The 62,695-nt window shown below is 44.8% G+C and overlaps 2 protein-coding genes and 1 pseudogene across 4 annotated transcripts; all 3 read right to left on the bottom strand.

Moving 5' to 3' along the window:
- Window positions 1-2,696: 2,696 nt before the first annotated feature.
- LOC105486941 (zinc finger protein 562) lies at window positions 2,697-50,485 on the bottom strand. 3 transcript variants are annotated; one of them, XM_071086311.1, is made up of 8 exons: window positions 50,427-50,485; window positions 26,695-26,849; window positions 10,999-11,152; window positions 9,659-9,747; window positions 7,976-8,102; window positions 7,263-7,385; window positions 6,524-6,630; window positions 2,697-3,826 (listed from the first exon to the last, which is right to left on the bottom strand). In XM_071086311.1, the coding sequence occupies exons 3-8, from the start codon at window positions 11,021-11,023 to the stop codon at window positions 2,894-2,896; spliced, it is 1,404 nt and encodes a 467-aa protein (XP_070942412.1). In that variant the 5' UTR covers window positions 11,024-11,152; window positions 26,695-26,849; window positions 50,427-50,485; the 3' UTR covers window positions 2,697-2,893. The 3 variants fall into 3 exon arrangements, with proteins under 3 accessions (XP_070942412.1, XP_070942414.1, XP_070942413.1); XM_071086313.1 differs by lacking the exon at window positions 7,263-7,385 and having other exon boundaries at window positions 2,698-3,823; window positions 50,427-50,447; XM_071086312.1 differs by lacking the exon at window positions 7,263-7,385 and having other exon boundaries at window positions 2,698-3,826; window positions 50,427-50,444.
- Window positions 26,865-35,833, bottom strand: LOC139360216 (small ribosomal subunit protein eS4, X isoform-like; annotated as a pseudogene).
- Window positions 39,858-50,532, bottom strand: LOC105479121 (zinc finger protein 562-like). The gene is given in 7 exon segments (XM_071086310.1): window positions 39,858-41,112; window positions 41,115-41,428; window positions 41,431-42,181; window positions 43,073-43,155; window positions 44,093-44,216; window positions 45,438-45,525; window positions 50,427-50,532. Coding segments are annotated over 7 exon segments (1,515 nt in total). The 5' UTR covers window positions 50,519-50,532; the 3' UTR covers window positions 39,858-41,049.
- Window positions 50,533-62,695: the final 12,163 nt, after the last annotated feature.

The following is a 62,695-nucleotide window of genomic DNA, read 5'->3' on the forward strand; positions in this document are numbered from 1 at the left end:
CCAGCACTTTGGGAGGCCAAGGCGGGTGGATCACCTGAGCTCAGGCCTGACTAACATGGAGATCAGCCTGACCAACATGGAGAAATCCTGTCTCTACTAAAAATACAAAATTAGCCAAGATTTGGGATGCATGCCAATAATCCCAGCTACTTGGGAGGCTGAGGCAGGAGAATTGCCTGAACCCGGGAGGTGGAGGTTACAGTGAGCCGAGGTCACGCCAGTGCACTCCAGCCTGGGCAACAAGAGCAAAACTCCATTTCAAAATTAAAAAAAAACAGAAAAAAGAAAAACACATTGTTGTTTTAACCTCATTTGTTTTAAATTAAATGAATTTGTAAGCCATTTGGTCTGTGGTATTCTGTTATGGATGCCCGAGCTGACTACCGCAGATTTTGGCACTGAAAAGTGAGGTACTGCAATTAAAAACAAACAAACAAAAAAACTAAAAATGTGAAGCACCCTTGAAACTGACAAATGAGTAGAGGCTGGAAAAATTCTGATGTGCAAGCTGGAAATAAGGTTGGTAAGGATGATTCTGGTGAGGTGTCATTGGGGAATGAGGAACATGCTATTTGCAAATGAAGAAAAGACAACCCTTGATATGAAGTCGTGAAGAACTTGGCAGAACTGTATTCTAACATTTAGTGCAAGGTAGAGCTTGAGAGACATAAAATTGGGTATGTATCACTAATATCTGTAATTACAGTGTTAAAGGACACAGGAAGCTTCATTCTTCCTGACTACTTACAAGAAAATGTGCTGGGAACAGGCCTCCCAAATATGGCCATAAACAGGTCATGAGAAACTGGCCATAAACACAATCTCTGCAGCACTGTGACATGCTCCTGATGGCTATGACACCCACGCTGGAGGTTGCTGGTTTACTGGAATGAGGGCTGGGAACACCTGATCCACCCAGGGCAGAAAACTGGAGAACTGCTCAAGGCATTCCTAAACCATAAACAATAGCATGAGTGATTTGTGCCTTAAGGACATGTTCCTGCTGCAGATAACAAGGCACAGCCTGTCCCTTTCATTCCCTCAAGGGATACATTTAGCTAATCTATAATCTATAGAAATAATGTTTATCACGGGCTTACTGTCAGTAAATACTCTGTTGGAGGCTCTCAGCTCTGAAGGCTGTCAGCCTCGATTCCCACTCTGCACTCTAGTTCTGTGTCTGTGCCTTAATTCCTCTAGCGCCGCTGGGTTAGGGTCTCCACCACGGAGCTGGTCTCGGCAAAAATGCAAAAGAGGAGACCTGAATTGCAGAAGAAATAGTTAAGGAAAAAGGAACCAGAACCTGGAGATTTGGAAAATTCTCAGCCTATCCATACTGCAAAAATTAGAAAACTTGTACTGAAGAGAATCCTCAAAGTGTGGCTGAACAATCATTTATTTGATAAAGAGATCATGAGTGGGATTCATGGACTATATCAATCATCTTAACAGAAGAGAGAAGAGAGACTGGATTATACTAGAAGATACACTGCCACTTACATTGTGCCACCTAAAATGGACAGAGAGGACAGAACAGAACAGGCAAGGTTGTCACACTTCTTGTAAAAAGAAGGGGACACAGAAATAATCAGCTATGAAAGTGCACTGGCAGTTAAGGATGGTTTCATACCTGCCATGCTCTGCAGGATCCATGGGAACAGAAGAGTCCCTTGGAGGAGCATCTTTTTAACAATCCACCTCTGGGGCCTACATCTTAGCTTCTGGTAAATTTTGACATAAATGTGCCACACTGGCAGCCACTAACCAACAGGGGCTGGGATCAATCTACATGATGTATCTCATACAGAACTTGTTAACGCTATGATCTTAGGAGTCTAATCACTAATGTGAGGCAGCCTGCAGTACTGACCTCACCATCCATGACCCTTCTTCACAGATGCCCAGACTCAGGCAACCATGAAGTTGTATTCAGAACCTGTAGGTTTAATTTCAGACCCTCAGGATGGCATCTAAGGCCAATCCATGAGCCATTACAACCTCCGCAAGGCATTTAGGACAAATCTGATGATCTCTGCACTGCCAATAATTAAATGTGGCAACCAATGGACTAGATGGTAATACTCATACCCTTACATTCATAGGATTTCTCCCCAGTGTGAATTCTTTCATGCATACTTAGGCATGAGAAAACAGCAAATGCTTTCCCACATTCTTTTTTTTTTTTTTTTTTTTGAGACGGAGTCTTGCTCTGTAGCCCGGGCTGGAGTGCAGTGGCCGGATCTCAGCTCACTGCAAGCTCCGCCTCCCGGGTTCACGCCATTCTCCTGCCTCAGCCTCCTGAGTAGCTGGGACTACAGGCGCCCGCCACCTCGCCCGGCTAGTTTTTTTTGTATTTTTAGTAGAGACGGGGTTTCACCGTGTTAGCCAGGATGGTCTCGATCTCCTGACCTCGTGATCCGCCCGTCTCGGCCTCCCAAAGTGCTGGGATTACAGGCTTGAGCCACCGCGCCCGGCCCACATTCTTTTTTTTTCTTTGGGGTAGGGAGGGGACGGAGTCTCGCTCTGTCGCCCAGGCTGGAGTGCAGTGGCATGATCTCAGCTCACTGCAAGCTCCGCCTCCTGGGTTCACGCCATTCTCCTGCCTCAGCCTCCCGAGTAGCTGGGACTACAGGTGCCCGCCACCAAGCCGGGCTAATTTTTTGTATTTTTAGTAAAAACGGGGTTTCACCGTGTTAGCCAGGGTGGTCTCGATCTCCTGACCTCGTGATCCACCCGCCTCGGCCTCCCAAAGTGCTGGGATTACAGGCGTGAGCCACTGCGCCCGGCCTGCTTTCCCACATTCTTTACATACGAAGGGTTTCTCTCTGGTATGAATTTGCAGGTGAACATTAGGGGTGAGGAATACAGAAGTGCCATCCCACATATCTTGCATTTACCTTTCTCCACTGTGAGTTTTCAAATGTTTACTACGATGGGAAGAAGTAATGAAGGTCTTCCCACATTCAACACATTCATAAGGCTTCTCTCCTGTGTGAATTCTTCTATGTTGAGTAAGTGTTGAAGATCTATTGAAGGCTTTCCCACATTCCTTACACTGATAGGGTTTCTCTCCAGTGTGATTTCGTATGTGTATAGCAAGGCCTGTGTATTGAGTGAAGGCTTGGCCACATTCCTTACATTCATAGGGTTTTATTCCAGTGTGAGTTCTTACATGTTGAGTAAGGTGAGTTGATCTAGTGAAGGCTTTCCCACATTCTGTACATTTGTGTGGTTTTATTCCAGTGTGAATCTGAATATGAACATTAAAGGATGAGGAATTTCTAAAGGATCTTCCACATTCTTTACATTCAAAGGACTTCTCTCCTTTATGAGTTTTCGCATGTGCAGAAAGTTGAGAAAAATTAGTGAAGGATTTCCCACAATTCTTAGTCTTTTCAGATTTCCTTCCAGTATGAACTGTTACACACTGCTTTAGGTGTGAGGAAGGTGTGATGGCTCTCTCACATTCCTGAAATTCACAGAGTTTCTCTCCAATGTGGATTCCCATGTGATTATCAAGGCTCGCAAAATACTTAAAGCCTTTTCCACATTCCTTACATTTGTATGGTTGTCTTCCATTGAGAATTTCAAGATGTACAGCAAGGCCTGGAGTTAAGGTGAAAACTTTTCCACATGGATTAAATTTGGAAAGTTCCTGTCCAACAGAGGCTTCCTTGTGCACACTGAGGACGTCTTTCCCGTAACAATTACCCTCAGAAGTGTTCCCTCCATTCTGAGCTCTCATGTGTGTCTTAAGGCAAAACTGTTCACTGAAGACCTCTCCACAATTCTCACAGAGTTTCCATCCACTGTAGTTTCTTGTCTGCTGAGGAGGGGATAAAGGATTTAAAACATTTTCAGACATATAAAGAGATTTTCACCCATCTGAACACATAAACATTATTTTGATGACAATTATTATTTTACTTTTTCATGTTTAATTTTCTTTTTTTTTTTTTTTTGAGACAGAGTCTTCTTCTATCTCCCGGCCTGCAGTACAGTGGTACAATCTCTGCTAACTGCAACCTCCACCTCCCAGGCTCAAGTGATCCTGATGCCTCAGACTCTCGAGCAGCTGGAAATACAGTTGTGCACTACCGCACTGGGTAATTTTTCTATTTTTTTGTAGACACAGGTTTTGCCAAGTTGCCCAGGCTGGTCTCAAACTCCTGAGTTCAGGTGAACTGCCTGCCTTGGCCTCCCAAAGAGGTAAGATTACAGGCATGACCCACCATGCATGGCATGTTTTACTTTGTTCAGAGTTGGGGTTTTGCTCCATTGCCTGGGCTTTAGTACACCGCTGTGATCATGGCTCACTGTAACCTCAAATGCCTGGCTGGGTTCAAGTGATCATCCTGCCTTAGCTTCCTGTGTAGCTAGGACTATAGGCATGCATCATCACGCCTGGCCAATCTTTTGATTTATTTATTTATTTATTTTTGAGATGAAGTCTCACTTTGGCTGGAGTGAACTGTCGCAATTTCAGCTCACTGCAACCTCCGCCTGCTGGGTTCAAGCGGTTCTTCTGCCTGGGCCTCCCGAGTAGTATGTGCAACCACACCCAGCTAATTTTCGTATTTTTACTACAGATGGGATTTCACCATGTTGGCCAGAGTGTTCTCAAACTCCTGACCTTGTGATCCGCCCACCTCAGCCTCCTAAAGTGCTGGGATTAGAGGCATGAGCCACCGTGCCCGGACTCAATTTACTTTTATAGAGACAAGGTCTTGCTATGTAGCCTAGGCTGGTCTCAAACTCTTCAAGAAACACCATGTCTCAGCCTCCCAAACTGTTGAGATTACAGCCATGAGCTGCCAAGTCAGCCTACTTAGATAAATCTAATTTTTACAATTTTTCTTCCATGGTCTCATTTCCTACCCTCTTGATTTCTTGCCAGAATTCTATGCCACTGGCTCTAATTGTTCAACACAAACAAACAAACAAAAACACTGTCTTTTTTTGATTGTTGGGGGTGGCTTGAGACAGGGTCTCACTCTGTCACCCAGGCTGTGTACCATGGCACAATCACAGCTCACTGCAGCCTTAACCACCCAGGCTCAAGCCATCATCCTGCCTCAGTCCCCCAGGGAGCTCGGATTACAGATGCATGCCAACATGCCTGGCTAACTTTTTGTTTTTTGTAGAGACAGGGTCTCCCTGTTGCCCAGGCTGGTCTTGATCTCCTAGACTCAAGCAATTCTCCTGCCTCAGCTTCCCAAAGTGCTGGGATTACAGGCATCAGCCATTGCAACCAGCCAAATTGTATAGATTTTCATGAAACTGTTTAAATCCTCAATGTCTAGTTACGTATGTGGGAATGTGTACTTGTGGGTATTTTGAAGTGACAAGTTATACAGGTGTGGAACATCACAAAATTCATCACATTCAGACTCTCTCCAGAGACCCTGCTCCCTCAACGGTGCAGGCTACTTCTCTACTTCTCTCAAGTATCTCTCATTTGTGCTGTTTCTTTTTCACTGCAAACTCCACCTCCCGGGTTTAAGCAATTCTGCCGCAGCCCCCCAGGTAACTGGGATTACAAGTGCCGCCACCAAACCTGGCTAATTTTATATTTTTAGTAGAGACAGAATTTCACCATGTTGGTCAGGCTGGTCTCGAAGTGATCCACCCACCTCGGCATCCCAAAGTGCTGGGATTACAGGACTCACTTTCTTTTCTGACTTCCCTCCTTTTTTTTTTTTTTTTTTTTTGAGACAGAGTCTCACTCGGTCGCCTAGGCTGGAATGCGGTCGCCCGGGCTGGAATGCAGTGGTGCAGTCTTGGCTCACCGCAACCTGTGCCTCTGAGTAAGTGATTGTCCTGCCTCAGCTTCCAGAGTAACTGGGATGACAGATGCCCACCAACACATGCAGCTAATTTTGTATTTTTAGTAGAGATGGAGTTTCACCATGCCGGCCAGGCCTGTCTCAAACTCCTGACTTCAAGTGATCCACCTACCTTTGCCTCCTAAAATATTGAGATTACAGGCATGAGCCACCACATCCAGGCTCTTTTTAAAATCAGAGATGGGATCTTGCTATACTGCCTAGGCTGGTCTTGAACTCCTGGGCTCAAATGATGCTCCCACCTCAGCCTCCCAAGTAGCTGGGATTACAGATGTAAACCACACCACTAACTGGGCTGATTTTCTAGAATGGAATTCTCAATCTTTTCTGAGAGAGGAAATTAAGAAATATCCCTCATGGCCTGGCATGGTGGCTCACGCCTGTAATCCCAGTACTTTGGGAGGTTGAGGCAGGTGGATCACGAGGTCAGATCAAGACCATCTTGGCTAACACAGTGAAACGCTGTCTCTACTAAAAATACAATAAATTAGCTGGGCGTGGTGGCACATGCCTTTAGTCCCAGCTACTCGGGAGGCTGAGGCGAGAGAATCGCTTGAACCTGGGAGCTGGAGGTTGCAGTGAGCTGAGATGATGCAACTGCACTTCAGCCTGGCAGAGCAAGACTCTGTCTCAATTAAAAAAAGAAGAAAAAAAGAAATATCCCTCATGAATCTTACCATTTGTATGCCAGTAAATATTTGATTCTTCAAAAAACCCTGCTGAAGTGATGACCGTTTGGTTCTAGGTTGTATTTCCCATTCCGAAGTTAAGCAGAAAAAGAAATCTAAGGGTTTAGAGAAGAAATGTGTTAGTTTAAAATGAGTCATTTGTCCTTGTTTTCAAATTAAACACAATAAGAAAATAAAAGCCACAGGCCAGGCATGGTGGCTCACGGCTGTAATCTCAGCACTTTGGGAAGCCGAGGCGGGTGGATCACAAGGTCAGGAGATCGAGACCATCCTGATCAACATGGTGAAACCCCATCTCTACTGAAATACAAAAAAAAAAAAAAAAAAAAAAAAAAATCGGCCAGGCATGTTGGTGCGTGCCTGTAGTCCCAGCTACTCGGGAGGCTGTGGCAGGGGAATCACTTGAACCTGAGAGGTGGAAGCTGCAGTGAGCCAAAATCGAACCACTGAACTCCAGCCTGGGTAACAGAACGAGACTCCATTTCAAAAAAAAAAAAAGAAAAAAGGAAAAAGAAAATAAAAGCAAGAGAACCTTGAGGATTTTGGTATGTCAAAAATTTGGCTATAAGGATGTGGGGTTTATTACACAACTGATGTGTTTAGATAGTTTATTACAAACTGTTTCTGCGAAAACTACAACTGATGGGGAACAGGAAGAGAAGATTATCAGGAAAGGAAAGTAGGAAAGATCAGGATAAAGAGCATATATCAAAATAATAAACTTAACAAAAAAACAGAACAGCTACAGAAGGCTGAGGAAGGAGAATGGCAAGAACCCGGGAGGCGGAGCTTGTAGTGAGTAGAGATCGCGCCACTGTACTCCAGCCTGGGTCACAGAGCGAGACTCCGTCTAAAAAAAAAAAAACAAACAAAAAACAGAACAGGTAGCTTTGTTTGACTAGACGGAAAATAAAAGTCAGAGATATCTGAAAGTCTGAGAAAAATAGCTTAAATCTTCTGAGGAAAAGTGGATTTTTAAAAATCTTTTTTTGTTGTTGTTGAGTTGAAGTCTCACTGTCGCCCAGGCTGGAGTGCAGTGGCACAATCTCAGCTCACTGCAACCTCCCCGTCCTGGGTTCAAGTGATTCTACTGCCTTGGCCTCCCGAGTAACTGGGACTACAGGCATGTGCCACCGTGCCCGACTAATTTTTTGCATTTTTAGTACAGACAAGGTTTCACCGTGTTAACCAGGCTGGTCTTGATTTCCTGACCTCGTGATCTGCCCACCTCAGTCTTCCAAAGTGCTGGGATTACAGGCGTGAACCACCGTGACCGGCCTAGTCTTTATTTTTAGGATTTTTTTTTTAGAGACGAGGTTTCACAATGTTGCCAATGCTAGTATCAAACTCCCAAGCTCCAGCAATTCTCCCACCTCAGCCTCCCAAGTATCTGGGACTATAGGTGCAGGCTACCACGCCAAGCAAAGTGATGTTACTTACCCACGGAGGCCAGGTTCATGTAGTTCTCCAGCATCACATCTCTGTAGAGGTATTTCTGAGTTGTGTCCAGTAAAACCCACTCCTCTGGGGTGAACTCCACAGCCACATCATCAAACGTCACTGAATCCTAAATCATCAAACACATGCTGGTTTGAGCCAATGAACACTTCCACCAGTGCTCACTGGAGATTGAGGAAGGGGAACCTTATACTCACTTATATGTGGTTCTCAGGTCTCCCATGATCTACTCCAGGGTTTAATGTCTCAGGAGCTCTTGTGTCTAAACACTCAAGGTTGACCTCCTACAGGAATATGCCTTGAACAGCCTTTTTTTTTTTTTTTTTTTTGGTGACAGAGTTTTGTTCTTTTTGCCCAGGCTGGAGTGCAATGGCGCAACCTCGGCTCAGTAGAACCTCCACCTCCTAAGTTCAAGTGATTCTCATGCCTCAGCCTCCCGAGTAGCTGGGATTACAGGCACACAACACCATGCCTGGCTAATTTTTGTACTTTTAGTAGAGATGGGGTTTCACCACATTGGCCAGACTGGTCTCAAACTTCTGACCTCAGGTGATCCGCCCACCTTGGCCTCCCAAAATGCTGGGATTATAGGCGTGAGCCACCTTGCCCATTTGAACAGCACTTCATAAAAATTTTTAAAAATCTTTTTTGTCTGATCTATTTATTTTTAATTTTTAATATTTTTTAAAAATTTTAGAATTTTTATTTTTGATTAGAACACTACTTCCTAAACATGAATTTTTATCTATCTAGCATCTATCTCTCTATCTATCCAATCTGTTTGTTTATTTACATATAAAGATACGGTCCCACTGTGTTGCCGAGGCACAATTGCTGCTTACTGTAGCTTCGATCTCCTGGGCTGAAGTGTTCCTCCCACCCCAACCTTCTGAGTAGCTGGAATTAAAGGCATGAGTCACTGCACACTGCTTACACTTTATCTCAGCACAACCAGGTTAGGAGCTCTTCCTGTCCCATTGGTCTCTATGTAGCACACTCCTGAGCACACTGCAGACACCTGATAAATGCTGATGAGTAAATGAATTATTTGATAAAAGGACACTTTCATCTGCCTTATCACCTGTCACCCCACCCAGCCATATAAGAAAGATGCAGTTGGCACCATGAAAGTCATGCTGAAGTAGTAATTACTGAGTTACCAGGATGATTTTCAAGTTAACACTTTATGTACAGGAGATTTCATTTCCTGGGGAAATTCATCTGGGGACTCAGTCATTCAGTAAGGCTTCATTTGCTCTAAGAAAACTCCGGGCCGGGCGCGGTGGCTCAAGCCTGTAATCTCAGCACTTTGGGAGGCCGAGACGGGTGGATCACGAGGTCAGGAGATCGAGACCATCCTGGCTAACACGGTGAAACCCCATCTCTACTAAAAAATACAAAAAACTAGCCGGGCGAGGTGGCGGGCGCCTGTAGTCCCAGCTACTCAGGAGGCTGAGGCAGGAGAATGGCGTAAACCCGGGAGGTGGAGCTTGCAGTGAGCTGAGATCCGGCCACTGCACCCCAGCCTGGGCGACAGAGCAAGACTCCGTCTCAAAAAAAAAAAAAAAACAAAAAAAAAAACTCCGGAGATGAGTCTGTCTAGAAGGAAATGTGTCTACTGGATGTAAGTATATCATTTTGTATAATGGTACATTGTCTGTTTACCTGATAAGAATTTGCCAGGTAGTCCTCCACCATCCTTTCTACCTTCGTCTTTTCTTCAAAAGGGCAGACTGGTTCTCTGGAAAAAAACCCTAGTGGAAAATTAAGAAGGCATTGAGAAGCCAGAGCTGCCCATCCTAACCACATTCTCATGCCTAGAAGTCATTCCATCCTAGCCTGAAATTCCCATATGCTCCTGCACACTTGAGAAAACTGCATACACGCAACACTGCCACGAAACACCATAGTAGTCCTGTGTTAGCTAGACCCAGAAAAGCAGATGTGGGCCGAGCTGCCTGTTGGGTAAAGGGTAATAGTTTCATTTTACAAGGAAACTTACACCCTGAAAAATGTGACTCTCTATCTGCCCATAGTAGTAATACTCATGAAGCTTATGTAGCACTTCCTAAGGCACACAAACCAGGGCTGAATTCTAAAACAGCATCCTGGCTGGGCACAGTGGCTCATGCCTGTAATCCCAACATTCTGGGAGGCCAAGGCGGGCAAATCACTTGAGGTCAGGCATTCAAGACCAGCCTGGCCAACATGGCAAAATCCCGTCTCCACTAAAAAAAAAAAAAAAAATTACAGGAGGGTGAGGCAGAGAATTGCTTGAACCTGGGAAGTGGAGGTTGCAATGAGTTGAGATCATGCAACTGCACTTCAGCCTGGGTGGCAGAGTGAGACTCCGTCTCAGAACAAACAAACAAACAAACAAACAAAAATTAGCTGGGCAAGGTGATGCGTGCTTGTGGTCCCAGCTACTTGGGAAGCTGAGGCAAGAGAATTGCTTGAACCCAGGAGGCGGAGGTTGCAGTGAGCCAAGATTACACCACTGCACTCCAGCCTGGGTGACAGAGCAAGATTCTGTCTCAAAAAAACAAATAAATATAAATATAAATATAATAAAACAGCATTCTGTGTCTCACGTCAATTCCTTGTAAAAGAACTAGCAGCAGCCGGGCACGGTGGCTGATGCCTGTAATCCCAATACTTGGGAGGCCAAAGCGGGTAAATCACCTGAGGTCGGGAGTTCAACACCAGCCTGACCAACATGGAGAAACCCGTCTCTACTAAAAATACAAAATTAGGCTGTAGTCCCAGTGACTTGGGCGGGTGAGGCAGGAGAATTGCTTGAACCCAGGAGGTGGAGGTTGCGGTGAGCTGAGATCGCGCCTTTGCACTATAGTCTGGGCAACAAGAGCAAAACTCCATCTAGAAGAAGAAGAAGAAGAAAAAAAAAAAAAGCAGCATACCTGTTCAGGCCCAGCTCACTGGACTCTTATGTTGTAGAGGGCGACCTAAAGCAGAATCTCTGAAAAAGAGCATCAACAAGGACTTACCAAGGGACAAATCAATGGCTGACATCCTCTGAACCTGATGGTGAGGTGTGCCTCAATGCTGTTTTCCTTGATGCCAAGATCGCCTCAGGGCAGCTTACGAATCTAGGTGAATAGAGGCAATCCCATTCTTCTCTGTACAGGGTTATCTGAGGTCCTGTTCACACCAATCACCAAACAACAAGCATCAAACATAAGTCACTGAATATTACGCATCAGATTTCTCTCTGCAGGTGACAGATGTGAAAGCCACCAAAAACTGTACACTTGGTATCACCACTCAGTAATGATAGCATTAATAACAGCAACTGACATTTACTGAGGACAGAAGTAGCTCTGGTAGCTTTACATATACGTGCTCACTTATCATAACCATCATTCCCAATAGCTATCATTACCTCTATCTATCTATGAACCTATCTATTGAGATAGGGTCTCACTCTGTTGCCCGGGTTTAAGTGCAATGGCATAATCATAGCACTCTGTAGCCTAGACCTTCCGGGCTCAAGTGATCGCTCCCACCTCAGCCTCCTGAATAGCTGGGACCACAGGTGTGCATCATCAAGCCTTATTATTTTATTATTGTTATTTTGAGACAGAGTCCTACTGTTGTCCAGGCTGAAGTGCAGTGGCATGATCTGGACTCACTGCACCCTCTGCCTCCCAGGTTCAAGCGATTATCAGGCCTCAGCCTCCTGAGTAGCTGGGATTACAGGCATGCACAACGATGCCTGGCTAATTTTTATTTATTTATTTATTTATTTATTTGGCAGAGTCTTGCTCTGCCGCCCAGGCTGGAGCGCAGTGGCGTGATATCCGCTCACTGCAAGCTCTGCCCCCTGCGTTCATGCCATTCTCCTGCCTCAGCCTCCCAGGTAGCTGGGACTACAGGTACCCGCCACCACGCCTGGCTAATTTTTTTGTATTTTTAGTACAGACAGGGTTTCACTGTGTTAGCCAGGATGGTCTCAATCTCCTGACCTAGTGATCCGCCCACCTCGGCCTCCCAAAGTGCTGGGATTACAGGCATGAGCCACCGCGCCTGGCCGATGCCTGGCTAATTTTAGAGACAGGGTTTCACTATGTTGGCCAGGCTGGTCTCGAACTCCCGTCCTCAAGTGATTCTCCCACTTCAGCCCCCGAAGTAGCTGGGACTACAGGTGCACACCACTGGGTCCGGCTACTTTTTTGTATTTTTTTTTTTTTTTTTTTTGAGACAGAGTCTCACTCTGTGGCCCAGGCTGGAGTGCAGTGGCTGGATCTCAGCTCACTGCAAGCTCCGCCTCCTGGGTTTACGCCATTCTCCTGCCTCAGCCTCCCGAGTAGCTGGGACTACAGGCGCCTGCCACCACGCCCAGCTAGTTTTTTGTTTCTTAGTAGAGACGGGGTTTCACCATGTTAGCCAGCATGGTCTTGATCTCCTGACCTCGTGATCCGCCCGTCTCGGCCTCCCAAAGTGCTGGGATTACAGGCTTGAGCCACCGCGCCCGGCCTACTTTTTTGTATTTTTAGTAGAGACAGGGTTTCACCAGGTTGCCTAGGCTGGTCTCAAACTCCTGGGCTCAAACAATCCTCCCACCTTGGCCTCCCAAAGTGCTGGGATAATAAGCATGAGCCACCATGCCTGGCCCATTACCTCTACTTAATACTGGAAAAAACCTACATTCAAATAATCCTAGTAATTGGTCTGATATTTAATCCTACAGCCTGATCTCCTGTGGATGCTGTCACCCCCGAGGATGACCAGAAGACAGTTCAGACCTGCACAGAACAATTCAGCAGTCACCAGCCACGTGTTATTGATAACTTCATTATGTACCTAAGATGACTGAAGAACAGAATTTAAAATATTCAAAAGATGGCCAGGCGCAGTAGCTCACAAGTGTAATTTCAGTACTTTGGGAGGCTGAGGCAGGCACATCACCTGACGTCAGGAGTTCAAGACCAGCCTGGCCAACACAGCAAAATCCTGTCTCTGCCAAAAATACAAAAATCAGCCAGGCATGGTAGCACGTGACTGTAATCCCAGCTACTCAGGAGGCTGAGGCAGGAGAATTGCTTGATCCCGGGAGGCAGAGATTGCAGTGAGCCGAGATCACGCCACTGCACTCCAGCCTGGGACATAGAGTGAGGCTCCGTCTCAGAATAAAATAAAATAGAGCCGGGTGCAGTGGCTCGCGCCTGCAATCCCAGCACTTTGGGAGGCTGAGGCGATGAATCACAGGTCAGGAGATCGAGACCATGCTGCCTAACACAATGAAACCCTGTCTCGACTAAAAATACAAAAAAATTAGCTGAGCGTGACAGCATGCACCTGCAGTCCCAGCTACTAGGGAGGCTGAGGCAGGAGAATTGTTTAAACCTGGGAGGCAGAGGTTGCAGTGGGCCAAGATCACACCACTGCTCTCTAGCCTGGGAGACAGCGAGACTCCATCTCAAAAAAGAAAAGAAAAGAAAAGAAAGAAAAGAAAAGAAAAGAAAAGAAAAGAAAATATAGACAATAAAGAGAGTGGCCTTGAGCTGATGCCATATTCTGGGGACCCAAAAGACTACTGTGGTCCACTACCAAAGTGGAAGCTTATGGTAGTCAGGTGGCAGATGGTGACTTAACACTTGTACTTATTGAGGGCCCACTTGAACTATGGACCCCTTCCATGATTATTTCCCCAGTTCCTGAATATATAATTGAAATACATGAATTTTTGGGTACTAGCAGCATCCCTAAAATTGGCTATCTGATTAGTAAGGCGAGGAACATTATGGTAGAAAATGAAAACTAAAGGCATTCGGAATTCCCCATCCCCTAAGATAATAAACTAGAAGTGAAACCTTCCTGTGGAACTGCAAAGAATAATGTCACCATAAAGGACTTGAAAGACCCCAGGGTCATGAAACTCACTACATCTTCATTATCATTAAACACACTACTCCGCCTTGTGCAGAAGTCACATGGATCTTGGAGAATGACTGGACTACCATAAACTTAATCACATGGTCACCCCAATTGTAGCTGCTGTCCTTTTTACTTGTGGGGGGGAGCAGAGTCTCACTCTGTTACCTAGGCTGGAGTGCAGTGGTACAATCTTGGCTCACTGCAACCTCCGCCTCCCGGGTTCAAGCAATTCTCCTGCCTTAGCCTTCCGAGTAGGTAGGACTACAGCGTGTGCCACCACGAGTGGCTAAGTTTTGTATTTTTAGTAAAGATGGGGTTTCACTATATGGGCTAGGCTGGTCTTGAACTCCTGACCTCAAGTGATTTGCCCGCCTTGGCCTCCCGAGGTGCTGGGATTACAGGTGTGAGCCACTGGGCCTGGCCAGCTGTTGTTCTAAATGTAGTATCTTTACTGAAAAGAATGAACACAACAGTTGGCACTTGGTATACAACTAATGTAGATAATCGCCTTATCTCTATGCCAATTTGAAAAAACAGCCAGAATTGGCCGGGTGCGGTGGCTCACGCCTGTAATCCCAGCACTTTGGGAGGCCAAGGCGGGTGGATCACGAGGTCAGGAGATCAAGATCATCCTGGCTAACACGGTGAAATCTCGTCTCTACTAAAAATACAAAAAAAAAGAAAAAAAAAATTAGCCGGGCATGGTGGCGGGCGCCTGTAGTCCCAGCTACTCGGGAGGCTGAGGCAGGAGAATGGCGTGAACCTGGGAGGAGGAGCTTGCGGTGGGCCGAGATTTCGCCACTGCACTCCAGCCTGGGTGACAGAGCAAGACTCTGTCTCAAAAAAGAAAAAAGAAAAAACAGCTACAATCACTCATGGCCTCCAGACTACATAAATTCTCCTTCCTGTTCACTTCCAAAATATAGTCCTCAAAGTCCTGACATTCCAAAACTCATCACACTGGTTGTGTAGATTTTTTTTTTTTTTTTGGAGACAGAGTCTCACTCTTGTCGCCCAGGCTGGGGTGACAAGTAGCATGATCTCTGTTCACTGCAGCCTCCACCACTGTAGCTGTTGTTCTTTTTTTTTTTTCCTGAGATGGAACATTCCAACATTATCTTGTACATTTCTTGCACTGTTTAGGTCATGAATGTAATCATATATGTGATCTTTTGAAAAGTTTCTCAGGGCCAGGTATGGTGGCTCACACCTGTAATCCCAGCACTTTGGGAGGCTGATGCAGGTGGATCACCTGAGGTCAGAAGTTCAAAACCCCAGCACTCTGGGAGGCCAAGGCGGGTGGATCACAAGGTCAGGAGATCGAGACCATCCTGGCTAACACGCTGAAACCCCATCTCTACTAAAAATATAAAAAATTAGCTCGGTGTGGTAGCACATGCCTGTATTCCCAGCTACTCAGGAGACTGAGGCAGGAGAATCACTTGAACCCGGGAGGCGGAGGGGTGGAGGTTGCAGTGAGTGGAGATTATACCATTCCACTCCAGCCTGGGTGACAACGTGAGACTCCATCTCAAAAAAAAAAAAAAAATCTCATTACTTCTTTCAGTAATTTCCCATTTGCTTTTTCTATTCTCTCATTCTAGAATGCCTTGTAGCTGGATATTGAAACTTTTTGCTTAACTCATATGTTATTTAATTTACATCCTTTCCAGCACTCTTCTTTTTAAACTGAATCCTGTGAAAAATTCCTTAACTTAATCTTTGAGATCTTTCTTCTTTTTGAATTTGAGTAGTTATTGCTATGAATTTCCCTCCTAGCACTGCTTTCACTGTATCTGTCCATTCAGGCTGCTATAACAAAATATCACAGGCTGGTGGTTAATAAACAACACAAATTTATTTCTCCCAGTTCTGGAGATTAGGTCAAAGATCAAGGTACAGTCAGATTCAGTGTCAGGTGAAGGCCCTTTTCCTGGTTCACAGACAGCCATCTTCTTGAAGTAACCACATACAGAAGTGGCATAGGATCTCTTTGGGGTGTCTTCCGTGAGGGGGTAATCCCATTCTGCAGAGCCCTCATGACCTCATCACGTCCCAAAGTTCCCAGCTCCTAATACAATCACTTTGGGAGTTAAGATGTCAACATATGCAAGTTTGAGGAGACAAAAATTTAGACCACAGCAACATCTCATAAATTTTGGTATGCCATGTCTTCGTTTTCATTTTTCTCAAGATGTTTTCTAATTTCCCTTGTAGTTTCTTGCTTCACCCATTGGTTGGTAAGGAGTGTGCTGCTTATAATAAAACGTATTTGTGGGCTGGGCTTGGTGGCTCATGCCTGTAATCCCAGCACTTTGGGAGGCCAAGGCGGGAGGATTACCTGAGGTCGGGAGTTAGAGACCAGCCTGACCAACATGGAGAAACCCTGTCTGTACTAAAAATACAAAAAATTAGCTGGGTGTGGTGGTGGTGCATGCCTGTAACCCCAGCTACTCAGGAGGCTAAGGTGGGAAAATCACTTGAACTTGGGAGGCAGAGGTTGCAGTGAGCCGAGGTCGTGGAACTGCACACCAGCCTGGGGAACAAGAGCAAAACTCCATCTCAAAAACCAACCAACCAACAAAAAAAACCAAACAAACATATTTGTGAAAAACAAATTTTCCAGTTTTCCTTCTGCTTTTCACTTCTTGTTTCATTCTATGTGTTTGGAAATGGTACTTTGTACTGCAGTCTTTCACATGTCATTAAGACTTGTTTTGTGGCCTAACATATGATTTCTCCTGGAAACTATGCCACATATGCTTGAGGAAAACGTGTTCTCTTCTGTTGTTGGGGGGGGTTGTGCCTGTTAGAGCCAACGAGTATACAGTACTTGTCCTCTTTCCTTCTTGATATTATTGGGTGGCTGTCCTACCTATTAAATTGAAAGTGGTATATTGAGGTCTCCAATTGTTATGCAGAACTGTCTATTTTTCCCTTTAATTTTGCCAATATTTACTTCATGTATTTTAGGCTCTGTTGTTTGATACATATGTTTATACTTTTTTTATCTTCTTGATGAATTTTACCTTCTATCAATATATACTGTCATTCACTGTCTCTTCTATCAGCTTTTGACTTCAAGTTTACTTTGTCTGATATTAGTGCATCCAGCCAAGTTCTCTTTAGGTTACTATCTGCATGGAATTATCTTTTTCCGTTATTTAACTTTCAACCTCTTTTGTCTTTAGATCTAAAGTGAAGGACAGCTGGGCGTGGTAGCTCACACCTGTAATCCCAGCACTTTGGAAGGCCTGGGCAGGTGGATCACCTGAGGTCAGGAGTTCCAGACCAGCCTGGTCAACATGGTGAAACCCTTTCTCTACTAAAAATACAAAAATTAGCTGGGCGTCGTGGTGGGCACCTGTAATCCCAGTTACTTGGGATACTGATGCAGGGAGAATTGCTTGAACCCAGAAAGTGGAGGTTGCAGTGAACCGAGATCTCATCATTGCACTCCAGCCTGGGCGACAGAGCGAGACTGCATCTCAAAAACAAACAAACAAAAAATCAAAACAAAAACAGTGAAAGAAAATATGCAGTTGGATTGTGTATTTTAATCCATTTTGCCAAATGATGCCCTTAGATTGGAGAGGTTAACCCATAAACCCTTCATATAATTACCAATAAAAAAGACTTACTTTGGCCGGGCGCGGTGGCTCAAGCCTGTAATCCCTGCACTTTGGGAGGCCGAGACGGGCGGATCACGAGGTCAGGAGATCGAGACCATCCTGGCTAACCCGGTGAAACCCCGTCTCTACTAAAAAATACAAAAAACTAGCCGGGTATGGTGGCGGGTGCCTGTAGTCCCAGCTACTTGGGAGGCTGAGGCAGGAGAATGGCGTGAACCCGGGAGGCGGAGCTTGCAGTGAGCTGAGATCCGGCCATTGCACTCCAGCCTGGGCGGCAGAGCGAGACTCCGTCTCAAAAAAAAAAAAAAAAAAAAAAAAGAAACTATTATGAAAAACTATATGCCAACAAATTGAAAAGCCTGGAAGAAATGGACAAATTCTTGGGTGCATACAACTACCAAGATCGAACCATGAAGAAACAGAAAACCTCAACACACCAATAACAAGATTGAAGCCATAACAAAATGAATCCCATGAAAGAAAAGCCCAGGACCTGATGGCTTCACTGCTAAATCCTACCGAAAACTTAAAGAACTAATACCAATACTACTTGAACTCCTCAAAAAAAATTGAAGAGAAAAGAATATTTCCAAACTTAGTCTACGAGGTGAGCATTATTCTCATATCAAAACCCAGACAAGACCACAACAACAACAACAACAACAAAATACAGGCCAGTATCACTGATGAACATACCTGCAAAAATTCTCACCAAAATACTAGCAAACCAAATTCAACGCATTAAGAAAATAATTCACCACAATCAAGTGAAATTCATCCTAGAAATACAAGGATGGTTCAACATATGCAAATCAATAAATGTGACATACCAAATTAACAGAACCAAGAACAAAAACCATATGAGATTTCCACAGATGCTGAAACACCATTCAATAAAATTCAATATCTCTTTTTGACAAAAGTCCCCAACAAACTGTGTATAGAAGGAATATACCTCAAAATAATAAAGGTCATATATGACAAACCCACATCCAACATCATACTGAACAGGGAAAAACTGAGTCTTTCCTCTGAGATCTCGAATAAACAAGGATGTCCAGTTTTACCACTTTTATTCAACATAACACTAGAAGTTCTAGCCAGAGCAATTAGACAAGAGAAACAAATAAAGGGCATCCCAACTAAAAAAGAAGTCAAATTAGCCTTGTTTGCCAATGACATGACCTTTTTCTCCTTAGAAACAGGGTGTCCCTCTGTTGCCCAGGCTGGAGTGCAGCTGTGATCACAGCTCACTGCAGCTTTGATTTCCTGGGCTCAAGCGATACTCCTGCCTCAGCCTCCCGAATAGCTAGAACCACAGTCATGTGTGACAATGCTAACTTTTCTTTTTTTTCTTTTTTAGAGATTAGGGGCAGAGGGGTCCTCAATATATTACCCAGGTTGGCCTTGAACTCCTGATTTCAAGTGATCATCTTGCTTTGACCTCCTAAAGTGCTGGGATTACAGGCATGAGCCACCATGCTCAGCTGACACAATCTTGTATTTAGAAAAACCTAAAGACTCCACCAAAAACCTGTTAGAACTGATAAACGAATTCAGTAAAGGTTCAGGACACAAAATCAACATACAAAAAATCAGTTGCATTTATATACACCAATGGTGAACAATCTAAAAAAGGAATCAAGGAAGTAATCGCATTTACAATAGCTGCAAAGACTATAAAATGCCAGCACCAGGCAGATGACTCACAATTGAAAATTGTAATCCCAGAATTCTGGGAGGCTGAGGTGGGAGGATTGCTTGAGCCCAACAGTTCAAGACCAGCCTGGGCAACATGGCACGGCTCGGTCTCTATTAAAAAAAAAAAAAAAAAAATTAGCCAGGCATGATGGCACACACCTGTAGATCTGGCTACTCAAAAGAGGCTGAGGCAGGAGGACCCCTTGAGCCCAGGAGTTCAAGGCTGCTGCATGAGCTACGATTGTACCACTGTACTCCAGCCTGGGCAACAAAGTGAGACTCCACCTATGAAAAAAAGAGAAAATAAAAAGTAACTAAAAGTGTGAAGGAGCTATACAAGGAAAACTGTAAAACACTGACGAAACAAACTGTAGAAGATACAGAAAAAAAATGGAAAGATATCCCATGCTTCTGGATTAGAAGAATATTGTTAAATGACATACTACTCAAAGCAATTTACAATTAAGAGAAACCCTTATCAAAATACCAATGACATTCATCACAAAAATAGAAAAAAAATCCTAAAATGTATATGCAACCACAAAAGACTTCAAACAGCCAATGAAATACTGACCAAAAAGAACAAAGCTGGAATCTTCACACTGCCTGACTTCAAAATACACTGCAAAGCTATCATAACCAAATCAGCATGGTACTGACATTAAAAACCACACACACACACAGATCAATGGAGGAGAACAGAGAACCTAAATACAAACCTACACATTTACAGACAACTCATTTTCAACAAAGGCACCAAAAGCATACAATGGGAAAATAACAGTCTTTTCACTAAATGCTGCTGGGAAAACTGAATAACCATATGCAGAATAAAACTAGATGCCATCTCTCAGCATAAAAAAAAAATAAAGTCAAAACAGATTAAAGACTTAATTTAACACCTGAAACTATAAAACTAGTAGAGGAAGACACTGGGGAAACAATCCAGGACATTGGTCTGGATAAAGATTTCTTCGGGAGACCTCAAAGGCACAGGCAACAGGAGCAAAAATAAACATATCAGATTACATCAAGCTAAAAAGCTTCTCCATAGCAAAAGAAACAATCAGCAAAGTGAAGAGACAATCTACAGTATGGGAGAAAATATTTATAAACTATCCACCTGGGATTAATAATCAGAATATATAAGGAACTCAAACTTGATAACGAAAAAAAATCCAATAAAAAAATGGGCAAAAGGTCACAATAGATGTTTCTCAAAAAAAAAAAAAAAAAAAAAAATACAAATGGCCAACAGGTATATGAAAAAATGCTCAACATCACTAATCATCAGAGAAATACAAATCACACATAACCACAGTGAGATATCTCACCTCATTTAGAGTGGCTTTTAGAAAAAAGAGAATAACAAATGCTGATGAGGATGTGGTGAAAAGTTAATCCTTGTATGCAGGTAGTGGGAATGTAAATTAGTACAGCCACTACAGAGAACAATATTAAGGTGTGGTGGTTCATGCCTGTAATCCCAAAACTTGAGGCTGTGGTGGGAGATCACTTGAGCCCAGGAGTTCCAAACCAGCCTGGGCAACACAGCAAGACCTGTCTGTACACACATGCACACACAAAACCTGTCTGAACCTGGCAAGACCTGTATGCGCGTGCACATACACACACACCCACACACACAAACGGTCAGGGACAGTGGCTCATGCCTGTAATCCCAGCTCTTTAGGAGGCCAAGGCAGGCAGATCACTTGAGGTCACGAGTTTGAGACCAGCCTGGCCAACATGGTGAAACTGTCTCTACTGAAAATACAAAAATTAGCTGGGCATGGTGGCATGCACCTGTAGTCCCAGCTACTCCAGAGGCTGAGGTAGGAGAATTGCTTGAACCCGGGAGGTGGATGTTGCAGTGAACCAAGATTGTGCCACTGCACTCCAGCCTGAGTGACAGAGTGAGACTCTGTCTCAAAAAATCAAACAAACAAACAAACTTAGCCAGGTGTATTAGTGGAGGCCTATAATCCTGGCTACTCAGGAAGCTGAGGTGGGAGGATCACCTGAGCCCAGGAAGTCAAGGCTGCAGTGAGCCATGATTATGCCATGGCACTCTAGTCTGGGTGACACAGCAAGACTACCTCAAAAACAAAAACAAAAAAAGTATGAGGGTTTCTCAAAAAATTAAAAATAGAACTACCATCTGATCTGGAATTCCATTGGGTATATATCCAAAAGAAAGGAAATCAATATATTTGAAGAGATATATCTACACTCCCTTGTTTACCGCAGCACTACTCACAATAGCCAAAATATGGAATCAACCTAACTGGTCAATAATGAAGGAATTAATAAAAAAAAAAATACGGTATATATAGACAGTGGATTACTATTCAGCCATAAAGAAGAATGAAATCCTGTCATTTGCAGCAACTGGATAGAACTGGAGGTCATCATGAAAGTGAAATAAGCCAAGTACAGCAGACAAATACCCCATATTCTCACACATGGGAGCTAAAAAAGTGGATCTCATGAGCATAGAGTACAGATTGGTGGTTACTAGAGGCCAGAAGTGTAGGAAGGAGACAGGAATAGAGGTTGATTAGGCTGCATGAGGTGGCTCATGCCTGTAATCCCAGCACTTTGGGAGGCCAAGGCAGGCGGATCACCTGAGATCAGGAGTTCGAGACCAACCTGGCCAATATGGTAAAACCCCGTCTCTACTAAAACTACAAAAATTAGCCAGGCATGGTGGTGCACCCCTTAATCCTAGCTACTCGGGAGGCTGAGGCAGGACAATCACTGGAACCTGGGAGGAGACAGAGGTTGCAGTGAGCCAAGATCATCCCACTGCATTCCATTCCAGACTGGGTGACAGCAAGACTCCATCTCCAAAAAAAAAAAAAAAAAAAAAAAAAAAAAAAAAAGAGGTTGATTCCTGGGTAAAATATACAGTTAGAAGAAATAAGAACTGGTGTTCAATAGATCAGTAGGGTGACTACACTTAACACTCATCTATCATACATTTCAACCCAGCTAAGAGAATAACTTGATGTCTCTACAATAAAGATAAATATTGGCCGGGCACAGTGGCTCATGCCTGTAATCCCAGCACTTTGGGAGGCCGAGGCGGGCGGATCCCCTGAGGTTGGGAGTTCAAGACCAGCCTGACCAACATGGAGAAACCCCGTCTCTACTAAAAATACAAAAAAATTAGCCAGGCGTGGTGGCGCATGCCTGTAATCCCAGCTACTTGGGAGGCCGAGGCAGGAGAATCACTTGAACCCAGGAGGCGGAGGTTGCGGTGAGCTGAGATCACGCCACTGTATTCCAGCCTGGGGAAAAAAGAGCGAAACTCTATCTTAAAAAAAAAAAAAAAAAAAGATAAATATTTAAGGTGACAGATATCCTACTTAACCTGATTTGATTATGTGAATGTATCAAATTATCACATGTACTCTGAAAATATGTTCATCTATTATGAGTCAAAAAAATTTTTTCTGGATTGTAAAATATGGTGTGGGAGATTCTGGGGCCACCAAGTCTGTGGGTAAAGGTATTCCCTTGTCTGGATCATGTAAAGACATCCCTGCAATATGTCACTCCAAGTTACTGCACCTAATACCACCTACCACTAAAAAGGAGCAATGAGCCATGACTATGCCATTGCTCTTCAGCCTGGGTGATCCAGCAAGACTCTGTCTCAAAAAAGAAAAAAAAACCCAGTATGGAGGTTTCTCAAAAACTACCACGTATAGACCTCTTGAATTTTGGAGGCAACATATACATTTGCAGGTGCTTTAACGAGCCCACACAGTTACCTGTAAGGATTCTAGTTTCAACTGTAGGCAAGAGCAATTTCAGGCAGCACCGCAAGCTTCCCAAGCACTTGGTCCACCTAATCCAGCAGACCCAATGATACTTAACATGTCCATGTTAAATAGCATGTTATTTATTGGAAGACTGTGGCATGTACCAACAGAAGATGTCGAGTACAGCCCTCTGGTATTCCAGAGTCAACCCACGTCTTCTTGTGCAGATTAACTGTTTTTTTTTTTTTTTTTGAGAAAGAGGTTGTGATTTGCCACTAGCACATGATAAGAGAACGAACAACTAATCATGGGACATGAAGTAACTAAGGCAGAACTGAGTAATTTGAGACTTTCTGGTCCCCAAAGCACGAAGTACATACTGTCACCTATTATCAAACAATGGTTGTCAGCTTCTCCTCTGGACCCAATTCTAAGTTTGTAGGAAATCGCATGAAATAACGGAATATTTACACACACCCTGATAATCCAATCAGAAATATCTGATTGTATGACTTTCTAAGTGAGTGTGACTCTCTGAAAGTCAATATAATAGACAATAATAACTGTTCTAGGTAAAAAAGACACTGAAGACACTAACAATTGCAATGTAAAACTCTTGAATGCATCTTAGATCCAAAAACACCCAAGAGCATACGTTGAATCAATGCGGAGAACTTCACTAATTACGCAAAGCAGACATTAGATGACATTTTTTATTCAAGTGAAATACTAGCATTGTGATTTTAGTATGACAGTGTCTTTTAGGAGGTGCATTACCAAGTATTTAAAGGTTAAGCATCACGTGTATAATTTATGCTCAATTTACACTCAAATTGTTCACCATAAGATTTGCCTAAGGAGAAAGAAAAAAAACCACAATGCTAAAAAATTAAGTAAATCTGCTATGTCTGCGTATGTCAGATGTTCAAGCTTTCCTTAGGATCAAATTTTTCAGGAAAAAAATATAAAAACTACACTTAGTCCAAACATGCTCTTTTTTGTTTTTTTGTTTTTTTTGAGACGGAGTCTCGCTCTGTCGCCGGGCTGGAGTGCAGTGGCCGGACCTCAGCTCACTGCAAGCTCCGCCTCCCGGGTTCCCGCCATTCTCCTGCCTCAGCCTCCCGAGTAGCTGGGACCACAGGCGCCCGCCACCTCGCCCGGCTAGTTTTTTGTATTTTTAGTAGAGACGGGGTTTCACCGTATTAGCCAGGATGGTCTCGATCTCCTGACCTCGTGATCCACCCGTCTCGGCCTCCCAAAGTGCTGGGATTACAGGCTTGAGCCACCGCGCCCGGCCCAAACATGCTCTTAATAATAAATCATAGATACTAGATATTTTATTACAGTGATACTAGAAAAATATTCTGATTATAATAATAAATAATTCTAGTGTCAGTGTAATAAAGCCTCCATCCTTTCTTCCTGGTTCCTAGAGGCCTCTGTTTTGAAGCTCTGTGGGGAAGTACAGACCTAAGAACTTCAGATGAAGAGAATAGTTGAGTATTATGGCCTTCCTTTTTTCTTTTTTCTGAGACAGTTTCCCTCTTGTGGCCCAGGCTGGAGTGCAGTGGCAGGATCTCAGCTAAATGCAACCTCCGCCTCCCAGGTTCAAGCGATTCTCCTGCCTCAGCCTCTGGAATAGCTATGTAAGATACAATATATTTCTCTGAATTTCTCTTCAAAAGTTCAGCCTGTTAACTTCCTTGTTCTTTGTTCTCAAACTCAGTCCACTCTAATCAATAACTCACCTCTGTTCCCTTGGCTACCCATTCTGCACCTATTCCACTCTTCGAAACCGCACGTCCCACCATCGCGACTCACACATCACCCTACCCTTCCTTATTTGGGGAAAATATTCACAAATAGTCAATAGGGTCAGTTTAGATTGTGCGGTCCGACCCTAACCGATGGGGGAGTGACACAGAGGTAGGGACCCTGTCTTAGAAATAAAAACCCCTTCCCCTCCCTTACGCAGTGTACTCTCGCCATCGCTTCATCCATGAGACTCACCCTTCTACAGCAGTAAATTGCGTTGCTGAGAAAATTTTTGCCTGAGTGCTGGTTTCACTTTGCAGCACCAAGCATTTTATTTTTTTTATCTCCAACAGCTGGGATTACAGGGGCCCGCCACCACGCCCGGCTAATTTTTGTATTTTTAGTAGAGACAGGGTTTTACCATGTTGGCCAGGCTGGTCTTGAACTCCTGACCTCAGGTGATCTGCCTGCCTCTGCCTCCCAAAGTGCTACAATTACAGGTGTGAGCCAGCGCATCTGGCCGGGCTTTCTTAAGTAGAAAGGCTTGCAGCTGGTAACAACTAGAAAAAAAAAAACCTGCAAGAAAATAAAAATAAAAAACTAAAGGCTTACAGTCTACATGTGTTCATATTTACATACAAAAATAGGCATACTCTAAACAACTATACGTTTTTTCCAGCTGAATGTAATGTGTCAAAAATAAGTGGCGAGTGGATCACTTGAGGTCAGCAGCTCGAGACCAGCCTGGCCAACATGGTGAAACCCTGTCTCTACCAAAAATATAAAAGATTAGCTGGGTGTGGTGGTGCACGCCCAGAATCCCAGCTACTAGGAGGCTGTGGCAGGTGAATCATGTTATAAATAAAGTTTCAGTGCCACACAAAAAAAATAGCACTCGAATATAAAATTTTATTTTCTCAGCAAGGCAATTTCCTTCTATACAAGAGTGTGCCCTCACAGATGGAGCAATGGTGAGCGCACACCAGGACAAGGGAGGGGAACGGGTTCTTATTCTTGAGGAATGTGGCCCCTGCCGCTGTGTCGTTCCCCTATGGCGAGGGTTAGACCCCACAGGTTAAACTAATTCCGATTAGCTAATTTAAAGAGAGTGACGGGGTGAATGGCTTGGTGGGAAAAATGGTTGTAACAGAGCAGTAAATTGGAATGAGTCAGGGTGGAAAATGAGTCAGGGCGGAGCAGATAATAGATATGAGTCTGGCTGGAGCAGGTAACCAGAATGAGTCAGGGTGGAGCAGGTGATGGAAAAAGGTTGCTTTACGGGGAAGTTTAAAAGTAGATGGCAAAGAATTAAACATACTGACATATAGATTCTTTAGAAAGAAATTTAAAACTCATATCTAACAATCACTTGAACCCGGGAGGTGAAAGTTGCAGTGAGCCAACATCGTGCCACTGCACTCCAGTGTGGGTGACAGAATAAGACTCCAAAAGAAAAAAAAAAAAGTAAAGGACATCAAGACAACGCCAGATTCTCAGATGAGATATTTTTTAGCAAATGAATGGAAGTCATAGCCCTCTTGAAACCATTTTTCTGCCGGTGCTCACCAGGTACACGCCCGAAAAGCCAGGTTCCGGACGCGGGACGTTGCGGGGCCAGAGCCAACCTCACTAGAACGGTAGAAATCCTTTTCCTTTCGGAAAGAAAAAACTCACAAAGGTTGCTTTCCAAGCTTTTCAAGAGGGGAGCACAGCGGATGAAAGCACTCAAGAAAACACCCCGCGGAGGCGGGACAGACTCACTTCCCGACCGGGCTCCTGACAGGGATAGATGGAGTGTGCGGCCTCTCGGAACTGGCCAGAAGCCGCACCCGGAGGACCGACGGCCAGTGAAACAAGGCGGATCTGAGAGGCTCCTGGGCGACCGCGCCCAGTCCTTCCTTTGCTGCCCCCCTGCTAGCTCCAGGACCCCCAAGCAGGTGGAACTCACCACAGGCCGGGTGGATTCCACCAGGATAAAGGCGAAATGGCACTGACCATGCGGAACCACAGCCGGTAAAGATGGCGGTGGCTCGCTGACGTCACTTCCGCTCCGAGCCTCCGGCCGGGTGGGGCTCCAGGACTTAAGTTTCAGCCACGTAGGACCTGATCGAACACAGAAATTCTAGTTTCCTTAATCGTGGGTGCGGACGGGCCTGGGGTTGGCTCAGGGAGCGGGATGCAGAAACAGATTCAGAGAAAAAGATGAGGTTAGAACCGGGCCTCTGGAGGGAACTGTGGGCGAGGGGTGGGGCCCGTACTTGGGGGCGATTTAGAGGTGGGAGCCGGCCTAGCCCTCCTTTTAGGTGGCCAGAAGGGCTGGAAGGGCGGGGATGGGGGATAGGACGCACCCCAGAGGATGCTCCTCCAAAGCTAATCCCAGGCGGGCTCGGTGGCCTTCCAGCACTTTGGGAGGCAGGTGGATAGCTTGAGTCCAAGAGTTCCAGACCAGCCTGAGCAAAATAGCAAGACTGTGTCTTTTTTTTTCTTTTTTTGAGACAGAGTTTCGCTCTTGTTGCCCAGGCCCGCACTCGGCTGGACCCTGTCTCTATTAAAATATATATATATATGGCCAGGCGCGGTGGCTCATGCCTGTAATCCCCGCACTTTGGGAGGCCGAGGCGGGCGGATCACCTGAGGTCGGGAGTTTGACACCTGCCTGGCCAACGTGGTGAAACCCCGTCTCTACTAAAAATGCAAAAATTAGCTGGGTGTGGTGGCGGGCGCCTGTAATCTCAGCTACTCAGGAGGCTGAAGCAGGAGAATCGCTTGAACTCGGGAGGCGGAGGTTGCGGTAAGCCGAGATTGTGCCACTGCACTCCAGTCTGGGGGACAAGAGCGAGGCTTGGTCTCAAAAAAAATATGTGTGTGTGTGTGTGTGTGTGTCTATGTAAAGCTTTTTTGTATGCCACTCCTCATGTTCCTGGAGCCTTTCCATGAATCTTCCATATTGATAAACCTGCCAGTGATAGACCAGTGAATGGCATGGTCTATCTCTTCTATTCAGTCATTCTTTCTGTGTGCCTTTGTTTTTTCTTTTCTTTTTTTTTTTTCTTTTCAGACAGAGTCTCCCTCTGTCCCCCAGGCTGGAGTGCAATGGTGCAGTCTCGTCTCACTGCAAGCTCCGCCTCCCGGGTTCACGCCATTCTCCTGCCTCAGCCTCCCGAATACCTGGGACTACAGGCGCCCGCCACCACACCAGGCTAATTTTTTTGTGTTTTTAGTAGAGACAGGGTTTCACTGTGTTAGCCAGGATGGTCTCAATCTCCTGACCTCGTGATCTACCCGCCTCAGCCTTCCAAAGTGCTGGGATTACAGGCGTGAGCCACCGCACCCAGCATATTTTTTCATTCTTTATTTTATAGAACCTCTGTTTCCATTGTGTTTTCTTTTTACTTTTTTTTTTTTTTTTTTTTTTTTTGAGACGAAGTCTCACTCTGTCGCCCGGGCTGGAGCAGTGGCGTGATCTCAGCTCACTACAACCTCCGTCTCCGGGGTGCAAGCAATTCTCCTGCCTCAGCCTCCCAAGTAGCTGGGATTACAGGTGGCTGCCACTACACCCAGCTAATGTTTTCTATTTTAGTAGAGAGGGTGTTTCACCATGTTGGCCAGGCTGGTCTCAAACTCCTGACCTTGTGATTCGCGTAACTCAGCCAGGCAGGACGCTGGGAGTATAGGTGAAGGGGGCCAGCCCCTACACACCTGTGGGTGTTTCTCATCAGGTGGGACAAGAGACTGAGAAAATAAATAAGACACAAAGTATAGAAAAAGAACAATGGGCCCAGGGGACCGGCACTCAGCATCTGGAGGACCCGCACCAGCACTGGTCTCTCAGTTCCCTCAGTATTGATTGATTACCATTTTCACTATCTCAGTAAGGGGAATGCGGGAGGAGAATAGGGTGATAGTGGGGAGAAGGTCAGCAAGAAAACATGTGAGCAAAGGAATCTGTGTCACAAATAAGTTCAAGGGAAGGTACTATCCCTGGATGGGCACGTAGGCCAGATTTATGCTTCTCTCCATCCAAATATCTCAGTGTAGTAAAGAATAACAGAGCAGCGTTGCCACCAGCATGTCTCGCCTCTATCCACAACGCAGTTTTCTCCTATCTCAGAATAGAACAAATGTACAATCGAGTTTTATACCAAGACATTCCATTCCCAGGGGCATGCAGGAGACAGAGGCCTTCCTCTTTTACTAATCCTACTCAGCACAGACCCTTCATGGATGTCAAGCTGGGGGACAGTCAGGTCTTTCCCGTCCCACGAGGCCATATCTCAGGCTGTCTCAGTGGGGAGAAATGTTGGACAATACCCGGCTTTCCTGGGCAGAGGTCCCTGTGGCTTTTCGCAGTGCATGGTGCCCCTGGTTAATCGAGAATGGAGAATGGCGATGACTTTTACCCAGCATACTGCCTGTAAACATACTGTTAACAAGGTACATCCAGCACAGCCCTAGATCCCTTAAACCTTGATTCCATACAAAATATGTTTCTGTGAGCACAAGGTTGGAGCTAAAGTTACAGATTAACAGCATCTCAAGGCAAAACAATTGTTCAGGGTACAGATCAAACTGGAGTTTCTTATGTCTTCCTTTTCTACATAGACACAGTAACAGTCTGATCTCTCTTTTCCCTACAATAGGCATGAGCAACTGCGCATGACCACATTTTCAATCAAATAATACTTTTCTATATAAATCTTGATTTTTTTTTTTTTTTGTTTTCATCAAGTACGTATTTCTGGCTGGGCACGTTGGCTCATGCCTGTAATCCCAGCACTTTGGGAGGCCAATATGGGAGGATCGTTTGAGGCCAGGAGTTGGAGACCAGCCTGAGCAACACAGCAAAAACTTTTTAAAAAAAAAATTCCTTTTTTCTTTTTTCTTTTTTTTTTTGAGATGGAGTCTCGCTCTGTTGCCCAGGCTGGAGTCCACTGGCACAATCTTGGCTCACTGCAACCTCTGCTCCCTGGTTCAAGAGATTCTTCTGTCTCAGCCTCCCGAGTACCTGGGACTACAAGCCCATGCCACGATGCCCAGCTAATTTTTGTATTTTTAGTAGAGACATGGTTTCACCATATTGGCCTGGCTGGTCTCGAACTCCTGACCTCATGATCCGCCCGCTTGGGCCTCCCAACATGCTGGGATTACAAGCGTGAGCCACTACGCCTGGCCAAAAATATGTATTTCTATTGTTATTTTTCTGATCTTACCACATGGGCCAGGACCACACTTCCTACGTTGTAAAATAGCACTAATACCAGACATTCTCCCCAAGCTTATTCAGAAATGTAACATAATCCCAATTAAAATACCAAGTTTTTCTGGAGTTAGGTACATCGATACTAAAAGTTTATATGGAAGAAGAAAATCTGATAATAAGCAAGAAAACAAAAACAAGGCCGGGTACTGTGGCTCATGCCTGTAATCACAGCACTTTGGGAGGCTGAGGCAGGCAGATCACAAGGTCAGGAGATCAAGACCATCCTGGCCAACATGGTGAAACCATGTCTCTACTAAAAATACAAAAATTAGCTGGTCATGGTGGCACATGCCTGTAGTCCCAACTACTCGGGAGGCTGAGGCAGGATAATCACTTGAACCCGGGAGGCGGAGGTTGCAGTGAGCTGAGATCACGCCATTGCACCCCAGCCTGGGACAGAGGGAGACTGTGTCAAAAAAAAAAAAAAAAAAGAGAAAGAAAACAAAAACAAAAGCAATAATGAGCAACAGATATTAAAACATACTATTGACAGTTTTCACCCAAGACAAATAATTAAATTATTTTAAAATAAATTAAAAAATACTATAAAGTCTCTATAATTAAAACTATGTGGTACTAGTGTATGAAGCAGAAACAGACTAATAAAATATCTATAAATAGACCCAAGAACATGTAGAAATTTGGTTCATAAATGTGGTATTTTGCTGGGTGTGGTAGCTCACCCCTGTAATACTAGCACTTTGGTAAGTCAAGGCAGGAGGATCGCTTGAGATCAGGAGTTCAAAACCAGCCTGGCCAACATGGTGAAACCTCGTCTCTACTAAAAATACAAAAAATAGGCTTGGCACAGTGGCTCACACTTGTAATCCCAGTACTTTGAGAGGCCGAGGTGGGCGAAGCACCTGAGGTCGGGAGTTCGAGACCAGCCTGACCAACATGGAGAAACCCCGTCTCTACTAAAAATACAAAAGTAACCGGGTGTGGTGTCACGTGCCTGTAATCCCACCTACGCGGGAGGCTGAGGCAGGAGAATCGCTTCAACCCAGGAAGCAGAGGTTGTAGTGAGCTGAGATTGCGCCATTGCACTCTAGCCTGGGCAACAAGAGTGAAACTCCGTCTAAAAAAAAAAAAAGTGTTGTTTCAGATCGATAGACTAAAAAATGCCATTTGTAATGTAAAGTCTAAGACAGTTGGTTAGCCATCAGAGAAAAGATGAAATTAAATCTATACTTCACAGCATATACAACAATATACTCCAAGTGGACTAGTGATCTAAATGTGAAAAATAAAACCATACCTGTATGTAAGGTGTTCAAGTTATTTCTTGGATGAGTAAGGAAAAAGATGTAACTACAAGGCAGCAATAGCATACAAGCTTTACTTGGGATGTGCTTTGACAGGTTAGCAGTGGGGGAGGGAGCAAACAGCAAGAGAGTATTCACAGGCTTCTACCTGCGGGTCGCTTCTCAGAAAGGGTGGAAAGGAAGAGAGACTCCCGGAGGAGAAAGGGAATCAAAGAGGGTGCTTATAAATAACTAAATGATGATACTCACCAGACTGGCAGCATATCTTCCAGTTAAAAAGCTCTGGCCGGGCGCGGTGGCTCAAGCCTGTAATCCCAGCACTTTGGGAAGCCGAGACGGGCGGATCACGAGGTCAGGAGATCGAGACCATCCTGGCTAACACGGTGAAACCCCGTCTCTACTAAAAAATACAAAAAACTAGCTGGGCAAGGTGGCGGGCGCCTGTAGTCCCAGCTACTCGGGAGGCTGAGGCAGGAGAATGGCGTGAACCCGGGAGGCTGAGGCAGGAGAATGGCGTGAACCCGGGAGGTGGAGCTTGCAGTGAGCCCAGATGGTGCCATTGAACTCCAGCCTGGGCAACAGAGCGAGACTCCGTCTCAAAAAAAAAAAAAAAAAAGAAAAGCTCTGAAGGGCCACCGAGGTGGCTCACGCCTATAATCCCAGCACTTTGGGAGAGCAGCGGGGCGGATCATGAGGACAGGTGTTCGAGACCAGCCTGACCAAAATGATGAAACCCCATCTCTACTAAAAAATACAAAAATTAAGGCCAGGCTAGGTGGCTCAAGCCTGTAATCCCAGCACTTTGGGAGGCCGAGACGGGCGGATCACGAGGTCAGGAGATCGAGACCATCCTGGCTAACCCGGTGAAACCCCGTCTCTACTAAAAAATACAAAAAACTAGCCGGGCGAGGTGGCGGGCGCCTGTAGTCCCAGCTACTCGGGAGGCTGAGGCAGGAGAATGGCGTGAACCCGGGAGGCGGAGCTTGCAGTGAGCTGAGATCCGGCCACTGCACTCCAGCCTGGGCGACAGAGTGAGACTCCGTCTCAAAAAAAAAAAAAAAAAAAAATTAGCTGGGCATGGTGGCGTGTGCCTGTAATCCCAGCGACTCAGAAAGCTGAGGCAGGATAATCACTCGAAGCTGGGAGCTGGAAGTTGCAGTGAGTTGAGATCTTGCCACTGCACTCCAGCCTGGGCAACAGAGTGAGACTCTGTCTCAAAAAAACAAACAAACAAAAAAACAAAAACAAAAACAAAACAAATAAAAAATAAAAAGCTCTGTAGGACAGCAGGGGGATGGGGTTTTCAAAGAAGGTACACTCAAAATGGCTAAAAATAAGCTCGTTCAGTCTATGTTTCAAACAATCAAGTGTGTTAAAATTGCAGTTGGGCAGGGATTGGCTATTGTGAATACTAGTGAGATAAACATTGGTGTACAAATATTTCTTTGAGCACCTGCTCTCAACACTTTTGGATATATATGCCAAAGTGGAATGTCTGGATCATATGGTAATTCTGTTTAATTTGTTTGTTTGTTTGTTTGAGATAGGGTCTCACTCTGTTGTCTAGGCTGGAATGCAGTGACATGATCATGGATCACTGCAGTCCTTAACCTACTGAACTCAGGTAATCCTCCCACCTTAGCCTCTCAAGTAGCAGGGATTACAAGTGCATGCCACCACCATGCTTGGCTGAATTAAAAAAATTTGTAAAGATGAAATCTCACCATATGCCCAGGCTGGTCTTGAACTCCTAGTCTCAAGGAATCCCCTGCCCTGAGCCTCCCAAAGTGCTGGGATTACAGGTGTGAGACATCACATCCAGCATGGTTTTGGTTTTCATTTTCATGATGTTTAGTGATGTTGAGCATCTTTTCGTGAGCATCATTTCCTGTGCTTATTGGCCATCTGTGTATCTTCTTTGGTGAGTCCTTTTTCTGTATTTGAATTGGGTTTTGTTGTTGTTACTCTTGGGTTCTAGAAATTTTAAAAAGAAACTCTGAATATTTGTTTCCAGTCAGATACAGGACTTGCAAATATTTTCTCCCATTTGTAGATTGTCTTTCCACTCTCTTGTTATTATGCTTTGAAGCACAAAATTTGTATTGATTAGGTTTAACTCATAATTTTTCTTGTGTTGCCTGTATGGTTGATGACATAACTAAGAAGTCATTTCCAATTCCAGTATCATGAAGCTTTCTCACCTATGTTTCCTTCTAATAGTTTTCCAGCTCTAGCTCTTACACTACACTTAGGTTTTTGATCCATTTTTTAAAAATCATGCCACATTATTATTAAGACAGAGGCTTGCTCTGTCGCCCAGGCTGGAGTGCAGTGGCACAATCTCAGCTCGCTGCAACCTCTGCCTTCCAGGTTCAAGTGATTCTCCTGCCTCAGCCTCCTGAGTAGCTGGGATTACAAGTGCACGCCACCATGCCCGGCTACTTTTTGTATTTCTTTTTAGTAAAGACAGGGCTTCACCATGTTGGTCAGGCTGGTCTCGAACACCTGACCTCATGATCCACCCACCTCGGCCTCCCAAAGTGCTGGGATTACAGGCGCATGCCACCACGCCTGGCTACTTTTTGTATTTCTTTTTAGTAGGGACAGGACTTCACCATGTTGGTCAGGCTGGTCTTGAACACCTGACCTCGTGATCCACCCACCTCGGCCTCCCAAAGTGCTGGGATTACAGGAGTGAGCCACTGTGCCCAGCCATGCCACATTATTTTAAATTACATATGAAGATCTAAAATGTCACTCGGGGACCATTTCATCCACTCAAGACTCTGTTTGGCCACCAGTCTTTTGTCTATCTCTTCTGCAATGGTGAGGCGGATACCCTTTCCTTGGGGAAGAGAAATCCGTGGTCTGTGGCCCTTGCCAGTGACAAAAATGTTGGAAAGTAGAGTGGCAAAGCTGTTGCCATTGGCATCTTTCACGTGAACCACGTTGAAAGATCGAGGGTGCTACTCTGTTGTTGATCATGTCCATTCTTCCCAGGTTACCACTTCCAGTCAGCATACACAGGTTACCAGTGTCAATCTTGATGAAATCAGTAATCTTGCCAGTCTCCAAATCAATCTGAATGGTATCATTCACCTTGATACAGGGATCAGGGTAGCAGATGGCGTGAGCATCATGAGTCAGCAGATGAGGGATTCCTTTTGTGCCCACAAAGATTCTTCTCAGTTTGCACAACTTGTACTTGACTTCCTCAGGTGTAGTACGTTGTACAGCAAAGTGACCCTTGGTGTCACAGGTCAGATGGAAATTCTCTCCCATCTTGTCAATGTTGATAACATCCATGAATCCAGTGGGGTATGTTATATCAGTTCGGACCTTGCCATCGATCTTAATGAACGGCTGCATGAAAATCTTCTTTACTTCATCTCCTGTCAGGGCATACTTAAGTCTGTTCCTTAGGAAAATGATGAGGGGGAGACACTTTCTCAACTTGTGGGAACCGGTGGATGGATGAGGAACAAACACACTGGTCAATTTATGCAACATTCAATGCTTTGGAGCTGCTATCCCCTTCAGATGCTTCTTGGGACCACAGGCCATGGCTGCGTTAGGCAAGGAAAGCGCTCTTGATCCTTTTTTTTTTTTTTGAGACGAAGTTTTGCTCTTGTTGCCCAGGTTGGAGTGCAAGGCGCTACCTCAGCTCACTGCAACCTCCGCCTCCCCGGTTCAAGCAATTCTCCTGCCTCAGCCTCAAGAGTAGCTGAGATTACAGGTACCCTCCACCACACCCGGTTAATTTTTGTATTTTTAGTAGAGGCAGGGTTTCACCATATTGGCCAGGCTGGTCTTGAACTCCTCACCTTGTGATTCACCTGCCTCGGCGTCTCAAAGTGCTGGGATTGCAGGCGTGGACCACCGTGCCCGGCCTTGATCCATTTTAAGTTCATTTTATATATGGTATAAGGTTAGGGTCTAACTCCCTTCTTATGCATGTCTATATCCAGTTTTTCTGCTAACACTTCTCCCCCACCTCCCACCACAAGATTTATTGATCAATCATTGACAAATAAAAACTGTATAAAGTGTGCAATGTGATGTTTTGTATAAACATTGTGAAATGATTACCACTATCATACTAATTTATGCATCCATCACTTCACAGTTACCTTTTTTACTGTGTTGAGAACACTTAAAAACTTTCTTAGCAAATTCCAAGTATATGACACAGGTGTTTTTTTTGGTTTTTTTGTTTGTTTGTTTTTTAAGTCGGAGTCTTACTCTGTCACCAGGGTGGAGTTCAATGGCGTGATCTCGGTTTACTGCAACCTCTGCCTCCCGGATTCAAGAGATTCTCCTGCCTCAGCCTCCTGAGTAGCTGAGATTACAGGTGCACACCACCACACTGGGCTAATTTTTTGTATTTTCAGTAGAGGCGGGCTTTCACCATGTTGGCCACGATGGTCTTGATCTCTTGATTCCCCCCACCTCAGCCTCCCAAAGTGCTGGGATTATAGGCATGAGCCACCGCCTGGCCGGACAATACAGTATTGTTAACTAAAATCTCCATGCTGTACATTTATTTATTTATTTATTTATTTATTTATTTTATTTTATTTTTTTTTTTGAGACAGTCTTGCTCTGTCGCCCAGGCTGGGGTGCAGTGGCCGGATCTCAACTCACTGCAAGCTCCGCCTCCCGGGTTTAGACCATTCTCCTGCCTCAGCCTCCCTAGTAGCTGGGACTACAGGCGCCCGCCACCTCGCCCGGCTAGTTTTTTGTATTTTTTAGTAGAGACGGGGTTTCACCGTGTTAGCCAGGATGGTCTCGATCTCCTGACCTTGTGATCCGCCCGTCTCGGCCTCCCAAAGTGCTGGGATTACAGGCTTGAGCCACGGCGCCCGGCCCATGCTGTACATTTAAATCCCTGAATTTTTTCATCTTGTAATTGAGAGTTTATACCCTTTGACTAACGTCTCCCCAGTCTCTCCTCATTCTCCCATTCCCTGGCAACCAAATATATTTTTTTCTTTTTTTTTTCAGATGGAGTCTCGTTCTGCACCCAGGCTGGAGTGCAGTGGCAGGATCTTGGCTCCCTGCAGCCTCCGCCTCTTGGGTACAAGGGATTTTTGTGCTTCAGCCTCCTGAGTAGCTGGGATTATAGGCGCCCACCACCATGCCTGGCTAATTTTTGTATTGTTAGAAGAGACGTAGTTTTACCATGTTGGCCAGGCTGTTCTCGAACTCCTGACCTCGTGATCCACCCACCTCACCCTCCCAAAGTGCTGGGATTGCAGGCATGAGCCACCGCCCCTGGCCAACATTCTCTTCTTTGCTTCTATGAGTCAAGGGCTATGTGGTTATGTCAGAGCCCAGATATATGTGAGATTATACAAGATTTCCTTCTCTTTTTTAGGCTAAATAATATTCACGTGTATATATCACATTTTCTTCATTCCTAAATGTCCAGGAATATTTAGGTTATTTCCATATCTTGTCTATTATGTTCTAAGAAGTTTGCAATGAACGTGGGATTGCAGATCTCTTCAAGATACTGACGTCATTTCCTTTGGAAATATACTCAGTAGTGGGATTACTGGATCATGATGGTATTGTTAACGGAAAGGAGTCTGGTCTCCTTTCCTATGCGCTGCTCCATTGAGTATACCTATGGTTATTTATTGATTATATGCTAAATAAGGGGTGGGGTGTCCAGAAGTTTTTCAGGAAAGGGGCAGAGATTTTCTGGAACCTAGCATCCTTCCCTTTTAGACTATCTAGGTAAACTTCCAAACATTGCTGTGACATTTGCACAAAGTCATGGAGCTGATGGGACTGTCTTTTAGCATGTTAGTGCATTATAATTAACCTGTAATTAGCAGTGAGGATGACCAGAGGTCACATTTGTCAACATCTTGGATTTGATGGAAATTGACCGGGTTCTTTACCGCATCCTGTTTTACCAGCAAGGTCTTTATGACCTGTATCTTGTGCCAACCTCCTATCTCTTCCTGTGACTAAGAATGCCTAACCTCCTGGGAATGTAGCCCAGCAAGAAAATTAAAACTGCCCTTTCTCCACTGAAGGTTGTTGGCATCACTGTGAAAAGCCATTTGATTATATCTGTGAGGGTTTATTTCTGGGCTCTCTATAACAATGGTCTCCATGTCTAGTTATGCCTATACCACATTGTTTTGATTACTATAGCTTTGTAATACTATTTTTTCTGCTTTTTTCTTGAGACAGGGTCTCACTCTGTTGCCCAGGCTGGAGTGCAATGGTGCGATCACAGCTCACTGCAGGGTCAACTTTCTGGGCTCAAGGGATCCCTCCTACCTCAGCTCCTGAGTAGCTGGGACTACAGGTATGCACCACCATGCCGAGCTATTTTTTATTTTTATTTTTTGTAGAGATGAGATGAAGTCTCCTTTAGTTGCCCAAGCTGGTCTCAAACTCCTGGACTCAAGCAGTTTTCCTGAGTCAGCCTCCCGAATTGTTGGGATTACAGGCTAGTAACTTTTGACATCACAAAGTGTGAATTCTCCAACAATCTTTTTTTTTTTTTTTTTTTTGAGACTAAGTCTCGCTGTTGCCCAGACCAGAGGGCAATGGCATGATCTCGGCTCACCACCACAACCTCCACCTCCCAGGTTCAAACGATTCTCCTGCCTCAGCCTCCTGAGTAGCTGGGATTACAGAAGTCTGCCACTGTGCCTGGCTAATTTTTGTATTTTTAGTAGAGATGGGGTTTTGCCATATTGGCCAAGCTGGTCTCAAACTCCTGACCTCAAATGATCCACCTGCCTTGGCTTCACAGAGTGCTGCCATTACAGGCGTGAGCCACCTTGCCTACCCAACAAACTTCTTTTTCAAGATTGCTTTCACTGTATGGACTCCAGTGAGATTCCATATGTGTGTGGTCTTTTGTAACCTAAACTTCCGCAGTGACTTAATATGACTTTTGCCACATTCTGCTAGGCACAGAGATGAAACCTGGTACAACGTGAGAGGACTACACAAAGGTATGACTATTGAGAAACAGGAATTATTGGGGGACAATTTGGAGGCTGTATACTACAGAGAAGAAATTGGCAATACCTGAAAACACTACCTGTGCAATCTGGAAACCTCTTTTTTTTTAAATTTTGAGACAGTCTCCCTCTGTTGCCCAGGCTGGTGTGCAATGGCGTGATCTCAACTCACTGCAACCTCCACTTCCTGGGTTTAAGCGACTCTTGTGCCTGTCTCCCTAGTAACTGGGACTACAGGAGCACACCACCACACTCGGTTTTTTTTTTTTTTTTTTTGAGACAGAGTCTCGCTTTGTCCCCCAGGCTGGAGTGCAGTGGCACGATCTTGGCTCACTGCAAGCTCCGACTCCCGGGTTCACGCCATTCTCCTGCCTCACCCTCCGGAGTAGCTGGGACTACAGGCGCCCACCACCTCGCCCGGCTAATTTTTCATGTTTTTAGTAGAGATGGGGCTTCACCGTGTTAGCCAGGATGGTCTCGATCTCCTGACCTCGTGATCCACCTGCCTCGGCCTCCCAAAGTGCTGGGATTACAGGCGTTTCGCCCGGCCTAATTTTTTTTAATTTTTAGTAAAGACAGGGTTTGGCCATGTTGCCCAGCCTGGTCTCAAACTCCTGAGCTCAGGCAATCCTCCCACCCCAAAGTGTTGAGATTACAAGCGTGAGCCACCATGCCCGACCTTTTTCTTTTTTGAGAAAGTTTTGCTGTGTCCCCTAGGCTGGAATATGCAGTGGCACAATCTGGGCTACCTGCAGCATCCACCTGTCAGGTTCAAGCAATGCTCCCACCTCAACCTCCAGAGTAGCTGGGGACTACAGGCATGAGCCACAACACCCGGCTAATTTTTTCATATTTTTTAGAGATGAGTTCACCTTGTTACTCAGGCTGCTCTCAAACTAAGGAGCTCAAAGTGCTGGGGGGGTTACAGGCAAGGGCCACTATGCCTGGCCTTGCAATTCTGCCTTTTTTTTTTTTCTTTTTTCTTTTTTGAGATGGAGTTTCGCTCTTGTTGCCCAGGCTGGAGTGCAATGGCACGATCTTGGCTCACCCCAACCTCCGCTTCCCAGGTTCAAGGGATTCTCTTGCCTCAGCCTTCCAAGTAGCTGGGAATACAGGCATGTGTCACCACGCCCTGCTAATTTTTTGTATTTTTAGTAGAGACGGGGTTTCACCATGTTGGCCATGCTGGTCTCAAACTCCTGACCTCAAGTAATCCACCTGCCTCGGCCTCCCAAGTACTGGGATTACAGGCATGAGTCACTGTGCCCAGCCACAATCCTACTTTTAAGAATTTTTTTTTTAAACCAGGTCCAGGATTCAGTCTAAACTTCTAAGAATCTGCCTTGAAGGTAAACCTTTAACAATTCAAAGAAGTTCAAGAGTATTAATTGCAGCACTGTTTGTGATCGCAATATGAATGCCTAAATGCTCTCAAGTATGAGTATCTGAATATATGGTACATCCACCAATGGAATATCATGCAGCCCTAGAAATGAATGCAGATCTCTATGAACTCACATGAAGTGATTTCCAAGATACATGGTTAAGTAAAAATACAAACTCCGTCTCAAAAAAAAAAAAAAAAAAATCTGTGTTTTTAACTTCAGTTATTTAAAATTAAAATAATTTGTAAGCCATTTGGTCTGTGTTATTCTGTTATGGTTGCCTGAGCTAACTAAGGCAGATTGTGGCACTGAAAAGTGAGGTACTGCCATTACAAACAAACAAAAAACTAAAAATGTGAAGCAGCTTTGAAATTGACAAATGAGTAGAGGCTATAAAAATTCTGATGTGCAAGCTGGAAATAATATTAGTAAGGGTGATTCTGGTGAGGTGTCACTGGGGAATGAGGAACATGCTATTGGAAAATGAAGAAAAGACAACCCTTGATATGAAGTGGTGAAGAACTTGGCAGAACTGTATTCTAGCATTTTGTGGAAAGTAGAGCTTGAGAGAGATAAAATTGGGTATTTATCACTAACATCTGTAATTAAAGTGTTAAAGGACACAGGAAGCTTCATTCTTCCTGACTGCTTACAGGAAAATGCAAAAGAGAAGACCTGAACTGCAGAAGAAATATAAAAGAAAACAGAACCAGAACTTGGAGATTTGGAAAATTCTCAGCCTATCCATACTGCAAAAATTACAAAACTTGTACTGAAGAGAATCCTGAATGTGTGGCTGAACAATCATTTGATAAAGAGATCATCAGTGGGATTTATGGACTATATCAATCATCTTAACAGAAGTGAGGAGAGAGACTGGATTATACTAGAAGAGACACTGCCACTTACACTGTGCCACCTAAAATGGACAGAGAAGACAGAACAGGTAAGGCTGTCACACTTCATAGATTTTATAAGAAGGAGACACAGAAATAATCACTGTGAAAGTGCACTGGCAGTTAAGGATGGTTTCACACCTGCCATGCTCTGCAGGATCCATGGGAACAGAAGATACTCTTGGAGGAGCATCTTACTAACAGGGGCTGGGACCAATCTAGATGACTTATCTCATACAGAACTTGTTAATGCTATGATCTTAGGAATCTAATCACTAATGTGAGGCAGCCTGCAGTACTGACCTCACCATCCATGACCCTTCTTCACAGATGCCCAGACTCAGGCAACCATGAAGTTGTAATCAGAACCTGTAGGTTTAATTTCAGACCCTCAGGATGGCATCCAAAGCCAATCCATGAGACATTACAACCTCTGCAAGGCATTTAGGACAAATCTGATGATCTTTAGTGTCACTGCCAATAATTAAAGATGGCAACCTATGAGCTAAATGGTAACACTCATACCCTTACTTTCATAGGGTGTCTCCCCAGTGTAAATTCTTTCATTTCAAGTCTACTTAGGTGTGATGAAACAGCAAATGCTTTCCCACATTCTTTACATATGAAGGGTTTCTCTCCGGTATGAGTTCGTAGGTGAACATTAAGGGGTGAGGAATACATAAATGCTTTACCACGTATCTTGCATACAAAGGGCCTTTCTCCACTGTGAGTTTTCAAATGTTTACTATGATCAGAAGTAATGAAGGTTTTCCCACATTCAACACATTCATAAGGCTTCTCTCCTGTGTGAATTCTTCTATGTTGAGTAAGCGTTGAAGATCTATTGAAGGCTTTCCCACATTCCTTACACTGATAGGGTTCTCTCCAGTGTGATTTCGTATGTGTATAGCAAGGCCTGTGTATTGAGTGAAGGCTTGGCCACATTCCTTACATTCATAGGGTTTTATTCCAGTGTGAGTTCTTACATGTTGAGTAAGGTGAGTTGATCTAGTGAAGGCTTTCCCACATTCTGTACATTTGTGTGGTTTTATTCCAGTGTGAATCTGAACATGAACATTAAAGGATGAGGAATTTCTAAAGGATCTTCCACATTCTTTACATTCAAAGAACTTCTCTCCTTTATGAGTTTTCACATGTGCAGAAAGTTGAGAAAAATTAGTAGAGGATTTCCCACAATTCTTAGTCTTTTTAGATTTCTTTCCAGTATGAACTGTTACACACTGCTTTAGGTGTGAGGAAGGTGTGATGGCTCTCCCACATTCCTGAAATTCACAGAGTTTCTGTCCAATGTGGATTCCCGTGTGATTATCAAGGCTCACAAAATACTTAAAGCCTTTTATACATTCCTTACATTTGTATGGTTGTCTTGCATTGAGAATTCCAAGATGTACAGCAAGGCCTGGAGTTAAGGTGAAGAATTTTCCACATGGATTAAATTTGGAAAGTTCCTGTTCAACAGAGGCTTCCTAGTGCACACTGAGGACATCATTTCCATAACAATTATCCTCAGAAGTGTTCACTCCATTTTGAGCTCTCATCTGTGTCTTAAGGCAAAACTGTTCACTGAAGACCTCTCCACAATTCTCACAGAGTTTCCATCCACTGTAGTTTCTTGTCTGCTGAGGAGGGGATAAAGGATTTAAAATGTTTTCAGACATATTAAAAGATTTCACCCATCTGAACACGGAAACATTATTTTGGTGACAATTATCATTTTGCTTTTTAATATTTAATTTTTTTTTCATTTCCTACCTTCTTGGTTTCTTCCAGATTGAATGATGGATCTTTTGCTAGAATTTTATGCCACTGGCTCTAAATTATTTAAAAAACAAAAACAAAACAAAACAAGAAAAACTGTCTTCTTTTAATTGTCGGGGGTGATTTCAGACAGGTTCTCACTCTGTCATCCAGGCTGGGTACCATGGCACAATCACAGTGCACTGCGGTCTTAATCTCCCAGGCTCAAGCCATCATCCTGCCTCAGTGCTCCAAGGAGCTTGGACTACAGTTGCATGCCAATGCACCCTGCTAATTTTTTATTTTTTGTAGAGACAGGGTCTTCCTGTTGCCCAGGCTGGTCTCGATCTCCTAGACTCAAGCAATTCTCCTGCCTCAGCTTCCCAAAGTGCTGGGATTACAGGCGTCAGCCACTGTACCCAACCAAATAGTGTAGATTTTACATTTTTAGTAGAGACAGAGTTTCACCATGTTGACCAGGCTGGACTTAAACTCCTGACCTCAAGTGATCCACCCACCTCAACCACCCATAGTATTGGGACTACAGGCATGAGCCACCACATCCAGCCTCTTTTTAAAATCAGAGATGGGATCTTGTTATACTGCCTAGGCTGGTCTCGAACTACTGGGCTCAAATGATCCTCTCAGCTTAGCCTCCCAAGTAGCTGGGATTACAGAAGTAAGTCATAGCTCTGATGATGCTATTTCCCAGAATGGAATTCTCAATCTTTTCTGAGAGGAAACTAAGAAATATCACTCATGAATCTTACCATTTGTATCCCATTGAATATTGGATTCTTCAAAAAACCCTGCTGAAGTGACGACCCTTTGATTCTAGGTTGTATTTCCCATTCTGAAGTTAAGCAGAAAAAGAAATATAAGGGTTTATAGAAGAAATGTTTAAAACGATGAGTATTTGTATTTGTTTTCAAATTGAACACAGTAATAAAAGATAAGCCAGAGAACTTTGAGGATTTTGACATGTCAAAAATTTGGCTATAAGGACGTGGGGTTTATTACACAACTGATGTGTTTAGATAGTTTACTACAAACTGCTTCTGTGAAAAATAAAACGATGGGGAACAGTAAGAGAAGATTATCAGGAAAGGAAAGTAGGAAAGATCGGGATAAATAATAGGTATCAAAACGATAAACTTAAAAAAAAAGACAGAACAGGTAGTTTTGTTAGGTCATAGAAATGTTTGACTACATGGAAAATAAAAGTCAGAGATATCCGAAATTCTCAGAAAAATAGCTTAAATCTTCTGAGGTAAAGTGGATCTTTAAAAATCTTTTTTTATTTTTATTTTTATTGTTTTTTTTTTTTTTTTTTTTTGAGATGGAGTCTCACTCTCTCGCACAGGCTAGAGTGCAGTGATGCAACCTCGGTTCACTGCAACCTCTGCCTCTCAGGTTCAACTGATTCTACTGCCTTAGCCTCCCAAGCGGCTGGGACTACACGGATGTGCCACCATACCCAGCTAATTTTCTGCATTTTTAGTAGAGAAGGGGATTCACTGTGTTAGCCAGGCTGGTCTTGATTTCTTGACCTCATGATCGGCCCACCTTGCCTTCCCAAAGTGCTGGGATTACAGGCGTGAACCACCATGCCTGGCCTAGTCTTTATTTTTACATTTTTTTTTTTTTTTTTTTTTAGAGACGAGGTCTCACAATATTGTCCATGCTAGTATCAAACTCCCATGCTCAAGCACTTCTCTGACCTCAGCCTCCCAAGTATCTGGGACTACAGGTGCAGGCCACCATGCCAAGCAAAGTGATGTTACTCTTACCCACAGAGGCCAGATTCATGTAGTTCTCCAGCATCACATCTCTGTAATATTTCTCAGCTGTGTCCAGTAAAGCCCACTCCTCTGGGGTGAAGTCCACAGCCACATCATCAAATGTCACTGAATCCTAAGTCATCACACACATGCTGGTTTGAGCCAATGAACACTTCCACCAATGTTCACTGGAGAATGATGAAGGGGAAACTTATACTCACTTATATGTGGTTCTGAGATCTCCCAATATATACTCCAGGGTTTAATGTCTCAGGAACTCTTGTGTCTAAACAATCAAGGTGGACCTCCTATGGGCATATGCCTTGAACAGCACATTTTAAATTTTTTTTTTTTTTTTTTTGAGACGGAGTCTCGCTCTGCCGCCCAGGCTGGAGTGCAGTGGCCGGATCTCAGCTCACTGCAAGCTCCGCCTCCTGGGTTCACGCCATTCTCCTGCCTCAGCCTCCCGAGTAGCTGGGATTACAGGCGCCCGCCACCTCGCCCAGCTAATTTTTTGTATTTTTTAGTAGAGACGGGGTTTCACCGTGTCAGCCAGGATGGTCTCGATCTCCTGACCTTGTGATCCGCCCGTCTCGGCCTCCCAAAGTGCTGGGATTACAGGCTTGAGCCACCACGCCCGGCCTTTAAATTTTTTTTTTTTTTAAATCTTTTTTTGTTTGATCTATTTTTAATTTTTAAATATTTTTATTCTTAAATTTTAAATTTTTATTTTGATGAGAACAGTACTTCCTAAGCATGAATTTTTATCTATCTATCTATCCAATCTGTTTATTTATTTATATATAACGACAGGGTCCCACTGTGTCACACAGGCACAATTGCTGCTTGCTGCAGCTTCGATCTCCTGGGCTGAAGTGCTCCTCCCACCTCTGCCTCCTGAGTAGTTGGAATTGCAGGCATGAGCCATTGCACACTGCTTACACTTTATCTCAGCACAACCAGGTTAGGAGCTCTTCCTGTCCCATTGGTCTCTATGCAGCACACTCCTGAGCACACTGCAGATATCTGATAAATGCTGATAAGTGAATAACTTGATAAAAGGACACTTTCATCTGCTTTATCATCTGTCACCACACCCAGTAATGTAAAAAAGATGCAGTTGGTACCATCAAGGTCAAGCTTAAGTAGTAATTACTGAGCTACTGGGATGATTTTCAAGTTAACACTTTATGTACAGGAGACTTCATTCTCTGGGGAAATTCATCTGGGGACTCAGTCCTTGAGTAAGGCTTCATTTGCTCTAAGAAAACTCTGGAGATGAGTCTGTCTAGAAGGAAATGTGTCTACTGGATGTAAGTATGTCATTTTGTATAATGGTACATTGTCTGTTTACCTGATAAGAATTTGCCAGGTAGTCCTCCACCATCATTCCTACCTTTGTCTTTTCTTCAAAAGGGCAGATTGGTTCCCTGGAAAAACACCTTAGTGGAAAATTAAGAAGGCATTGAGAAGCCAGAGCTGCCCATCCTAACCACATTCTCATGCCTAGAAGTCATTCCATCCTAGCTTGAAATTCCCATATATTCCTGCACACTCGAGAAAACTGTACACACACAACACTGCCATGAAATGCCATAGTAGTCCTGTGTCAGCTAGACCCAGAAAAGCAGATGTGGGCCGAGCTGCCTGTTGGGTAAAGGGTAATAGTTTCATTTTACAAGAAAACTTACACCCTGAAAAATGTGACTCTCTATCTGCCCATAGTAGTAACACTCACAAAGCTTATGTAGTATTTCCGAAGGCACACGAACCAGGGCTGAATTCTAAAACTGCATCCTGGCTGGGCACAGTGGCTCATGCCTGTAATCCCAATACTTTGGGAAGCCAACGTGGGCAAATCACTTGAGGTCAGGCATTCAAGACCAGCCTGGCCAACATGACAAAACCCCATCTGTACTAAAAAAATAAAAATAAAAAAATAAAATAAAATAAAATTACAGGAGGCTGAGGTAGAGAATTGCTTGAACCAGGGAAGCAGAGGTTGCAGAGAGTTGAAGTCGTGTCACTGTACTACAGCCTGGGTAACAGAGTGAGACTCCATTTAACTAACAAACAAACAAACAAACAATATTAGCCAGACCTGGTGACGCGTGCTTGTGGTCCCATCTACATGGGAGACTGAGGCAAGAGAATTGCTTCAACCCAAAAGGCAGAGGTTGCAGTGAGCTGAGATTGCATCAATGCACTCCAACCTGGGTGACAGAGCAATATTCTGTCTCCAATAAATAAATAAATAAATAAATAAATAAATAAATAAAACAAAACAAAACAAAATAGTATTCTACATCTCACTTTGATTCCTCCTAAAAGAACCACCAGTGGCCAGGTGTGGTGGCTCACACCTATAATCCCAACACTTTGGCAGGCCAAGGCGGGCAAATCACCTGAGGTCGGGAGTTCAAGATTAGCCTGACCAACATTAAGAAACGCGTCTCTAATAAAAATACAAAATTAGCCTGTAATCTCAGCAACTAGGAAGGCTGAGGCAGGAGAATCGCTTGAACCCAGGAGGCAGAGGTTGCGTTGAGCCGAGATTGCGCCGTTGCACTCCAGCCTGGGCAACAAGAAACTCCGTCTCGAAAAAACAACCAAAGAAAAACCAGTGGCATGCCTGCTCAGGCCCAGCTCACTGGACTCTTACGTTGTGGAGTGTGACCTAAATCAGAATCTCTGAAAAAGAGCATCAACAAGGACTTACCATGGGACAAATCAATGACTGCCATGCTCTGAAGCTGATGGCCTCAATGCTGTCTTCCTTGATGCCAGGCATGAGCCACTGTGCCCAACCAGAATGCTGTTTTAGAATTCAGTCCTGGTTTGTGTGCCTTCGGAAATGCTACATAAGCTTCATGAGTGTTACTACTACGGGCAGATAGAGAGTCATATTTTTCAGGGTGTAAGTTTTCTTGTAAAATGAAACTATTACCCTTTACACAAAAGGCAGCTCGGCCCACATCTGCTTTTCTGGGTGTAGCTGACACAGGACTACTACCTTTGTCTTTTCTTCAAAAGGGCAGATTGGTTCCTGGAAAAAAACCCTAGTGGAAAAGTAAGTCACTTCAGGGTAACTTACAAATCTAGGTCAATAGAGGCAATCTCCATTCCTCTTTGTATGGGTTATTTGAGGTCCTGTTCATATCAATCATCAAACAACAAGCATCAAACATCAGTCACTGAATATTATGCATGAGCTTTCTCTCTGCAGGTGACAGATGTGAAGGCCACCAAAAACTGTACTCAGCATCATCACTCAGTAATGATAGTATTAATAACAGCAACTGACATTTACTGAGGACTAGTGTGTCACAAGTGGCTCTAGTAGCTTTATATATACATGCTCAATTATCATAACCATCCTTCCCAATAGCTATCATTACCTCTATCTATCTATCTACCAAGACAGGGTCTCACTCTGTTGCCCAAGTTGAAGTGCAATGGCACTAACACAGCTCTCTGTAGCCTAGACCTCCCAGGCTCAAGTGATCCTCCCACCTCAGTCTCCTGAATAGGTGGGACCACAGGTGTGCATCACCATGCCTTATTATCATTATATTATTATTATTGAGACACAGTCTCACTCTGTCACCCAGGCTGGAGTGCAATGGCACAATCTCAACTCATTGTAACCTCTGCCTCCCAGGTTCAAGCGATTATCAGGGCTCAGCCTCCTGAGTAGCTGGGATTAGAGGTATGCATCACGCCTGACTAATTTTTGTATTTTTAGTAGAGACAGGGTTTCGCCATATCAGCCAGTTGGTCTCAAACTCCTGGCCTCAAGTGATTCTCCCACTTCAGCCCCCAAAGTGACTGGGAATACAGGTGCACACCACTGTGTTGGGAAAAGAAAGAGAGATCAGATTGTTACTGTGTCTATGTAGAAAAGGAAGACATAAGAAACTCCATTTTGATCTGTACCAAGAAAAATTGTTTCTTCTTTGAGATGCTGTTAACTTGTAACTTTAGCCCCAACCCTGTGCTCACAGAAACATGTGCTGTAATGAATCAAAGTTTAATGGATTTAGGGCTGTGCAGGATGTGCCTTGTTAACAACAAGTTTGCAGTAAGTATGCTTGGTAAAAGTAATCGCCATTCTCCATTCTCTATTAAACAGGGGCACAATGTACTGAGGAAAGCCACAGGGACCTCTGCCCACAAAAGCCTGGGTATTGTCCAAGGTTTCCCCCTACTGAAACAGCCTGAGATACGGCCTCATGGGAAAAGAAAGACTTTACCATCCCCCAGCCCAACACCCATAAAGGGTCTGTGCTGAGGAGTAGTAGTGAAAGAGGGAGGCCTCTTTGCAGTTAAGAGGAAGGCTTCTGTCTCCTGCTCCTCCCTGGGAATGGAATGTCTCGATGTAAAGCTTAGCATTCCCATTCATTCTATTCTGAGATAGGAGAAAACTGCCCTGTGGCTGGAGGTGAGATATGCTGGCAGCAATACTGCTCTGTTGGCCGGGCGCGGTGGCTCAAGCCTGTAATCCCAGCACTTTGGGAGGCCGAGGTGGGCGGATCACAAGGTCAGGAGATCGAGACCACAGTGAAACCCCGTCTCTACTAAAAATACAAAAAATTAGCCAGGCGCGGTGGCGGGCGCCTGTAGTCCCACCTACTCAGGAGGCTGAGGCAGGAGAATGGCGTGAACCCAGGAGGCGGAGCTTGCAGTGAGCCGAGATCGCGCCACTGCACTCCAGCCTGGGCAACAGCGTGAGCCTCCGTCTCAAAAAAAAAAAAAAAAAAAAAAAAAAAATATATATATATATATATATATATATATATACTGCTCTGTTACTCTTTGCTACACTGAGATGTTTGGGTAAAGAGAAACATAAATCTAGCCTATGTGCACATCCAGGCACAGTACCTTTCCTTGAACTTATTCATGATACAGATTCCTTTGCTCGCATGTTTCCCTGCTGATCTTCTCCCCACCTGTTGCCCTACTACACTCCTCTTGCTAAGATAGTAAAAATAATAATAAATACTGAGGGAACTCACAGGCCAGCGCCATTGCGGGTCCTCTGTATGCTGAGTGCCAGTCCCCTGGGCCCACTGTTCTTTCTCTATACTTTGTCTCTGTGTCTTATTTCTTTTCTCAGTCTCTCATCCCACCGGATGAGAAATATCCACAGGTGTGGAGGGGCTGGCCCCCTTCACCACTGGGTTTAATTTTTTGTATTTTTAGTAGAGACAAGGTTTCACCAGGTTGCCCACGCTGGTCTCAAACTCCTGGGCTCAAACAATCCTCCTGCCTTGGCCTCCCAAAGTGCTGGGATAAGAAGCATGAGCCACCATGCCTGGCTCATTACTTCTATTTAATAATGAAAAAATCCTACATTCAAATAACCCTAATAATTAGTCTGATATTTGTCCTTGGAGCCTGATCTCCTGTGGATGCTGTTACTCCCCAATATGACCAGAAGGCAGTTCAGACCTGCACAGAACAATTCAGTAACTTCATTATGTACCTAAGATGACTGAAGCTGCAGGCGGGCAGATCACCTGCGGTAAGGAGTTCGAGACCATCCTGACAAACATGACAAAACACTGTCTCTATGGCAAAACCCTGTTTCACCACGTTGGCGAGGCTGGTCTCGAACCCCTGACCTCAGGTGATCCACCTGCCTCGGCTTCCCAAAGTGTTGGGATTACAGGCGTCAGCCAGCGCTTCTGGCCTGCCTTGTAGCTGGTAACAACTAGAAAACAAATAACGTCCAAGAAAATAAAAATTAAAAACTATAGGCTTACAATCTACACGTGTTCATATTTACATACAGAAATAGGCATACCTTCAACAACTATGTTTTTTCCATCCAAATGTAATGTGTCAAAAATAAGTAAAGGACACCAAGACAATGCCAGATTCTCAGATAAGACATTTTTTAGCAAATAAACGGAAGTCAGAGTCCTCTTGAAACCAGTTTAATGCCGATGCTCACCAGGAACACGCCTGACGCGGGAGGATGCGGGGCCAGAGCCAACCTCACTAAAATGGCAGACATCCTTTTCCTTTCGGAAAGAAAAACATTCACAAAGGTTGCTTTCCAAGCTTTTGAAGAGGGGAGCACAGCGGACGAAAGCACTCCAGAAAACACCGCGCGGACTCGGGACAAACACTTCCCGACGCGGCTCCTGACGTGGACCGGCTGAGCCTGGGCCCTCAGGGAACTGGCCGCGCTGGGAGGACCAACAACCCCTAGAGAAGCTAGTGAAACAAGCAGGATCCGAGAGGCTCCTGGGCGACCGCGCCCAATCCTTCCTTTACCGCACCCCCCACCCACACCCCCTCTTATCTCCTGGACCCCCAAGCAGGCTGAACTCACCACAGCAGGGGTGGACTCCACCAGGATAAACGCGAAACAGCACTGACCAAAGGTAGCCAGCGCGGGAAAAGATGGTGGCGGCGCGCTGACATCACTTCCGCTAGGAGCCTCGGGAGGGGCGGAGCTTCCGGGATCCAGTTTCAGCCAGGTAGGACCAGGTTGTTAGAAATGCTTGTTCCCCAGTGCCTTAAAGAAATAGCACTTGGACATAAACTTAATTTCCTCAGCAAGCCTATTTTACTTTTGGCAGAACAGGTACACTCGCCAGCAGTTTTGCCACTAGAGTACACTAAACAAAGGAAACAGGGTCATTTATAACCTGAGGCGTCCACCTTGCTGCAGTGTCTGGTTTCCATTGGCTATAACGGAACATCACATTCTGTATTTGTCCCCATTGGCTACCAAGTTAGAACTTTTTTTGTTGTTGTTGTTTGTTTTTGGTTTTGAGACGGAGTCTTCCCCTGTGGCCCAGGCTGGAGTGCAGTGGCGTAATCTCGGCTCACTGCAAGCTCCGCCTCCCGGGTTCAGGCCATTCTCCTGCCTCAGCCTCCCGTGTAGCTGGGACAACAGGTGCCCGCCACCACGCCCGGCTAATTTTTTGTATTTTCAGTAGAGACGGGGTTTCACCGTGTTAGCCAGGGTGGTCTTGATCTCCTGACCTTGTGATCTACCCGCCTCGGCCTCCCAAAGTGCTGGGATTACAGACGTGAGCCACCGCGCCTGGCCTGTACAGTTGTCTTGCATTGAGAACTTCAAGATGTACAATAAGGCCTGGAGTTAGGGTGAAGACTTTTCCACATAGATTAAATCTGGAAAGTTCCTGTCCAATAGAGGCTTCCTTGTGCACACTGAGGACGTCTTTTCCATAACAATTACCCTCAGAAGTGTTCCCTCCATTCTGAGCTCTCATGTGTGTCTTAAGGCAAAACTGTTCACTGAAGACCTCTCCACAATTCTCACACAGTTTCCATCCACTGTAGTTTCTTGTCTGCTGAGGAGGGGATAAAGGATTTAAAACATTTTCAGAGATATTAAGAGATTTCACCCATCTGAACACAGAAACATTATTTTGATGACACTTATTTTACTTTTCAATTTTTTTTTTTTTTTTTTTTTTTTTTTTTTTTTTTTTTTTTTTTTTTTGAGACAGAGTCTTGTTCTATCTCCCAGGCTGTAGTGCAGTGACACAATCTGGGCTAACTGCAACCTCCACCTCCCAGGCTCAAGCAATCCTCATGCCGCAGTCTCCCAAGTAGCTGGGAATACAGGTGCGTGCTACTGCACCTAGATAATTTTTCTATTTTTTTGTAGAGGCAGGGTTTTGCCAAGTTGCCCAGGCTGGTCTCAAACTCCTGCGTTCAGGCGATCTGCCTGCCTTAGCCTCTCAAAGTGGTAAGACTACAGGCGTGACCCATGCTGCCCAGCATGTTTTACTTTTTTCAGAGTTGGGATTTCACTCCATTGCCTGGGTTATAGTGCACTGGTGTGATGATGGCTCACTCTAACCTCAACCTCCTGGCTGGCTTCAAGTGATCATCCTGCCTTAGCTTCCTGTGTAGCTAGGACCATCAATATGCACCATCATGCCTGGCCTATCTATCTATCTATCTATCTATCTATCTATCTATGTATGAGGTGGAGTCTCACTCCATCTGGAGTGCAGTGGCACAATCTTGGCTCACTACAATTTCCACCTCCTGTGTTCAAGCAATTCTTGTGCCTCAGCCTCATGAGTAGCTGGGATTACAGGCATGTGCCACCATGCCCAGCTAAGTTTTGTATTTTTAGTAGAGACAGGATTTCACCATGTTGGCCAGGCTGGTCTCGAACTCCTGACCTCAAGTGATCTGTCCATCTCAGCCCCCCAAAGTGCTGGGATTACAGGCGTAAGCCACTGTGCCTGGCCAGCTGTTTTTCTAAATGTAGTATGTTTACTGAAACGAAGGAGTACAACAGTTGGCACTTGGTGTACAACTAATGAAGATAATGGTTTTATTTCTATGCCAATTTGAAAAAACAGCCAGAATCACTCCACACCATTGCCTCCAGACTGCATAAATTCGCCTTCATGTTCACTGCCAAAATATAGTCCTCAGTGGTCCTGACATTGTAAAAAGCATCACACTGGTTGACTATGTGGCCTTTTTTTTTTTTTTTTTTAAGATGGAGTCTCACTCCTGTCACCCAGGGTGAAATGCAGTGGCACGAACTGTGCTTACTGCAACCTCCACCTGCCGGGTTCAAGCGATTTTCCTGCCTCATCTTCCCAAGTAGTTGGGATTACAGGTGCCCCCCACCATTCCTGGCTAATTTTCATTTTGTTTCGTTTTGTTTTTGTTTTTGTTTTTGTTTGTTTTTGTTTTTTGAGACAGAGTCTCACTGTGTCACCAGGCTGGAGTGCAGTAGTGTGATATCAGCTCACTGCAACCTCCACCTCCTGGGTTCAAGTCATCCTCCTGCCTCAGCTTCCCAAGTAGCTGGGACTACAGGTGCACAGCACCACGCCCAGCTAACTTTTTGTATTTTTAGTAGAGACGGGGTTTCACCATGTTGGCTAGGATAGTCTCGATCACTCGACCTTATGATCTGCCCACCTTGGCCTCTGAAAGTGCTGGGATTACAGGCATCAGCCACCGTGCCCAGCCAATTTTCTTTTGTATTTTTAGTAAAGATGGGGTTTCACCATGTTGGCCAGGCTGGTCTCAAACTCCTAACCCCAGGTGATCCACCTGCCTCGGCCTCCAAAAGTGCTGAGATTTCAGGTGTGAGCCACTCTACCTGGCCTGTGGATTTTTTTTTTTTTTTTTTTTTTTTAAAGAAACAAGGTCTTGCTGTGTTGCCCAGGTTGGAACACAGTGGCACCATCATAGGTCATTGCTGCCTCCAACTCCCGGGCTCAAGTGATCCTCTTGCCTCTGCCTTCTTAGTAGCTGGGACCACAGGTGCTGCTACCATGCCCGACTGCTTGGTTTTGTTTTTTTAACTTTTAGTAGAGACAACGTCTTGTTGTTACCCAGGTTCAAAACTCCTGGGCTCAACTGATCCTCCTGCCTAGGCCTCCCAGGTAGCTAGGACTACAGGTATATGCCACTAGCACACCCAACTGTTTTTCAAGTTTTTTGTAGAGATGGGTTTCACTATATCACACAGGCTGGTCTCAAATTCCTTACCTCAAGCAGTCCTCCCACCTCAGCCTTCCAAAGTAGTGGGATTATAGGCATGAGCCACCATGCTCAGCTAATATTTTATTTTTAATGGACAAATGAAAATCATATTTGAAATGTGTGTACATTGTCGAAGGCCTAAATCCAACTAATTAACTAATATACATTATCTCACATATTTAACTTTATGGGGTGAGAACATTACTCTTAGCAATTTTCAATGATACAATATATTGTTTTTAATTGTAGCCATTATGTCGTATAATATAGCTCTTGCCCTTATTCCTTCTATCTGAAATTTTGACCAACATCTCCCCAACCTATACCCCTAAGCCCCTGGTAACTACCATTCTCTCTCTCCTTCTATAAATCCAACTTTTTTAGATTACACATACAAGGGAGATCATCTGGTATTTGTTTTCTATACCTGGCTTATTTCAGTTAACATATTTTCCTGCAGGTCCATCCATGTTGTTGCAAATGACAATGTTTCCTTCTAAAACATACACCACTTTTGAATGTGCTTTGTTCAGTCTACAAAGTCACCTATGAGACCTTCAGTTTCAAGTGGGATCACAGCAAGAAAGTGCCTTGCAGGCCGGGCGAGGTGCCTCATGCCTTTAATCCCAGCACTTTGGGAGGCCGAGGTGGGTGGATCACCTGAGGTTGGGAGTTCAAAACCAGCCTGGCCAACATGGTGAAACCCCATCTCTACTAAAAATACAAATATGAGCTGGGCATGATGGCGCATGCCTGTAATCCCAGCTACTTGAGAGGCCAAGGCAGGAGAATTGATTGAACCCTGGTGGCAGAGGTTGCAGTGAGCTGAGATTGCACCATTGCACTCCAGTCTGGGTGACAGAGCAAAACTCTGTCTCAAAAAACAAAAAACAAAAAAAAAGGAAAGTGCCTTGCATCAAGTTCAGGCTGCTCTATAGTATTCTCAAGCACTTAGTCCAAATGATCTAGCAGATCCAGTCACACTCAATGACTCCGTAGCATTCTCTGGCAAGCACCAATAGGAGACTCACAGCACAGTAGTGTGGAGCAAATCTATGCCATCTTCTGCAGGAAACTACCCTCCTTTTGAGAAACACCTTGGCTCTGGTACAAGGTAGAAAAAAACTAACTGTAGAAAAACAAGTGATCTTAAGATTATCTTTGTGGCCGGGCGCGGTGGCTCAAGCCTGTAATCCCAGCACTTTGGGAGGCCGAGACGGGCGGATCATGAGGTCAGGAGATCGAGACCATCCTGGCTAACACGGTGAAACCCCGTCTCTACTAAAAATACAAGAAAATTAGCCGGGCGAGGTGGCGGGCGCCTGTAGTCCCAGCTACTCGGGAGGCTGAGGCAGGAGAATGGCGTGAACCCGGGGGAGCGGAGCTTGCAGTGAGCCGAGATCGCGCCACTGCACTCCAGCCTGGGGCACAGAGCAAGACTCCGCGTCAAAAAAAAAAAAAAAAAAAAGATTATCTTTGTGACATTGATCCATATCATTGTATCTACCTTTACTACTTCATTTGCTGGACAGCATTCCAGTAGCATAATTATGCCACAATTTACCCATTCTGTTGATCTCATCTGAGTAATTTCCAATTGAGGATTACTTCAAATAATGCTGGTGAAATGTCTTTACTGCTATCTTGATGCACACTGAAGCCATTACTCTTATGTTAGAGAGCATGTACTTGTACAAATTTGGTAGATGTTGCCAACAGTTTTTGAAATTTTCTGTAATACTCTCTGCAACCAGCAAAATATGCACATCCTCATCAGCCTTATCTTCAGAACATAGCATACCTTTTTTTTTTTTTTTTTTTTTTTTTGAGACGGGGTCTCGCTCTGTCACCCAGGCTGGAGTGCAGTGGCCGGATCTCAGCTCACTGCAAGCTCCGCCTCCCGGGTTCATGCCATTCTCCTGCCTCAGCCTCCCGAGTAGCTGGGACTACAGGCGCCCGCCACCTCGTCCGGCTAGTTTTTTGTATTTTTTAGTAGAGACGGGGTTTCACCGTGTTAGCCAGGATGGTCTCGATCTCCTGACCTCGTGATCCACCCGTCTCGGCCTCCCAAAGTGCTGGGATTACAGGCTTGAGCCACCGCGCCCGGCCAGAACATAACGTTTTTAAATCTATGTCTCTAGCTCACTGGGACCCCTAAGTGACAAATACAGACGGTAATGTGGGTATTTCTTTCTTTTTTTTTTTTTGTTTGTTTTTGTTTTTTGAGATGGAGTCTTGCTCTGTCACCCAGGCTGGAGTGCAGTGGTGTGATCTTGGCTCACTGCAACCTCTGCCTCCTGGGTTCAAGCAGTTCTCTACCTCAGCCTCTCCAGCAGCTGGGATTACAGGTGCCCATGACCACGCACAGCTAATCTTTGTATTTTTAGTAGAGACAGGGTTTCACCATCGTGGACAGGCTGGTCTTGAACTCCTAACCTCATGATTCACTCTCCTCGGCCTCCCAAAGTGCAGGGATTACAGGCGTGAGCCACCGTGCTCAGCCCAATGTGGGTATTTTTTTTGAGACAGAGTCTCGCTCTGTCGCCCAGGCTGGAGTGCAGTGGTGCGATCTCGGCTCACTGCAAGCTCCGCCACCCAGGTTCACACCATTCTCCTGCCTCAGCCTCCTGAGTAGCTGGGACTACAGGTGCCCACCACCACACCCAGCTAATTTTTTTGTATTTTTAATAGAGACGGGGTTTCACCGTGGTCTCGATCTCCTGACCTCGTGATCCACCCACCTCAGCCTCCCAAAGTGCTGGGATTACAGGTGTGAGCCACCGCGCCCAGCCCAATGTGGGTATTTCTAAGCCTCATGGTTCCTTCAGAGCTTTCCGGCAGCCCATGTCGGCAGGGGAGTCTTCTGGTTTCATTTACCCATGGAGTGAGTAGATATGTCGGTCACATAGGAGTCTCACATAGGACTGGTTACTCTGTGCATTTCTTCTCAGAAATGGAGTCCTACTTTGGGTAGGAAGAACCCAGAGTTGGCCTGAATACCACGAAGAGCCTTGCCCCTCCATATATGAACACATATTTGCTAAGATTGATAATTAAGTGAATTTTCACGTAGAGTGCTCAGTCAGCCACTGATTCTGATTCTTTCAATTAATTTCCTACTCATGAAAATAAAGCATATTCATGCTTTCTTCTGTTTTCTCTTGGTTTACATCATTCAATTAGACATCACTTATTTTTTCTGTAGTTATAATGTTGAAGATTAGATTCATCCCTCATTTTAGCCCCCAAAGAAAATTCTATCAGACCTAAGAAAAACCCTTGATGTACTCACCTCTCACTGTAGATATGTAATCAGCCAATTTATACGATGCTTTCCTTACCTCCTACTCCCTTTCCTTTCAATATAGCTAATTTAGACACCATCTTTTTGGTCTCACCTTAAATAGAACTCACTTTTATTACATTCATCTACTCCCATATATACACATAGAAAACAATACTGTCCTCTACTTCCAAAACTCTCATCAATTGGTAATAATAAGTCAGGCACAGTGGCTCACGCCTCTAATCCCAGCAGTTTGGGAGGCTGAGGCAGGCAGATCACCTGAGGTCAGGAGTTCAAGACAAACCTGACCAACATGGTGAAATTCCCATCTCTACGAAAAATACAAAACTTAGCCAGGCGTGGTGGCACACGCCTTGTCATCCCAGCTACTTGGGAGGCTGAGACATGAGACTCGCTTGAATCTGGGAGACGGAGGTTGCAGTGAGCAGAGATGGCACCACGGCACTCCAGCCTGGGTGACAGAGAGAGACCCTGTCTCAATAAAATAAATAAATAAATAAACTTGTAATGAAACATTTGCTTGGTTAGACGTCTGCCCCTCCACTAGTTTACAAGTTCCCTAAGAGCAGCCCTTGGTTGGATTTTTTTTTTTCATTATGCTTTAATGAACCATTAGCATTTATCACTTTGTAAGAAATACAAAAAATAAAAGAAACATTTAAATACACCATAAGACTACCATCAGAAATATTAAAATGTATGTCTTTCTGAAATAATATGTGACTCTTCAAAAAGTTGATGTGACAGAGAAACAATAGTAACTGGTATAGGTTCAAAGATACTAAAAGCCATAAACTTTAAATGGATCTTAGCTCCCAAGGGTCTATTTTGGAACCATGTGGAGAATTTTGTTTTTTACAAAGTAGATACTGATGACTTTTTTTTTTTTTTTGAGACACAATCTCACTCTGTCGCCCAGGCTGGAGTGCAGTGGCGCAATCTCGGCTCACTGCAAGCTGTGCCTCCCGGGTTCACACCATTCTCCTGCCTCAGCCTCCCGTGTAGCTGGTACTACAGGTGCCCGCCACTGCACCCGGCTAGTTTTTTGTATTTTTAGTAGAGACGGGGTTTCACCGTGTTAGCCAGGATGGTCTCGATCTCCTGACCTCGTGATCCACCCGTCTCGGCCTCCCAAAGTGCTGGGATTACAGGCTTGAGCCACCGCACCTGGCCTTTTTTTTTTTTTTTTTTTTTTTTTTGAGACAGTCTCCTTCTGTCACCCAGGCTGGAATACAGAGGCGCGATCTCAGCTCACTGCAAGTTCCACCTCCCAAGTTCATGTGATTCTCCCATCTCAGCTGGTGGGATTACAGGTCGCCAGTTTTATTTATTTATTTATTTTATAGTAGAGATGGTGTTTTGCCATGTTGGCCAGGCTGGTCTCGAACTCCTGGCTTCAAGTGAGCCGCCTGCCTCAGCCTTCCAAAGTGCTGGGATTACAGGTGAGAGCCACTGTGCCCGGCCTAAATGACTTTTTTTTTTTTTTTTCTTGGTTGAAATACAAATATTGTGGTTTTAGTAGACCAGTATCCTTTATCTTTAGAAAATGCATTACCAACTACTTGAAAGTCAAGTATCAATTTCCTGCAATTTTCAACTTAACTCTCAAATAGTTCGCCATAAAAGGTATTTCAGTTTTCTAGGGAGAGGGTGAATGGTAAATTTGATTCTTTTTTTTTTTTTTTTTTTTTTTTTTTGAGACGGAGTCTCGCTCTGTCGGCCAGGCTGGAGTGCAGTGGCGCGATCTCGGCTCACTGCAAGCTCCGCCTCCCGGGTTCACGCCATTCTCCTGCCTCAGCCTCCCGAGTAGCTGGGACTACAGGCGCCCACAACCGCGCCCGGCTAATTTTTTGTATTTTTAGTAGAGACAGGGTTTCACCGTGGTCTCGATCTCCTGACCTTGTGATCCGCCCGCCTCGGCCTCCCAAAGTGCTGGGATTACAGGCGTGAGCCACCGCGCCCGGCCAAATTTGATTCTTAATACTAGTGCAACAAAGCCTCCATCCTTTACCCCTGGGTGCCCGTTTTTGTCTTTTTGTTTAAGAGGCGAGGTCTTGCTCTGTAGCCCAGGCTGGAGTACAATGGTGCGATCATAGCTCACTTTAGTCTCGAACTCTCCGTCTCAAATGATCCTCCTGCCTCAGCCTTCCGAGCAGCTGGCATACACCACCACGTCTGGCTGGATTTTATTTTTATTTTTATTTTTGTAAGGACGGGGTCTCGCTATTGATGCCTGGGTTGGTCTCGTATCCCCAGGTGGGCCGCTGGTTTGTTTGTTTGCTTGGGGTTTTGTGTGTGTTGTGTTTTTGTTTGTTTTGTTTTTTTGAGACAGAGTCTCGCTCTGTCGCCCAGGCTGGAGTGCAGTGGCACGATGTTGGCTCACTGTAACTTTCTCCTCCTCGGTTCAAGCGATTCTCCTGCCTCAGCCTCCTGAGTAACTGGGATTACAGACGTGCGCCACCACGTCCAGCTAATTTTTCTGTATTTTTAGTAGCGACGAGGTTTTGCCATGTTGGCCAGGCTTGTCTCAAACTCCTGACCTCAGGTGATTTGCCCGCTTCGGTCTCCCTAAGTGCTGGGATTACAGGCCTGAGCCACCGCGCCTGTCCGGCCCCTGTTTTTAAAGTCTGTGGGGAGGTCCAGGCTTACGAAGTTGCAGATCAAAATAGCTTAGCATTCTTATTTTCCTTCAGTAGAAAGACCTGTTTGTGGTCTATGTAATTTTATATTTCCGTAGAGAAATATGCACTCCCTAGACACCTATTAAAGTGTCTTTATAACAGAATGTAAGGCGTAAAAAGTACGTTTATGACACATAAACAAAGAAACATTGTCAGGTGAAACATTTGTTCGCATAACAAGATGCCCCTTTGAACCATCCCTCACCCAATGCTCACCGGAATGCGTGGGAATCGTAGGGTCTGTAAGGCGGGACGATGCTGGCAGACGAGTTAACGTGGCTCAAGCGGAGGAAATTATCTTCCTCACAGAAAAAACGCACAATGGTCTTTTTGGAGGCTTTTGAAGGGAGCACCGTGGGTGAGCGCTGCAATTATCGACCCCGACCTTCACGAGGACCGACAGCCCGAGTGGTCTCGCAGACCTACCTGACACGAGCAGAGCAGGTCAAGCCTCTCTAGGAAGGCCCCTCGGCAGCCTCAGATAAACTTGAACTCTCATCACCTGTTCCACTACCAGTCCACTAACTCTGCCACCCCTCTGGGATACCTCAGGCCCCCTCCCTTTCCTACACATCAAGTTCAAGGATTTGCCCCACCCAAGACTGTCAGATTGACTTTACCCATATGCCCAGAGTCAAAACACTAAGATACCTTTTGATCTGGGTAGATACATTCACTGGATGCATAGAGGCCTTTCCCACAAGATCTAAGAAGGCCACCACTGTCATTTCTTCCCTTCTGTCAGACGTAATTCCTCCCTTTGGCCTTCCCACCTCTATACAGTCCGATAATGGACTGGCCTTCATTAGTCAGGTTACTCAAGCAGTCTCCCAGGCCCTTGGCATCCAGTGGAACCTTCATGCCCCTACTATCCTCAATCTTCGGGAAAGGTAGAAAGAACTAATGGTCTTTTAAAAACATACCTCACCAAGCTCAGCCTTCAACTTTTTTTTTTTTTTTTTTTTTTTTTTGAGATGGAGTCTCGCTCTGTGGCCCAGGCTGGAGTGCAGTGGCCAGATCTCAGCTCACTGCAAGCTCCGCCTCCCGGGTTTGCGCCATTCTCCTGCCTCAGCCTCCCGAGTAGCTGGGACTACAAGCGCCTGCCACCGCGCCCGGCTAGTTTTTTGTATTTTTTTTTAGTAGAGACGGGGTTTCACCGTGTTCGCCAGGATGGTCTCGATCTCCTGACCTCGTGATCCACCCGTCTCGGCCTCCCAGAGTGCTGGGATTACAGGCTTGAGCCACCGCACCCGGCCAGCCTTCAACTTGAAACAGACTGGACAGTACTTTTACCTTTTGCCCTCCTTAGAATTAGAGCCTGTCCTTGAGAAGCTACAGGGTATATAGTCCATTTGACTATATGGACATACCTTCTTGTTGGGCATCCCCTCATGCCAGACACCCGCCCTCTAGGTGACTATCTTCCAATCTTCCAGCAGGCTAGACAGGAAATTCACCAGGCTGCTAATCTTCTCTTGCCTACTCCAGATTCCCAGCCATACGACGACACCCTAGCTGGATGATCAGTTCTTGTTAAGAATCTGACCCCTCAAACTCTATAACCCTGATGGACTGGACCCTGCTTAGTCATCTATAGTACCCCAACTCCTGTCTGCCTGCAGGACCCTCCCCATTGGGTTCACCATTCCAGAATAAATCTGTCTGCCACACAGCCGCCTGATCTCTCCTCTTTCTCCTACAAGTCGCAAGTAATCTCCCCTACTTCCCTTAAACTCACTAGCAGTAGAACAGTAATAACCCTTATGAGCCTAATACATCCCTTCATTCTATTAGGTCTATTCCTCCTTACCCTACCTTTTGCAACAGGGCTTTACAAAGTCACCCCCACTACTTGGACTGTGCCCCAAAAACTTGTCATCCCTACTGTCTTCTGTCTAATCATACATGTATTCACCATTCTCAACTACTCGTAAATGCCCTGCCCTTGTTTGCTGCCAGTTTACACTTTTCCTCCAAATCATCATAACTGGTATCTCCTGGTTTTACCTCAAATCGCCACCCTTAACTCTATCTTGGAGTGAATAGAAGATCTTCAGTGGCAAGATACACTCCAATTCTTCTATCCTGATGAAGTCCTTTTTTTTTTTTTTTTTTTTTACTTTCTTACTCACTCTTATCCTTGCCCCCATTCTCCAGTCACTCTCTACCTCTCCCTAGTTACCTCCAGCATGGTACCTCACCCACTCTCTCCTCACTGCCTCCAATCCTTCCCTAGCAAAGAATTGTTACCTATGCGTTTCCTTTTCTTCCTGCTCTTACACAGCTGTCCCCACTCTGCAGGCTGACTGAGCTACCTCTCCTCTCTCCCTGCACCTCCGAACCTCCTTTAATAGCCCTCATCTTTACCTGCCTGAAGAACTTCTTTACTTTCTAGACAGATTTGGTGAGAACTCCCCAGAGATTTCGCACCAAAAAGCTGCCACACTTCTCTGCATCAACTTACGGCACCTTTCTCCTTATGTCAATTCCTCCCCCGTCCCCCATATTTGGACCCCTAACCACACAAACAACTATCCCTATTGCGGCCCCTTTATGCTTCTCCCGACAACAGCCTACTGGAATCCCTTTAGGAAACCTTCCATCGTCCAAATATTCCTTTACTCTTTGTCTCCAGAACCAAGCCACACACATTACCAAACAGATGGGAGCATTCCAACGTCACATTACTGATAAGCCCTCTATCATTATTGACAAACTAAAAAACATTGGCAGTCACTATTGTTTAGGAAGACACCTACCCTGCATCTCACTCCATCCTTGGCTACCCTCCCGCTGCTCATCTGACTCTCCTCCTGGCCCCTCCTCTTGCTTGCTTATACCCAGCCCCATGAATAGTAGTGAAAGGCTACTCATAGATACTACGTGCTTTCTTATACACCATGAGAACTGAACGTCTCCCTCTACTCAGCTGCACCATCCATCCCCATTACAACCTCTAACAGCTGCTGCCCTTGCTGGAGCTCTAGGATTTTGGGTGCAGGACTCCTCTGTCAGGACACCCTCTCGCCTTTTCACTTTACATTTCCAGTTATGCCTGACACAAGGTCTCTTTTCTGTCCTTCTTCCACCTACATGTGCCTACCTGCCAACTGGACG

The sequence above is a fragment of the Macaca nemestrina genome, chromosome 20, assembly GCF_043159975.1.
Source record: "Macaca nemestrina isolate mMacNem1 chromosome 20, mMacNem.hap1, whole genome shotgun sequence".
Taxonomy (NCBI): Eukaryota; Metazoa; Chordata; class Mammalia; order Primates; family Cercopithecidae; genus Macaca; species Macaca nemestrina.

What these genes read in the sequence shown, in the direction of transcription:
- LOC105486941 (XM_071086311.1), bottom strand. Translation starts at nt 11,023, where the DNA reads ATGTCAGCCATTGATTTGTCCCTTG. An exon ending in ACCTGGCAAATTCTTATCAG is followed by an intron (nt 8,103 to 9,658) that starts GTAAACAGACAA and finishes TTGATGATTTAG; the next exon opens with GATTCAGTGACGTTTGATGA. An exon ending in TGTAGCTGTTCTGTTTTTTT is followed by an intron (nt 6,631 to 7,262) that starts GTTAAGTTTATT and finishes CTAAACCCTTAG; the next exon opens with ATTTCTTTTTCTGCTTAACT.